Raw genomic sequence first — 68,228 nt, forward strand, 5'->3', positions numbered from 1 at the left:
CGTTTCCCAGAGTTAGGAGTCTTTATGTTCTGTCTCCCTTCCTGATATTTCCCAACATTTCTTTTCCCTTCCTTTATATTCCCTTTCACTATTATTCATATTCCCCAAATGAATGAGAACATACACTGTTTGTCCTTCTCCGATTGACTTATTTCACTCAGCATAATACCCTCCAGTTCCATCCACGTTGAAGCAAATGGTGGGTATTTGTCGTTTCTAATTGCTGAGTAATATTCCATTGTATACATAAACCACATCTTCTTTATCCATTCATCTTTCGATGGACACCGAGGCTCCTTCCACAGTTTGGCTATTGTGGCCATTGCTGATAGAAACATCGGGGTGCAGGTGTCCCGACGTTTCATTGCATCTGAATCTTTGGGGTAAATCCCCAACAGTGCAATTGCTGGGTCGTAGGGCAGGTCTATTTTTAACTCTTTGAGGAACCTCCACACAGTTTTCCAGAGTGGCTGCACCAGTTCACATTCCCACCAACAGTGTAAGAGGGTTCCCTTTTCTCCGCATCCTCTCCAACATTTGTTGTTTCCTGCCTTGTTAATTTTCCCCATTCTCACTGGTGTGAGGTGGTATCTCATTGTGGTTTTGATTTGTATTTCCCTGATGGCAAGTGATGCAGAGCATTTTCTCATGTGCATGTTGGCCATGTCCATGTCTTCCTCTGTGAGATTTCTCTTCATGTCTTTTGCCCATTTCATGATTGGATTGTTTGTTTCTTTGGTGTTGAGTTTAATAAGTTCTTTATAGATTTTGGAAACTAGCCCTTTATCTGATATGTCATTTGCAAATATCTTCTCCCATTCTGTAGGTTGTCTTTTAGTTTTGTTGACTGTATCCTTTGCTGTGCAAAAGCTTCTTATCTTGATGAAGTCCCAATAGTTCATTTTTGCTTTTGTTTCTTTTGCCTTCGTGGATGTATCTTGCAAGAAGTTACTGTGGCCAAGTTCAAAAAGGGTGTTGCCTGTGTTCTCCTCTAGGATTTTGATGGAATCTTGTCTCACATTTAGATCTCTCATCCATTTTGAGTTTATCTTTGTGTATGGTGAAAGAGAGTGGTCCAGTTTCATTCTTCTGCATGTGGATGTCCAATTTTCCCAGCACCATTTATTGAAGAGACTGTCTTTCTTCCAATGGATAGTCTTTCCTCCTTTATCGAATATTAGATGGCCGTACATTTCAGGGTCCACTTCTGGGTTCTCTATTCTGTTCCATTGATCTATGTGTCTGTTTTTGTGCCAGTACCACACTGTCTTGATGACCACAGCTTTGTAATACAACCTGAAATCTGGCATTGTGATGCCCCCAGCTAAGGTTTTCTTTTTTAAAATTCCCCTGGCTATTCGGGGTCTTTTCTGATTCCACACAAATCTTAAAATAATTTGTTCTAACTCTCTGAAGAAAGTCCATGGTATTTTGATAGGGATTGCATTAAACGTATAAATTGCCCTGGGTAACGTTGACATTTTTACAATATTAATTCTGCCAATCCATGAGCATGGAATATTTTTCCATCTCTTTGTGTCTTCCTCAATTTCTTTCAGAAGTGTTCTATAGTTTTTAGGGTATAGATCTTTTACCTCTTTGGTTAGGTTTATTCCTAGGTATCTTATGCTTTTGGGTGCAATTGTAAATGGGATTGACTCCTTAATTTCTCTTTCTTCAGTCTCATTGTTAGTGTATAGAAATGCCATTGATTTCTGGGCATTGATTTTGTATCCTGCCACGCTACCAAATTGCTGTATGAGTTCTAGCAATCTGGGGGTGGAGGCTTTTGGGTTTTCTATGTAGAGTATCATGTCATCGGCGAAGAGGGAGAGTTTGACTTCTTCTTTGCCAATTTGAATGCCTTTAATGTCTTTTTGTTGTCTGATTGCTGAGGCGAGGACTTCCAGAACTATGTTGAACAGCAGTGGTGAGAGTGGACATCCCTGTCTTGTTCCTGATCTTAGGGGAAAGGCTCCCAGTGCTTCCCCATTGAGAATGATATTTGCTGTGGGCTTTTCGTAGATGGCTTTTAAGATGTCGAGGAAAGTTCCCTCTATCCCAACACTCTGAAGGGTTTTGATCAGGAATGGATGCTGTATTTTGTCAAATGCTTTCTCTGCATCTAATGAGAGTATCATATGGTTCTTGGTTTTTCTCTTGCTGATATGATGAATCACATTGATGGTTTTACGAGTGTTGAACCAGCCTTGTGTCCCAGGGATAAATCCTACTTGGTCATGGTGAATAATTTTCTTAATGTGTTGTTGGATCCTATTGGCTAGTATCTTGTTGAGAATTTTTGCATCCATGTTCATCAGGGATATTGGTCTGTAATTCTCCTTCTTGGGGGGGTCTTTGGTTTTGTAATTAAGGTGATGCTCATAGAACGAATTTGGAAGTACTCCATCTCTTTCTATCTTTCCAAACAGCTTTAGTAGAATAGGTATGATTTCTTCTTTAAACGTTTGATAGAATTCCCCTGGGAAGCCATCTGGCCCTGGACTCTTGTGTCTTGGGAGGTTTTTGATGACTGCTTCAATTTCCTCCCTGGTTATTGGCCTGTTCAGGTTTTCTATTTCTTCCTGCTCCAGTTTTGGTAGTTTGTGGCTTTCCAGGAATGCGTCCATTTCTTCTAGATTTCCTAATTTATTGGCGTACAGCTGTTCATAATATGTTTTTAAAATCGTTTGTATTTCCTTGGTGTTGGTAGTGATGTCCCCTTTCTCATTCATGATTTTATTAATTTGAGTCTTCTCTCTCTTCTTTTTAATAAGGTTGGCTAATGGTTTATCTATCTTATTAATTCTTTCAAAGAACCAACTCCTGGTTCTGTTGATCTGTTCCACAGTTCTTTTGGTCTCGATATCATTGAGTTCTGCTCGAATTTTAATTAACTCTCTTCTTCTGCTGGGGGTGGGGTCTATTTGTTGCTTTTTCTCTAGTTCCTTTATGTGTAAGGTGAGCTTTTGAATTTGAGATCTTTCCAGTTTTTGAATGTATGCTTGTATTGCGATGTATTTCCCCCTCAGGACTGCTTTTGCTGCATCCCAAAGATTTTGAACGGTTGTATCTTCATTTTCATTAGTTTCCATGAATCTTTTTAATTCTTCCTTAATTTCCTGGTTGACCTTTTCATCTTTTAGCAGGATGGTCCTTAACCTCCACGTGTTTGTGGTCCTTCCATATTTCTTGTTGTGATTAAGTTCTAATTTCAAGGCATTATGGTCTGAGAATATACAGGGGACTATCCCGATCTTTTGGTATCGGTTCAGACCCGATTTGTGACCCAGTATGTGGTCTATTCTGGAGAAAGTTCCATGTGCACTTGAGAAGAATGTGTATTCAGTTGAGTTTGGATGTAAAGTTCTGTAGATATCTGTGAAATCCATCTGGTCCAGTGTATCATTTAAAGCTCTCGTTTCTTTGGAGATATTGTGCTTAGAAGACCTATCCAGGGTAGAAAGAGCTAGATTGAAGTCACCAAGTATAAGTGTATTATTATCAAGGTATTTCTTGAGTTTGGTTATTAATTGGTTTAAATATTTGGCAGCTGCCACATTCGGGGCATATATATTGAGGATTGTTAAGTCCTCTTGTTGGATAGATCCTTGGAGTATGAGATAGTGTCCCTCTTCATCTCTCACTATAGTCTTCGGGGTAAATTTTAATTTATCTGATATAAGGATGGCAACCCCTGCTTTCTTTTGAGGACCATTTGAATGGTAAATGGTTCTCCAACCTTTTATTTTCAGGTTGTAGGTGTCCTTCTGTCTAAAATGAGTCTCTTGTAGACAGCAAATAGATGGGTCCTGCTTTTTTATCCAGTCTGAAACCCTGCGCCTTTTGATGGGGTCATTAAGCCCGTTCACATTCAGAGTTACTATTGATAGATATGAGTTTAGTGTCATCATATCTATTCAGTCCTTGTTTTTGTGGATTGTTCCACTGAACTTCTTCTTAAAGGGGAATTTTAAGAGTCCCCCTTAAAATTTCTTGCAGAGCTGGTTTGGAGGTTACATATTCTTTCAGTTCCTGCCTGTCTTGGAAGCTCTTTATCTCTCCTTCCATTTTGAATGAAAGCCTTGCGGGGTAAAGTATTCTTGGTTGCATGTTCTTTTCATTTAGGACCCTGAATATATCCTGCCAGCCCTTTCTGGCCTGCCAGGTCTCTGTGGAGAGGTCTGCTGTTACCCTAATATTCCTCCCCATAAAAGTCAGGGACTTTTTTTCTCTGCTGCTTTAAGGATCTTCTCCTTATCTTTGGAATTTGCAAGCTTCACTATTAAATGTCGAGGTGTTGAACGGTTTTTGTTGATTTTAGGGGGGGATCTCTCTATTTCCTGGATCTGAATGCCTGTTTCCCTTCCCAGATTCGGAAAGTTTTCAGCTAGGATTTGTTCAAATACATATTCTGGCCCTCTGTCCCTTTCCGCGCCCTCGGGAACCCCAATTAAACGTAGGTTTTTCTTCCTCAGGCTATCATTTATTTCCCTTAATCTATCCTCATGGTCTTTTAATTGCCTGTCTCTTTTTTCCTCAGTTTCCCTCTTTGCCATCAACTTGTCTTCTATGTCACTCACTCGTTCTTCCACCTCGTCAAGCCTCGTCGTTAGGACTTCTAGCTTGGATTGCATCTCATTTAATTGATTTTTAATTTCTGCCTGATTAGATCTAAATTCTGCAGTCATGAAGTCTCTTGAGTCCTTTATGGTTTTTTCTAGAGCCACCAGTAGCTGTAAAATAGTGCTTCTGAATTGGCTTTCTGACATTGAATTGTAATCCATATTTTGTAACTCTGTGGGAGAGTGGGCTGTTTCTGATTCCTTTTTTTGAGGGGTTTTCCTTCTAGTCATTTTGCTCAGTGCAGAGTGGCCAAAAACAAGTTGTATTGGGAAAAGGAGAAAAAGAGAGAGAAGGAAAGAAAAGAGAAAAAGAAAAAAGAGAAAGAAGAAAAAAATAGGGGAAAAGAGAAGAAAAAGAAAGAAAAAGAAAGAAAGGAGAAAAAAGAAAAAAGGGGGGGTGGGGGAAGCAATCAGAAATCAAGAAGAAAGAGAGAAAAAAAAAAGCACAAAACAAAACAACAAAAAAAAAAACACAAAAAAAAACAAAAACAAAAACAAAAAAAAAACAAAAAAAAACCACGGGGGAGTATCTTCCGATTCTGTGTAGTTTAAGTCCCTTGACTTCCCTTGGAACTGGTCCGTCTCGCTGGTCTTCTGGGGGAGGGGCCTGCTGTGCTGATTCTCAGGTGTTGGCACTTGGGGGAGCTGCTCTGCCCCTGCCTGGTGCAGGGCTCGGTGGGGGTTGTTGACCCCGTGAGGCCCCGGGAGGAAGCCACAGTGGCGGGGGCAGCTCTGGGACCCTGGATCCAGCCCCCGCAGTAGCTCCGGGGCTCTCCTTCTGCAGGGCCTGGGGGCTCCGGGGCGGGGCCGCTGATCTGCTCAGTTCCAGGCAGGAGCGTCCTTGCTGTCCTGGGCCCTCCCGGCCTCTGCCTGTCCCGGGGGAGGCCGGATCCTGGGCTGTGTCCTGGCGCCCTGTGCTCCGGGGCCTGCGCTGTTGGATTCGCGCTCCCGGCGGTGCAGCCCCCTCCGCGGAGCCGCCGCCCGAGCCTCTCCGAGCTGTTCCCGGAGCCGCGCAGCCCCCTCGCGCGGAGCTTCTTCCTCTGCGCGAGCCGCCGCCGCTGAGCTGTTCCCGGAGCCGCGCAGCCCCCTCCGCGGAGCCGCCGCCCGAGCCCCTCCGAGCTGTTCCCGGAGCCGCGCAGCCCCCTCCGCGCGGAGCTTCTTCCTCCGCCCGAGCCGCCGCCGCTGAGCTGTTCCCGGAGCCCCGCAGCCCCGCAGCCCCGCAGCCCCCTCCGCGGAGCCGCCGCCCGAGCCCCTCCGAGCTGCTCCGGGCCCCGCCGAGCGCTGCAGCCCTTAGGGAGCTCGGCGCATCTCCCGGGGCGCAGTTCCTCTGTTACTGTCCCAGGGAGCCCGAGGGCGTCCCCGCCTTTCTGGGGATCCTGCTCCAATTCCCCGGGAGCCCCTTTCTGCGGGGAAGGTTGGTGCAGCTCCTGCTCCTCCGGGACGGGGCTCTCCTGTCCTGGGGACACTCGCCCCGGCCTCAGCACGGCTCCTCGCGGGGCCCCTCCCCCTTGGAGGCCTTTTGTTCCTTTATTTCTTTTTTCCCGTCTTCCTACCTTGATAGAAGCGCGAACTCTTCTCACTGTAGCGTTCCAGCTGGTCTCTCTTTAAATCTCAGGCCGAATTCGTAGGTTTTCAGGATGATTGGATGGTTTTCTAGGTAATTTGCTGAGGACAGGTGACCTGGAGACCCTACTCCTCCGCCATCTTGCCCCTCTCCAAAAGTGTCTTAAGGCAAAAATGGAAATAGCCAGAGGCCAGAAATAGAGGGGAATTCATGTATGTGAGCTGGGGTGAAGCCATGGGGCTGGCTTTCAAATTTCAAAGCCAGGTGGCATAGGTTGCAGGGGCCACAGCCGTGCTGCACAAGATAAGTAATCGAATGCGATAAGAAGACATCAAACCACATGTTTATGGTATACCTAAAATAAAATAACTTCGCAAATCTGCAGTGTGGTTTCGTTGTAACACCACCATTAATTCAAAGTTTTCATAGAGGTTGGGAGCATCTCCTTATGTTGTATGTAGATAATAGCTTCTAGAGCACTGTTTTAAACAAGCCTAGATGAGGAAGCACACATTTCTTTGACTAATAAAGAATTAAATTCCCACAAGCGTGTGAGCTGGTGAAGTAAGGCAAAAGTAGAGAAATAAAAATATTTTGAAGCTATAAGGGTTTCTTCTTTGTTATTTAGTTAGTTCCTTTGCTTTTTACAGAAGCAAAAATAAGTCTAGCACCATGCTAATGATTCAAGACTAAGAGAATACAAATGAAATACAGTCACCTCAACCTGATATTCATTACCTGCTCCTGAAAATCAGACATTTACAGTAAACATGACAACCGGGCACACAGTCCCCACTATTTTAAATAGAGAAACTTATAGTTTTTCTTTTTCAACAATGATTGCACTTCAATCCGTCTAAAATCTCCAATCCCTGTTTTCTGAAATGTAAACACTTTCATGTATGTTTTAGTGTAATATCTATAGGCTGTATTGCAGAGATAGTATTGGTCTCTCTGTGTGCAGCATCCAGATTTCACAAATACCACATTTGACCATATTCATAGAATCAATGTCTTTCCCTCTTTTTCCATCCACATATCTTTCACCTACCTACCTATCATCTGTCTCCATGTAATCATTCTTTCATTATTCACCATAGTTTAGTGTGTGTTCATGAGCATTTTCCTGAGCCATTTATCAACACACCTAAATTCAAATTCTACCAATCATTTCATTGAGAGTGAAATAAACCCTAATCCATCTGGGTTAAACTGAGGCAGCAATGGACGCACTTCAATTGTCTCCTTTTAATTTGGAAAATTCCTTCAGTTTGTCTTTGGGCTTCATAGCCTTAATCTTTTTTTTAATGTTCAATCAAGTTTTATTGGTGCAGGACACAAAATCAACAACAAAACAATACAGTACAGTACAAAGTAGTGATTCAATAATTCTACACATGACTCAGTGCTCATCCTGGTGACTGTGTTCTTAAGGGTTGAGTCTGCAGGATTTTCTATATTTAGTTCATCTCATCTGTAAATAAATAATTTTACTTCTTTTTAGATGGATTTTATTCTTTATCTTGCCTGATTGCTCCAGCTAGGACGTGCAGTATTATGTTGAGTAAGAGTGGTGAGAGTGGACACCCTTGTCTTGCTCCTGATGGCAAAGGAAAAGTTTTCTAACCTTTCTAACCTTTCTATTGTGAGTTTGACATGTATAGTCCTCTTTTAAGTTGAGATATATTCCTTTTACAATCAGTTTGTTGAAGGTTTGTTGTTTTTTTTATAATAAATTTATTTTTTATTGGTGTTCAATTTGCCAACACACAGAATAACACCCAGTGCTCATCCCGTCAAGTGCCCCCCTCAGTGAGGTCCCAGCCTGCAGGGTGTTGTTGGAAGAGCCGGAAGGGCCTGCAGAAATGAGTGGCGGGTAGCAGAGAGAGGGTCAGCAGGACCCTGGTGGGAGCGGGGCTGTGCTAGGGCAAGCCGGGAGACCGTGGGCACATCACGTGGGGGTTCCGTGAGGGTTGATTGGCGGTAGCTGGAAAGGCGGAACCGGCAGCTGCCTTTAACATGGGAGAGGAAAGGGACTGTAGAGTTGGGGAGCTGGCCTTGCGAGGGTGGGGCTTCTCCTGCAGACTCCCTGCCTGGTGTGGGCCAGAGGGCAGAGGCAGCTGCTTGGGGACCCAGTGGTTAGTCCAGCCTGATACTGGGGAGTAAGCAGGGGTGAGCTGGGTGGAAGGGGCTGAGGAGAGTGAATATGAGGAGGTACCTGGAAGGGGCTCTGACAGGGAGAGCGGGGCCCCAGGTGAGCCGTGTGTCCTGTTCCAGAAAGGATGCAGCCAGCCTGCCCCTGCAGCACATTTTCCAGGGTGTCCTTGGGGCCCTGGCAGTCCTGCTTCTTCCTGCACCTCTGGTAATCTGTATTTCTGCTGGTGAGTGTGGGGAGAGCTGGAGGAGGAGCAGCCCCTCCAGCAGACAGGGGGAAAGCCAGGAGGGCTGCTTGCTGAACGCAGTCCCAGGTGGCCAGTCTCACCCCAAAAATGCATGTCTGACAGCCTGTATCGTTGCTTCCTTTTGAGAGTGTCCATCATCAGCAGTGATGAGGACCCCCCCGCTCTGGGTGTGGTGTCCATCTCCGAGGGTCCTTTTGTCATGTCCTCTGGGATCCATTCTGCTTGTGAGAAGCTCAAAGGTCTTTGTTGTGGAGGCCTGCCTTGTCACGTGCGGGGGAACAGATCCTCCAGGCGTGTTTCTTCTCCTCGTGTCCAGGTGCATCCAGTTCACGCCTTTCCATCCTCTGAGTCCCCACCTAAGCTGCAGACCGAGGCCGAGGCACCTCGTGGCTCACCGTCCCTGAGGACTTCAGGCGAATCTGGAGCTTCTAGGACGAGGTCAGACTGTCCTGCTGTGCCGCTGCGGGAAACATCAGGGGCAGTTGTAGGAGACAGAGCGCTGGGGTGTTTGGGGGCAGCTCTAACTAGGAGTCTAGGGTTTCTTGTTGGACCTGCCTTCTGAGGCTTTGGGGTGGAGGTTGCCTGCAGGACGCATGTGTGGCATGAGCAGAGTGAAGCCTCCATGCCCCCGGGGCTAAATGAAGGCTATATCCCCAGTGTCCCGGGGGCCCCTTCCCTGACTGTGGCCCACTCTGGGAGCCCTCAACCTGCCCTATTCTGTGGAGGAGACTTTGTGCCCATGAGCATTGCAGGCAGCCTGGCAGGGATGATGTGCTCTGGTCTCGCACAGGAAGTGACTTTACACGGCGCTCACACTGAGGGATGGACATGGGTAAGTTGGGAGCAGATGGCGCAGCCTGCCCCCTGATGGCCTGACCTGCAGATTGAGCAGAACAGTAGAGCCTCACACTCACACCAAGAAATGTGCCATGAGGTGACCACCCCCCATGTCCCACAGGCTTCATTGAGGTTCAGGGGACCCCAGGAGATGGGAAACTCCCAATTGAGGGACAATCCATTTGTCCGATGGTGCCGGGGTCTGCTCTGTGCCCCAGGGATGCACCACTGGATGAGGTGAGCTGTGCTGCTCTCATGGGCCTCGGGGTCTGTATGATGCCACTCATTCCTCAGACATCTAAAGTGGCGGTTCAGATAAAGACTCCTAACTCTGGGAAATGAACTAGGGGTGGTGGAAGGGGAGGAGGGTGGGGGTGAATGGGTGACAGGCACTGAGGGGGACACTTGACAGGATGAGCACTGGGTGTTATTCTGTATGTTGGTAAATTGAACACCAATAAAAAATTAATTTATTAAAATAAATAAATAAAATAAAGTGGAGGTTCAGGCCAACACCCCAACTAATTATGTTCTGGGGTGAGATGTCAACTTCCATCAGTAGTTGGGAGGGCAGGGCTGGGTCCTGCACAACAAAGGGGTGCACAACTCCAGGGGCCCTCTGCCAGAGGACTACAGTGCACAGGCCTTCTTTGGCCTTCTCTGGCCCCCTCCCTCTACATTCATCAGCAGCTGGAGGACATAGCATAGTTCCCTCAGGGCCTCCTATGGGTTTGGGTCCCGTTCCCTGTGAGATGTACTCAGGGCATCCTTCAGGGCCTGTAGGGATCATGGCCTTCCTCTTGCATCCTCTTATTGCTCAGCCCAGAAGGGCAGCACCCAGGCTTTTTGGTTGGTTTTCCTGAGGGGCCAACAAGTAGCTCAGGGAGGTGATAGAGAACATGTGTCTGTGTTGCTTCCTCTTTTTCTGCCAAACTCACCTTCTTCCTAGTTCCTCTTTTTCTCCTGAGTGACCGATTTCTTCTGTTGCTTCCTCCCTTATATCAGTGGAAGCGATGCTTCTTGAGAGCTGAAAGGAAGGCAAAATCAGGCATGACTACAGATACCAAACCAGGGAGTGGGGGCACTTGTTGGGGTCACACAGCAGGTCCCCTTCCTGATTCCTCCCCACCTGGGTGGACTCCACCCTGCTGACCCCACCCCACTCCCTGCTGGGCTGTTCAGGGCTGATCCCAGACTCAGTGGTGAAGGGTCAGTGTGATGCTGAAGAGCGGGGTAAAGAGGGCTGTAGCGTCATTCCATAGACACAGCAGGTGCCAAGACTAAGTAAAAAAAGCAGCCCCTCCAGCAGACCTGCAGGAGCCAAAGGTCTTCAGTGGGGACATCGTAGAGGATGGATCTGGGGAATATCTAGGAAGAGGTGCTTATGGGCAGCAGAGAGAGGCCTTGAAAGAGAGATGGAGGAATTGAATTAATTACAGGCACAATGTTGCCCCGTTCACGTGAATCCCCGGTATCCATGGAGTCATCTTCCACTGGGCAGGGCAGCAATGAGGTGGGCGCGGCCATGAGAAAGGAAATGGAAAGTTAGCGGGCGTGAGAACCCATGGCTTGCTCCTCTTGGGATGAGGGACTCTGACCTCAAGATGATGGGTCCTCAGCTCTGGGGCCTCCCTGCACTTAGTCCCTTCATCTCTACAGGGTGGAAGTGGGTCTCTCATCTCCCAGCTGCGTGTCCCACCCGTGGGTTCTCTCCATGCCTAGGAATGATGTCTGTGTCATCCTGTCCCTCCTCTGGGAGGTCACTGTCCCTGTGACTGTGTGACCAGGACTTGACCTTTCTCTCTCTCTACTCCCCTTCCTCCTCTCCTAACAACTCTCCATTTCCTTCCCCTTTGCATCCTCCACCAATCATATTGTTCTTAAATATTGGATAGGCAAGGACTGGCAGGAGATATACTGGCACCCACTCAGTCAATCCCCTGAACCCTGTGTGTGAGGAGAAGCTCTCTTGGTCTGGGATGGCTGGGGAACTTGAATGAGACGATGCCACACACGTCCACATAGCCAGTGTTTGCTCTTGGGACGAGATGATCTTCCTTGGCACACGAGCCCGCCTTAAACAACCTCATCTGTTCCCAGAAGTGATACAGAGCAGAAGTGGAAATGAGAGGGTACTCAGTTGTCCAAATTCCCCCTGAATATTCAAGTGAAGTGCTGGAAAATATCCAACAGGGCAGCCCACTGAACACATGGTGCCTACCAGGGCTGGCGCAGAACCTTACAGGGAGGGCACGGTGGTAGGGCCCTGGGCAGGTCTGAGGACAGGTGACGGGGTGGGCATAAGTAGGGTGTAGGGGGACAAGGCCTATGCTGGAGGCTGGAGAATTGGATTGTGAAAGGAATAGTGACCCTGTAGCCCTGCTAGCAGATGTTCTGCCCTAGGCCTAGGCCATGCCTGGTGACAGGTCCGCGGGATGCTTGGTCAAAAGTTGTGTGTGTGTGTGTGTGTGTGTGTGTGCATGTGAAGCAGGCCCAGCCACACCTTCACACAGGCCTCTAGGTCCCCTGTGGCCAAGGAGCATCTCCAGGTCTTCAGTATATGGCCTCTCGCTCATAGAAGCGTGATTATGACAGACTGGTTTGTGTGGTGAAGCTGGCATGACCTAAGCGACCCAGGCGTGTATGTAGTGACCGCAGAGGAAATGTCCCTTAATATCCCCAACTCTGGGAGTCGACTTCAAGATGCGGGAAATGGGTGAGGAGCATGAAGGTCCATTACACGTCATGTATCTTACAAGGGACAGAGTTTCCTTCTCTCTTTTTTTTTTTTTTTGCCATTTTATTGTTTTAATAATAAATTTATTTTTATTGGTGTTCAATTTACCAACATACAGAATAACACCCAGTGCCCATCCCATCAAGTGCCCCCCTCAGTGCCCGTCACCATTCACACCCACCCCCCGCCCTCCTCCCCTTCCACCACCCCTAGTTCGTTTCCCAGAGTTAGGAGTCTTCATGTTCTGTCTCCCTTCCTGATATTTCCTACCCATTTCTTCTCCCTTCCCTTCTATTCCCTTTCACTATTATTTATATTCCCCAAATGAATGAGACCATATAATGTTTGTCCTTCTCCGATTGACTTACTTCACTCAACATAATACCCTCCAGTTCCATCCACGTTGAAGCAAATGGTGGGTATTTGTCGTTTCTAATGGCTGAGGAATATTCCATTGTATACATAAACCACATCTTCTTTATCCATTCATCTTTCGATGAACACCGAGGCTCCTTCCACAGTTTGGCTATTGTGGACATTGCTGCTAGAAACATCGGGGTGCAGGTGTCCCAGCACTTCATTGCATCTGCATCTTTGGGGTAAATCCCCAGCAGTGCAATTGCTGGGTCGTAGGGCAGGTCTATTTTTAACCCTTTGAGGAACCTCCACACAGTTTTCCAGAGTGGCTGCACCAGTTCACATTCCCACCAACAGTGTAAGAGGGTTCCCTTTCCTCCGCATCCTCTCCAACATTTGTGGTTTCCTGCCTTGTTAATTTTCCCCATTCTCACTGGTGTGAGTTGGTATCTCATTGTGGTTTCAGAGTTTCCTTCTCATCCACTTTCTGGCTCACATGACAACTTAGTTTCCTGGTTCTCAGATTTGGGAGAGGGTTGCTCTGGCATCCAGGTCATGTCCATCATAGGGCAATGACAAGAAAGATACCCAATCTCTGCCACACGACTGCCGAGTGGTGCTGGGCAACAAAACCAAGCTTTGACATTTGGCAGCAGAGAAGGGTAGGAAGTTCACATTGTATGGGATAGATCATTAAAACAGCAAACCCATATAATGTTTGTCCTTCTCCGATTGACTTATTTCACTCAGCATGATACCCTCCAGTTCCATCCATGTCGAAGCAAATGGTGGGTATTTGTCATTTCTAATGGCTGAGGAATATTCCATTGTATACATAAACCACATCTTCTTTAAGGGAATAGAAGGGAAGGGAGAAGAAATGGGTAGGAAATATCAGAAAGGGAGACAGAACATGAAGACTCCTAACTCTGGGAAATGAACTAGGGGTGGTGGAAGGGGAGGAGGGCGGGGGGTGGGGGTGAATGGGTGACGGGCACTGAGGGGGGCACTTGACGGGATGAGCACTGGGTGTCATTCTGTATGTTGGCAAATTGAACACCAATAAAAAATAAATTTAGTATTAAAAAAATAAAAATAAAACAGCAAACCCAGGGAGGGGGATCAGAAATGCAGCACACAAGGAAGGCCCCTGGACACAATTTCTGGTCCTATTACGTCAGTAAAATAGGAGATGAACAAATCAGATTGCTAGCCAGTATTTCCCTTTCATTTTTGATTTCTTGCCCACCTTCTCCATTCTCTTGAGTAGGGGATGCACACCCAGGGTCCCAGGAGCCCTCTGCCACTACCCTACCAGAGCCCTGTTCCCTACCTGCCGAGTCTTCCTCCCCACTGCTGGAGCCGTCTATGCTCTCCAGACACAAATCTGTAGGAACACAAGCATGAGCAATCCTGTTATTGGAGGGAGGGGCTCACCCATTCATCCTACTCTAGTTGAGTTCTCTGTGGGTCATGAGGCATCTACCTGCCTGACCTTTCTGGTGTGTTCTAAGATGTGCACTGGACTTGGGGGAGTCATAGACCTTCAACATGACAGGGATCACAGTTTCAAACCTTCTAGTGAGACCGAGATGCTATAGGAATCCACTTCATCCTGTCCATTCTACTCGCCCTTTATAGTGTTCCTCTCCAAATGTGGCATGTGAAATTCCAGCAGTTATGGAGACCCCTGACATGTGGCTAATGTGTGTGAGCAATGTGTGGAGGGTTTATTTTCTTTTATGATTTTAGTGTAGTTATCGAGTTAATGATTGTGTCAAATGGACTATAGACAGACTCTCCTTGGACTACAGAGCACTAGCATCCAACAACAAGCAAGACATAACCCCTGCTCATTCCCATTACATTAATTGCTGGCCTGATATGACCATTCACATGTAGGTTGTTCCTGGGCTCTCACACATGCCAGGCACTACTGGAGGCCTTTGCACACTAAGAGAATGAGGTGAACACCCCGTTCTTGGATAAATGGCCACAGAGTCAATGTAGCAGCTCTTCAATCACAATGTCATATTATAGAAATCTAAAAGCTACTAAAATACAGATGGAACCACAAAGGAATACAGGTACCAAAACATTGTTGAGAATGAAGAACAAGGTGGTGGCTCAGTAGTTGCTGACTTCCAAGTACATTAGACAGCCACACTAGGCAAGCAGCGTGTGCTGGCATAAAAGTAAGGACACACTGCAGCAGAATAGAGAGCCCCAAAATAAATGCACTCATTCATGCCATATTGATCCTTGAGGAGACCACGTGATGGGAAAAATTTACCCTCTTCAATAATGAGCAGAATGAAAAGGCATCCTACATATTGGAGAAGATATTTGCAACCCTTATATCAGAAAAGGTGTTCCTTTTCAAAATGGAAAAAAAAAACAATAAAAAGGCATTTATACTGAATTGGAGAACAAGAAGAAGGCTTGAGTAGACATTGCCTTAAGGGAAAAAAAATCAGTGGCCAACAGACCTATGAAAAGCACAACATAACATATCATGAGGGGAAATGCAAGTCCAAAGGACGATGAGTATCATTTCATCTGTTAGAACGGTGAGGACTCAATCCCAAAACCCAAACCTACTACTAATGTTGCTGAGGATGTGGATAATTTGGGTCTTTGTATGTTATTAGGCGGGTAGGCAATCAGGAAGGACCGACCGCTAGGCCTGGCCATCCTTGCTGGATGAAGGAAGGTCAAGGAGAGGAGCAGGAAAGTGCGTAGAAACACTGCCTCTGACACTTTCCTACAGAGAATCGAATCCATATGAAATAGTCAATCTAAATGAGGCTAAACCCTAAAATGCATGCTACCTGTTACTGACAGAGTCTGGTGAGCCCTACTGACACTTTGAAGTTCAGCAAAGCTCCACTGCATTGTGGACATCTTCAAGACAGTTGCTTTGCTCAGGATAAACAGGCACCGCTCCAACCTGTGTCTCATCTCTTTCAAGAACACTGTGCTGCAGGCTGATTCAATTCTAGAAAAACGATCCTATGGTTTTATAATTGTTCACTAATCATCATAAGTAAAATGCTTATGATTTCAACATACTGATGTCCCTGCATTTCACCAAGGCCTCCATCAACAAAGTGCTATTTGTTTCCATTCATCCTTTTCTGTGCAATGTGTGGGTGTCCGTCACATCAGTGGGGACCCATTCTCCCAGGAGCCAACCAGCAAGTGGCAAGTTCTGGACTGAGGGGGGGGTGACTTATGTGAGCACTGACACTGTTTAACCTGGCCCTGGTCATGTAGGGTGGTGGGCACCAAGCTAATGGCAAAGCTTTACTTTGAGCTCCTATTTGACACTCGCTCTTCAGTGTGTGCTTACAAATGTTGAGCATTATTTTTTTATTGGTGTTCAACTTGCCAACATAGAGCATAACACTCAGTGCTCATCTCGCCAAGTGACCCCCTCAGTGCCCATCACCCAGTCACCCCAACCCCCTGCCCACCTCCCTTTCCACTACCCCTTGTTCATTTCCCAGAGTTAGGTGTCTCTCATGTTTTGTCACCCTCACTGATATTTTCACTCATTATTTTTAAGGCTAATGATGCTGCTATGAAATAGATGGAAATATCCTCCTGATTCTTCTCTGCTTTGACCCTGCATGAGACACATCCCCAGCCAGGACAGATGTCTGATCTTGATTTCTGCCCCAACCCTGTCTGTGGAAAGTGAATACTAAGCAAACCTCCAGGTGCAGCTGTGGTGAGAGAGGAATGTGGGGTCCTAAGCAGTGTGCCCGGTGGGGGTGAGGTTTACTTTTAGAAATTTGACACTTGCATTGATTTGCCTAAGTGAGAAATGTCTTCTGATGGAACACACACACTCAACGCACCCACTCATACAATCACATCACATCCAGTCACACAGGAACAAACCCAGCCTCCTACAGACAACCTATATCTCCTAAATGACCTACTTGCTTCCAGAGTCTGTAGAGCTGGTCAATCATTTTTTCTCACAACCCCACCCTCAATTCCCAGTAGGAACCCAGGATCAGGGAAGCTCTCCAGAGCAAAGCAGAGGGGAAAGACCCACCTTGTTCATAAGCTAGATTGTTCCTTGAGAAGAGACAGATGTTGGAATACATAAAGCCACCATCTTGGGCTGCCTCCTCCTGCAGTTAGACAGAGGGAAACACTATAAGGATCACGTCACCCTGTGCACATCTGCATGTATCTTTTGTTCTCTTGGTGACATTAGTAAGGCAGCAGAGATATAGTCATTGAGTCAGTGATCACCAAAAAAAATGCTCAACGTGACCTGAAGAAACTTTAAATGTCAGATCTCACAGGTCCAGTTTGATCAGCAAACACAAAACTATGGAGGAAGATTCTTTCCTGGAAAATGCTTGCTACCATTTGTTGTGTAACCGGTGGTGATGGTTCGTAAAGCCCCTCTAAATATGGTGTCAGTTGGTGATTGAAACTCAGGGCCACTGTCAGCACCAAGGAAATTGTATATACCTTCTGGGATGTACATGCTCGGAAGTTCATGTCTTAAATCCATGAATATGAAAATAAAGCATCAGTTGCATTTAACACAGAAAATGACTTTACCTGAGGGAGGGCTGGGGTTTCTTTCTCCGCCTTGAACTGAGAAGTTCTTGAGTCAGGCCCTTGAGGGGAGCTACGAGGACACAGCACCACTGTGAAGATGCTGGTGGGGCTGCCCGGGAACTCGTCACGGAGTTTAGATGGATGAGGACATGAGTTGAGTGTGTACTGGCGGTTGGCTAGGAAGTTACAGACTGCTGCTGGGCATCCTCCTTGGTGGACAGAGGAAGGAATGAGAGAGGAGCAGGAAATAAATGAGAGCAGGGGTTGTCTTTGTAGCTAAGTGAGACTGATCAAGGTGAAATAGTCCGTGGAAAGGGTTTAAACACTAAAGTGGCTTATCTGTGGAAGGAGCCTCGGTGTCCATCGAAAGATGAATGGATAAAGAAGATGTGGTTTATGTATACAATGGAATATTCCTCAGCCATTAGAAAAGACAAATACCCAACATTTGCTTCAACGTGGATGAAACTGGAGGGTATGATGCTGAGTGAAGTAAGTCAATCGGAGAAGGACAAACAGTGTATGTTTTCATTCATTTGGGGAATATAAATAATAGTGAAAGGGAATATAAGGGAAGGGAGAAGAAATGTTGGGAAATATCAGGAAGGGAGACAGAACATAAAGACTCCTAACTCTGGGAAACGAACTAGGGGTGGTGGAAGGGGAGGAGGGCGGGGGGTGGGGGGGAATGGGTGACGGGCACTGAGGGGGACACTTGACGGGATGAGCACAGGGTGTTTTTCTGTATGTTGGTAAATTGAACACCAATAAAAATTAATTTATTAAAAAAAATTCTTTTTGAACGACAAGTATGTTCTGCTGACGAAGGTGTTGGATCCCACACACTTTTTAAGTGAGGCTGCCCTGTTACGTCCCCCTTTTTGTGTCCACTGTCATTGGTAACAAACTTTCATTCCCCCCACAAAGGAGACTGCCTGTGTCATCCCTAAGGTGTATTATCAGAATTTTGTCCTGCACTCATTGGAGAAGAAACCAATGAAGCAACATCTCTATCTCAGAGAAAGAGAGGCGAGCTTACCTCAGGCAGAGATGAGGTGCCTTCCTCTGCCCAGTCCCTGGAAAGGTCCTCAGCTGGTCCCTCCATGGGATCTAGGAAGATAGAGTAGCTGTCAGGACATTGGTTGGTTGCCCAGGAATTACTTGGGGAGTTTTGCTTGATGTGAACACGGGGACACAGTGCACGGGTGTGAACAGTGAGCAAGCTGCTGGGCCACCCTCCTTGGTGGACAAAGAAATACAAAGGAGAGGAGCAGGAAGGAAAAGGAATCAGGGCTTTTGCTTTCAAGCTAAAGGGATCTAATCAGTGGGAAATCATCAGTCTCAAAATGGGAAACATTCAATGCACCTTGCATTTCATGACTGAGTCCCCTGAGTTGTCCTGCCCATTGTAAAGGCCAGCCACATTCCCACTTCTTCAGCTGTTACAGGACCAGTTCAGCTTCCATGCCTTCATACATGCTGCTATGTATGTGTCCTCTATTCCTTCAGATTGTTAGGTTTTTATGGGTTCATGCTTTTATTAATAAGTATATGCTCAGCGGCCCTGTTTACATTCATGATGCCGTGTACTTATCATTGCTATCTACATCCAAACCTTTTCATCCTGTCTAAGGAATCTCTGTACCCATGAAGAGATGACTGTTCCTCCTCCCCCGACCCCCTGCCTCCAGCCATCCAAGTGTCTACTTTCTGGGTCTATGAATTTGCCTACTCTAGTTTCCTCCTATGAGTGGGATTGAAGAATTTATATCTTTCTGTGCATGCCTTCTTTCAAAAAGCTATTGGTTATTCAAGGTCTATCCATTCTGCAGCATATTGAGCCATTTGGGTTCTTCTTATGGCTGAGTAACATTCCATCCAATGTGCATATCACATTTTACATGTCCTTTCATCACATGCTGGATTTGGGGGTTGTATCTATCTCTAGCTCTTAGGAAGACTGCTGTCACGAACATGGGGGCACAGATGTCAGTTAGAAATGCATCTTGACTTCCATGGTTATACTATGGTGATGGACTTGATACATTTAAATTTGTACATTTGAAATAATAGAAAAATGTGTCGTAGCATTTTTATGCTCTTCTGCTATGTCTATGTCACTGAATTAAAGAATTATTCTTAAATCAACTTAATGAGTAAATTCCCACAGTACCTTCATCTGTGTCACTGATCAGGTGTACACGGTTGGGCAGACAGAAGCGCACTTTCTTAAATTTCTTCCACAGATGAGTGATGTGGTTGTGCAGGGCTGCATAATTTCAGTCTCAACCTCAACACAAGGTCCTGGGAAATACATAGCAATAGAGAGTAGTATTGGCATCTTGTGTGCAGAAGGCCATGGGGGATTAGTCCTAATTGACTCAGAGTTTGGCCTTCTGTTCCCCCTCCCTACTCACCAGCTGCCCTGCGAGTGCCCTGGCTCAGAGTTGGACTTTGGAAGAGATTGCAATGTGGTGTGCACTGAAACTCCCCAAAGACAGGTTTTGTGGGCAAATACTCTGATTTAGCAGAGAAACACAGCAAAGCACCTTATGGCCTGGGTTCTCATCCCACTTAGAACCCACACATACTTGAGAGAGTTCTGGAGGGCCCTCTGTGCCTTATTTTCTTTTTCTGAGATATGGAAATGTCCATACTGCCTACACACTAATGTGCTGTTAGGAGGCTAAATGGGATTTACTACACTTAGAGTCTGGAGCACAGTCAAGGGTGCTTCACAATTGCTCTGTAGGTGTGCAGCCCTCGAATCATTACTGAAGGAGTTAGATATCTGGTCATGGGTGGATCTAGACAGGGGGCTTGGCTGGCTCCCCAGCACGGGAGGATGGAAGCTCCTTTTTTAGCCTTCATGTGGGAACGGCACTTTACAGCTCATGGAGAATGCATAGCATCCCACTGTTGGAATCCCCACAGCAGCACCATCGGGAGGGGAAGCAGGGGCTATAATCCATGCTTTACAGTGTGGGCATTGATAGGTAGAGAGATGAGGCAACTTCCCAGAGTGACCACACTGATGTGTGATGGATCCTGGACAGGAATGTAATTGGTTCCCTGGTGAGAGAGATCCCTGAGCTCCCAAGACCTGCCCAGAACCCCTGAGAAAATGTTCTGGACTCTAGTGCCAACAGCTGTCCTCACGTTCTCAAATCCACCTGTGCCAATGTGTCTTTCTTTCTTTTTATTCTTTAAAGATTTATTTATGTGACAGAGAGTGAGAGCCCGCACATGGACCCATATGTGCACAAGCAGGGGGAGAGGGAGAGGGAGAGGGAGAGGGAGAGGGAGAAGCAGGCTCCCTGCTGAGCAGGGACCCGGATGCAGGCAGAGACCCAGATGCAGGGCTGGACCCCAGGACCCTGGGATCTCGACCTAAGCTGAAGGTAGATGCCCAATCGACTGTACCTCCCAGGCGCCCATGTGCACATGTCTCTTTGAGCGAGAGTGGGTGCCCTGTGCAATGTGTCTGTGCCATGAAATTGTTCTCGGTCCTAACTCAGCCCTGTGTTTGAATCCCTGACAGAAAATACAATGCAGTTTCTTCCAAATCAAGCCCCAGGAAAGGACCAGGGTAGTGCAGCTTTGGCACCTTCCCCCAGCTCTCAGCAATGTCACCTCAGTCACCCAGAGCCTTCCCACTGGCCACCTACTGTGACAGGTGGTCCTCTTGCCTCCCAAGCTGATTCAAAATCCAGGCCATCCAAACCAATGGTCACACTACCACCCTGCCAAGAATTAGCTTGCCTTCAACTGACAGACCCATCCTGATGAGTGGTTAATGGGAATTAACATGAAAGTGGCATCTGGGCTGGGGCTTGCTGGTTTAAGCAATTAAACCTACGATGCTAAATGTCTTACTATTTTTTAATAATAAATTTATTTTTCATTGGTGTTCAATTTGCCAACATACAGAATAACACCCAGTGCTCATCCCGTCAAATGCCCCCCTCAGTGCCCGCCACCCAGTCACCCCCATCCCCTGCCCTCCTCCCCTTCTACCACCCCTAGTTCATTTCCCAGAGTTAGGAGGCTTCATGTTCTGTCTCCCTTTCTGATATTTCCTACCCATTTCTTCTCCTTTCCCTTCTTGAATATCTTACTATTGGTCTAAGGAATGGTCTGAGTGGCCTGGACTAAAGACTGTCCAAGGGTAAATGTAGCTACGCTGGCTACAGTGAGTGCCTCCCTGCTCCTTCCTTCCCTCCCTCACACCTACTCTCTACTCCCAGCTCTCTTCATCCTCTCTAGACCCTGTAGGGTTGGGGACAGGCTCCTGTCTCCTCTTAGAGAATCCCCTCCATATGCACAGCCTTGAGACCCCCATCCCAGGATTCTCTTTGAGGACCATCTAACCCTCCATGACTCGGCTGACGGATGTTCACTCCACCTACCCGATGGTCCAGTCCCTTCTCATTCACTCCAAGGCATCGCTCAGCCAGCCAGTGTGAATGCATCCACATCAACCCCTGAAAATACCACAGGGAATCCCAGTTTCCTTCCCTCTAAAAATCTCTAGATTTATTTTTTTTTAAGATTTTATTCATGAGAGGGATCCCTTGGTGGCGCAGCGGTTTGGCGCCTGCCTTTGGCCCAGGGCGCGATCCTGGAGACCCGGGATCGAATCCCACGTCAGGCTCCCAGTGCATGGAGCCTGCTTCTCCCTCTGCCTATGTCTCTGCCTCTCTCTCTCTCTCTCTCTATGACTACATAAATAAATAATAAAAAATAATTTAAAAAAAAAAAGATTTTATTCATGAGAGACACAGGGAGAGAGAGAGAGAGGCAGAGACACAGAGGGAGAAGCAGGCTCCACACAGGGAGCCTGACGTGAAACTCGATCCTGGGTCTCCAGGATCAGGCCCTGGGCTGAAAGCAGGTGTTAAACCACTGAGCCACCCGGGCTGCCCAAAATGCCTGGATTTTGACTGCTCACATTTGCTTTCAGATTTTGGCATCTGCACTGAGAAGAGCTGACCTTTCCCTGTAATGTGTTGCTGGGTGGCATCTAGATTCTCCTGATCCAGTGAGAGCAGTGTGGTGTGTTCCCTGAGTGTGTTCTCTGTAAGACTATGGACAAAGTTGGTAATTAGAAGTAGAACATTCTTCTGTAGGTAGAAGATATTTAAGGAAACCAGATTCATTAAACAATCGAAATTAAGTAATACAGATAAACCAGAAAATACATTCATCTTACAATGTGGCCAAATGGGATGGAAGAAATGAAAAGAAAAAAAAAAGATGAAGAGACGAGTTTCTGTAAAAGTGAGCCAGCCAACCTGAGAAAACAGAAATCAGAAAATCAGTATGAACATACCTGTAGAAAATCAGTATGAACATACTGTAGAACAGCAATTCAGATTTCCCATGGTGGGGAGCTTCTCACCTGCTACCAAACTGCACTTGAGAGTGACAGTTGGAATATGACAACTGCTTCTCACCTGCTACCAAACTGGCTCAGAGAGTGACAGTTGGAATGGAATGAAAGGTGAGCATCATCACATTGGTGATGGGTCATCATAGAACTTTCAGAGTGAGGGCAGCTCTGCACACTGTGGGTCCAGCTGCTGCTGTCTGGCCCAGTGGTGTCCTCACAGGCAACTGTGGCATTAAGAGGAAATGTCTTTTCTCAAAAATGGAAGCTGGCCCACACCTTATTCTTCTCTGTTCATGAAAACAAGTTCTAGCAGAGAAAATGGCCCACCCTCTAATAAAGGTGACAGTGAAAAATTTCAGGGCGAAGAGGGATCAATCAAACATGGTAAGAAAAGAGGTTCCTTTCTTTTTTTTTTTTTAGGTTTTACTTTTATTTATAATAAAATACTATTATATAAAATATCTAGAAAACACATAATGAAATTACTTAATTAGCTTTTGGTGTTTAGGTCATATCAACGAGTATGAAAATTATAGCTTGATTTTTCTTAAAAGCTCAGAAAAGATAGCTTTTTTTTAAATAAATTAATTTTTATTGGTGTTCAATTTACCAACATACAGAATAACACCCAGTGCTCATCCCGTCAAGTGCCCCCCTCAGTGCCCGTCACCCAGTCACCCCCACCCCCCAACCTCCTCCCCTTCCACCACCCCTAGTTCGTTAACCAGAGTTAGGAGTCTTTATGTTCTGTCTCCCTTCCTGATATTTCCCACACATTTCTTCTCCCTTCCCTTATATTCCCTTTCACTATTATTTATATTCCCCAAATGAGTGAGAACATACACTGTTTGTCCTTCTCCAATTGACTTATTTCACTCAGCATAATACCCTCCAGGTCCATCCACGTTGAAGCAAATGGTGGGTATTTGTCGTTTCTAATGGCTGAGGAATATTCCATTGTATACATAGACCACATCTTCTTTATCCATTCATCTTTCGATGGACACCGAGGCTCCTTCCACAGTTTGGCTATTGTGGACATTGCTGCTAGAAACATCGGGAACCTGCCCTACGACCCAGCAATTGCACTGTTGGGGATTTACCCCAAAGATTCAGATGCAATGAAACGCCGGGACACCTGCACCCCGATGTTTATAAGAGGTTCCTTTCTTGATTAGAAATCCCATCTCCTGTGGGCACTTGACGGAATGAGCACTGGGTATTATTCTATATGTTGGCAAATTGAACACCAATAAAAAAAAATAAGTTTATAAAAAAAAAACCCATTGAAATAAACTGGGAGTTTAAAGCAAAAAAGAAAAAAAATCCCATCTCCTCCCATTTCTGCTATTCCTTGGTTATCAGACACTTTTATTTTTTAAGATTTTATTTATTTATTTGTGAGAGACACAGAGACAGGCAGAGACATAGGCAGAGGGAGAAGCAGGCTCCATGCAGGGAGCCTGATGCGGGACTCGATCCTAGGATCCTGGGATCAGGACCTGAGCCGAAGACAGACACTCAACCACTGAGCCACCCACATGCCCCTTGAATTTAAATTAAAAAAAAAAAAAAAAGATTCTACCGCTGTTCACCTAGTAACCCTATCCAACATTTGCATTTCTATACCCTGTCACTGCCCTTGTCATAATCAATCCATTACCCTCTCCTATCCATTCTTCCTCTGATATGTGTCTGTAGACACTTCTCTCCATTTCCACAACTACCCAGGCACCCACTCCTTCACCCAACTATTTAATATTTCACTTCTTGACATTCCTCTCTATTGTTTCCAGTTTGAGGGCTGTGATGAACAGAGATGCTAAAAACATTCATGTCTGGGCACCTCGGTGGCTCAGTTGGTGAGCATCTCTCTTAGGCTCAGGTCATGATCTTGGAAACCTGAGATCAAGCCCCACATCGGACTCCTTGCTCAGTGAGGAGTCTGCTTCTCCCTCTCCCTCTGCTCCTTCCCACTGCTCATTCTCTCTCTCATAAATAAATAAAAATAGGGATCCCTGGGTGGCACAGCGGTTTAGCGCCTGCCTTTGGCCCAGGGCGCGATCCTGGAGACCCGGGATCGAATCCCACGACAGGCTTCCGGTGTATGGAGCCTGCTTCTCCCTCTGCCTATGTCTCTGCCTCTCTCTCTCTCTGTGTGTGTGTGTGTGTGTGTGTGTGTGTGTGTGTGTGTGTGACTATCATAAATAAAAATAAAATAAAATAAAATAAAATAATAAAAAAATAAAAAGAACATTCATGTCCAGGATCTCGCGTTCATATAAGCGTTGTTGGGCCTGAGGGTGGAGTCCTCCAGACCACCCTCCAGGTAGATGCATCACCCTCTAGAAGGACTCACAGGACTCTCACAGGACTCCATGAAGCTGACTTCCTGGAGGACAGAATGATTCTGCATGGCCCAAGTCCTCCCCACCATAAATCACTTTGTTGGCTTACACTATCCAAGGCCCCAACTAAACAAAGACACTCTTTCCAGGGAAGACATTCAAAGATCTTAGAGCTTTTCTCCCAGGAGCCAGGTGAGGTCAAGACTTTTCTTTGGAATGTGCAAGCTGTAAAACATGCCAGACCTACTGAGTCAACCCTTGACTGCACTGAACCCATTTTCTTTCCTTTGGAATAGATGCCTGGGGCTGAGTTTCTGGGCCAGACAGGACTTGCATGTTTTTATCGTTGTGTTTGCTTATTTGTAGTGCAGGTGGAGGTGGAGGGCCTGCCATGCCATTTTCCAGAGTGGCTATACCATCTTACACTAGTACCAGCGCTGTGTGAGTGGCCAGGTTTTCCACACCCTCACCAGCATCTGGAACTGTTTTCCCACATCTCGTCTAAGGCATTCTGATAGATATGTCATGATATGTTACTGTGATTTTAATTTTTTCATGTGCTTCTTTATCATCTGCATATCCTCTTCAGTGAAGTGCCTCTTCGTGTCTTTTGCCTATTTTGTAATCAGACCGTTTGTTTCTCACCAGCACATTTTGAGAGTTGGTTTTTTTTTTTTAATTTTAGACACCTGCCCTTGGTTGGATGTGTGATTTATAAATATTTCCCTTCAGTATGTACTTTGTTGCTTCATCTTCTTAAAAGGGTTTTTCACAGAACCTTGGTTTTAACTTCTAATAAATTCTAATTTATCCATTTATTTTTATGGGTCACACTTGTGTTGTCAAGTCTAAAATCTCTTTGCCAACCCTAGATCCCCGGTTTTTCTCATAGACTTTTTTTTCCTAATGTTTTACATTTTATAAATAAGTGTGTGATCCACTTGGAGTTAATGTTTGAGGTGGTGTGAGGTTTGGGGGTTTAGGGTAGTTTAGTTTGCCTATGGATGGTTGCTTGCCCTACTTCCATTTGACAGACGGACCATCTTTCAGCCCAGGAATTACTTACTCATGTTTGCCAAAAATCAGTTGCACATCTTTGTTTGGGTTTCTATTCTGTTCCATTGATCAACATGTCTATCCCTCTGCCGATACCACACAGAATTTATTAACTATGTAATAACTGTTAAAATAGGAGAGAGCTTTTCCTTGTTTTTCAAAATCGCTTTAGCTATTCTAATTCCTTTGCCTTTCCATGTAATTTTTTTAATTGTATCTGTTTATTTGAGAGAGAGATAAAGAGCACACAAGTGCAGGGAGGACCGGAGAAGTAGGGAGAAAGAGAAAGAATCTGAAGGGGATTATGGACTGAGCGCAGAGCCACAAGCAGGGCTCAACCCACAACTCAGGAAATCATGACCTGTGCCCAAACCAAGAGCGGCTGCTTAACCAACTGAGCTACTCAGGTGCCCCACTCCCTTGTAAGTATTTTTTTTAAGTGCATGTTTTTCAAGAGAAGTTCTACCATTTACTGTTTTCATTTAGCAGGTCATCAACATCTTCTCATGTTAGTAACTATAGATCTGCCTCTTCTAAAAAGTGAAAAAAAAAATAAAGTAAAACACAAATTCATAGTGTTGTGCTGGAATTTATCTTACAGCTCTTTTTTTCCCTCGGTTATAATAAGTAATGCTGGGATCCCTGGGTGGCTCAGCGGTTAAGCATCTGCCTTTGGCCCAGGGCGTGATCCTGGAGACCGGGGATGGAGTCCGCATCCGGCTCCCCGCATGGAGCCTGCTTCTCCCTCTGCCTGGGTCTCTGCCTCTCTCTCTCTCTCTCTCTGTGTCTCTCAGGAATGAATAAATAAAATCTTTAAATAATAATAATAATAATAAGTAATACTGAAATCAGTATTGTAGTCTACATGTATTTGCATAAATGTTCCCCACCCCTGTTGTCATTTGACTTTGCTTGTGCTACCTGCAAAGATCTGTCTTATTCAAACTTTGTGAGGTGAGATTTAGGGCTTCTGGACTGTGTCATGCTTTAGAAAGACCTTCCCCACTGCATAATGATAAATAACAATGATTTATCCGTGTTCTCTCGGAGTACTTCCAACGGGTCCCTTGCCCTGTCCCTGCCCCCTGAGCCTCCATAGAAGTGACCAAGTGCCCCGGGAGTCGAGAGTCTGGGAGCCCCCAGGGCTGCTCATTGAAACCCAGGCAGCGCGCCCCGGCCTGCCGGCCTCTCCGGAAAATATCCCAGTGCTTCTCACGCTCGGGGGTCTCGCTTCGCGGAGAAGGAGCCCCAGGAGCACGGTCATGCACGCGCGGCACCCCGCACCCTGCACCCGGCACCCAGGAGCATGGCCATGCACGCGCGGCACCCGGCACCCTGCACCTGGGACCCTGCACCCAGCACCCGGGACCCTGCACCCTGCAGCCGGCACCTTGCACCCGGCACCCGGGAGCACAGCCATGCACGCGCGACACCCGGCACCCTGCACCTGGGACCCTGCACCCTGCACCCTGCAGCCGGCACCTTGCACCCGGCCCCCGGGAGCACAGCCATGCACGCGCGGCACCCGGCACCCTGCACCCTGCACCCGAGACCCTGCACCCGGGACCCTGCACCCAGGAGCACGGCCAGGCACGCGCGACACCCGGCAGGGGCCTCGCGGAGAGACGCGGTCGGGGGCCTGGAGGCCGCTGCGCCACCCGGTGGCGGCCGTGTGGCCTCGCCGCGGGCCATCTGGTGCCCGTGCTCAGACGTGAAGCACGGCTCTCGGGCGCCACCTGGCCGCCGCTTTGATATGGTTTCCCCGGACCCCGGAGAACCAGGCCCGGGACCCTCTGCAAGGCCACGGCACCCGCGGGGGTTTCCCGGCCCTGCTGCCAGTCGTGCCTGGGCGCACCGGCCATGCGCTGCCGAGTAGATACGCAGGGACCGGGCAGAGCCGCCGCGGGGTGACAGGGACAGCGCTCCGCGCCCACGCCGACCGGCCAGGGGCCTTCGGTGCTCTCGGCAGTGTCCCGCCCCGCCAGTGGCATCAGGGCCCTGGGCCATGTCCGCCCCGGCCAGGATGGGGGACCCAGCCTTCTGGGGAGGCCCGCATGCCCCTCGCAGGCTCAGCCGCCGGCCCTCAGAGATCCCAGCTGTCAGAGGCACCTGCTGCCCATTTCCCAAGCCCCATTCCTGGTGGTCCAGCAGCGGGAGCGGTTTGCAGGGGCACAGAACAGGGCTCCTGAGGTCCGGTGCCCAGAGGTGCCTCCAAGCCTCCCTCAGCTCCACTCCAGAGACCCCAGCTGGCCCTAACCACACAGGTGGCCTGGGCAGGTGGGCCTGTATGGATCCCCGTGGCCGGACTCTCCCATCAGCTTTTCTGAGTCCCACCCTGGAGGTGGAGGCCAGCTGGAGCCCCATAGGTGAGTCTAGGTCGGGGGCTCCATCCATTGTGCGGGCCTCTGTGGGACCCAATCTTTGAACACCCCCGAATACTCCAAGACCTTCTCCAGAGCTGTGGCCTGGCCAGTGTGGCCGATGCAAGGAGGCCTGCGTAGGGCTTTACAGGGCCTCCCCATCTTCCTTCTCATCATCTCCTCATTGGAGACCTGGACAAGGCCAGGCCCAACAGGCAGGCAGGGCCCCCTACTGGTTGCAGGGACCCAGATCCACCCCAGTGTGGTCCTTCTTGGTGGTGCTGCACCGCCTAGCGGCCCCTTTCACAGTTTAGTTCTAGAGCCGCGGACTGAAATGGGCATGGGATCTGCCCCTGCCCCCATGCCCGAGGCCAAGCCCCAAGATGCCATCCAAGAGGGTGGGATCACTCAAGTGGCCTCCAAGAGCTGACCCGGGGTGACCCGGGGAGCAGCCCACAGCTTGGGGGAGGCGCGCCGGCCTGGGCTGAAGGATGGCCCAGCACAGGACGAGCCCCTTCAGCGCGCCGCCACCGGCCCGCCATGTCCTGCCTGGGCTCCAGTCGTGCAGGTGCCCTCAGAAAATATTCCAAGACCTCGTTCACAGGGCAGCCTGGAGCACTGAGAAGGGAACCCCGGGGGGGCAGCTGTTCTTCTGAGGCACCTTGTGGGAAACGTTTCAAAGTAACCATGGGAGGCCAGGAGGGAATATAGGCTATGAAGGTAGGCAATTGAAGGAAGTTACTAAAATAGAGAATGGAAGTCCTGAGATTTATAGGAAGAATGATTGTTACTATTAACATTCCTATTACTCATCATTATCATAATTGTTACTGTTTTTTCTGGTTAATCGTAGTTGTAAAAACACTGAAGTTTCTTTATCCAAGAAGAGCATATGATTGACTTGAAATGATGAAGCATGGGTTTCAGTCCACAAAATTTTTTAAAAATTGAAATAGAATTGACATAACATTGCATATTAGTTTCAGCTATACAACGTGATGATTTGATATTTGTATATCCAGGCATGAGATGAGAACTTTCAAGATCCACTCTTCTGGATACTTTCAAATATGCAAGATGTTATTAACTATCGTCACCATGCTGTGCGGTGCATCCCCATGACATTCCTTTAGAACTGGAACCTTGTACCTTCTGACTCCCTTCACACACCCGGCCCCCCTCGAGCCTCCCATTCCTTCCTCTAGATTGGCAACCACCAATCTGTGTTCTATAGCCATGAGCTTGTTTTTGTTTTGTTTTGCTTTGTTTTTCTAGATTGCACATATAGTGAGATCATACAGTATTTATCGGTTTCTGTCTGACTTATTTCACTTAGCATAATGCCCTCAAGTTCCATCCATGTTGTTGCAAAGGCAAAATTTCGTTCTTTTTTATGGCTGAGTAATATTCTATGTGGTTTACAGAATTTTCTAAATCCGCTCAGGAGCGCAGGAGCCTGCCTTCTCCAACTACCTGCAGCTCCCAGCCTGGAAGGTCAGACCACAGTCTCTGCAACAACTGGCCCGGAGCAGTCAGGACTTAATCAATAGCTGGCAGTTTCCCTCAATTTTGTCCTGGCTTCCAACACAGCAAATGGGAGAACGCCAGATTTGCTCCCCCTCACAAATCATGCCCCTCTTCTCGTCAGCCTGATCCTCTCATCAGGACATGCCTTCCTTTTTTTCCCACCAGAAAACTTCCCCACTCCTCTGCCTGCCTTGGAATCCCTGCAAGTGCTAGTGGCTGAGCCCCTCACCACATAGAGCAAGTTCTGAATACATGGTGCTTTTTTTTTTTTTTTAATTTATGATAGTCACACACAGAGAGGGGGGGGGGCAGAGACACAGGCAGAGGGAGAAGCAGGCTCCATGCACCGGGAGCCCGATGCGGGATTTGATCCCCAGTCTCCAGGATCGCGCCCTGGGCCAAAGGCAGGCGCTAAACCGCTGCGCCACCCAGGGATCCCTGAATACATGGTGCTTGTTGTCACTTGGGAGGTCTTCCTTCATCTCAGTAGTGGGGGAACCAAACAAAGCACTCAGAAAGTCTTAACCTGTTCCCCATGTTAATTCTTTTTAAAAATGTATATATGTATTTATTTAACAATTTTAAAAATTGAGATATAATTCATATACCATAAGATTCACCTTCTTAAAAATGAACAATTCAGTGATTTATAATCTATTCACAAAGCTGTGCAGCTGTCACCACTACTCGATTCCAAAGCATTTCATCACCCCAAAAGAAACTCCCTCCTGCTAAATGATTACTTTCCATCCCACACTTTCCCCAGGCTCTGGCAACCACCAATCTGATTTTTTTTTTTTTCCTGCATCTCTGGATCTGCCTGGGTATTTCATGAAAATGAAACCATGCTATTCAGGCCTTTTTATTTTTTTTAAGATTTTATTTATTTATTCATGAAGGGGACACAGAGAGAGGCACAGGCAGAGGGAAAAGCAGGCTCCATGAAGGGAGCCTGATGTGGGACTCGATCCCGGGTCTCCAGGATCACGGCCTGGGCCAAAGGCAGCGCTAAACTGCTGAGCCACCCAGGCTGCCGTATTCATATCCTTTATGCCTGACTTCTTACACTTAGCATCATGCTTTTGAGACACATCCATGCTTTATCATATATCAGTGATTCATTCCTTTGACCTAATAATTTTACACTCTAAGGCACTATTTCTCCCCAAATGCTAGCACAAAAAAATGTGGCAAAATGCACACCGCATTACATTGACTTCTGTCACCATTCTTCAGCTCATGCCACAGAGGCATTATGTACTGCCCTTCTCCCCAGGCCCAACCTGCCCCACACACCTTGAGCCACCAGCCTGCCCAGACGACACCAATCCAGCCCCGTCACTCTGACTCAGAATACTCCACGGCACCCATCCACCTGCACTAGGACTTCAGGGGTGGGCTTTCCCAAGAGTCCGCAGACAATTACACTCCTTTTGAGAACTAGCTCTTGGCCGGCTATTGGATCTTCATAGAGACTGAGCACTTGAGTATGGCCATCAAGTTACCATGCCACCCAAGCTGCCCCTCATGAACTGGATGCTATCTGATCCACCAAACCATAACACTGGGCATGCACAGCAGCACTTCACCATCCAGTGGAAGTGTACAGGTGTCACTGGGCCCGAGCAGGCCTTAAACACACGTATGTTACATGAAGAAGTGGCCCAAATGCCCATGGTCCCCACTCCTGCTACACCGCCTTCTCTCCCAGCCTGCACCTATGGCCTACGCAGGGAGTTTCCTATGCTGATGATGGGGGCCTGGTTTACAGGTGGCTCTGAATGATACTCAGGAAATGGCTAGCAACAGCATTAGGGCCCCTCTCCCCTAGCATCCTCGGAGGACAGTGGTGCAGGGAGTCCCTTCCAGGGGGCAGGACTCCCAGCCGTGCACCTGCGGGTGTGGTGCACTTTGCTTGAAAGTAGAAATGACCAGATGTGCCATTGCCAAGGGGTGGGCTATGCCCAATGGCCTGGCGGGACGGTCAGGGACTTGGAAGGAACAGGACTGGAAAACTGGTGACCTGCTTGGGGAAAGAGGTGTGTGGACGGACCTTTATTGAGTAGGAAGAGAGAGAGAAAAAAAGAGAGATGCATGTCCACGGTGAATGCGCGGCCACGGGCGACATCGGCAGAGGCGGGCTCCAGGCGCCGACGGGACGGAATGGTCCATTCACTGGACTCCGGGCAGCCTCTCTGCCCAACCAACCCGGTCACTGTCATTGCTCGGAGGGCTGGGGAACAAGGGGCCGCGGTGCAGGGACGCAGGATCTGTGCACAGAGTCCGCAGAGCCGACGCCCACTCTGCAAGGCTGCCCTGGGTACGAGCACGGAGCGCCGGGCGCCGGCAGCCGACACCAACGCGAGCCCTCGCACCCCCGCGCCCACCAGGGACGCGGCCGGGGGGGGGGGCCGCGCTCCGAGCCGGCCGGGACGGCAGAGCGCGCTTCTCTGAAATCTCGCGATATGGAGGCTGCGCGGTGACGCCTCTGAAGTCGCGTGGGGAAAAGGGCGCGGCAAGAGGCGGCGACCGAGAGGGACCCCGCCCCGCACCGCCGCGGAGGGGCGGAGCCAGCCTCGTGCCGGCGGGCGCAGGGGGCGGGCCGCGCCGCGCCGCGCCTAACTGTCGTAAAAGGGGCAACGCCGGACGTGGCTGTCGCAAAAGGGGCGGGGCGCGCCGCGTTCAAGACGGACGTAACGTGGGCGGGGCGCGCCGCCCTCGGGACGGACGCAGGGGACGGGCGTCGCCCTGGCCGGCCGGGGCTGGCGGGGTTCGGGCGCCATGGAGCGCTACCCAGGCTCCTTGGACGAGGCTGTGGATGGGGCCCGGCAGCAGGAGCGGCACTACCAGCTGCTGTCCGCGCTGCAGAGCCTAGTGAAAGAGCTGCCCAGGTGCGCGGCCGCGGGGCGGGGCGGGGCGGGAGGCGGAGGCGGCCCCGGGCCCCGCCCGCGCTCACCGCCCCTCTGCCCGCAGCTCGTTCCAGCAGCGCCTGTCCTACACGACGCTCAGCGACCTGGCCCTGGCGCTCCTGGACGGGACCGTGTTCGAGATCGTGCAGGGGCTGCTGGAGATCCAGCACCTCACCGAGAAGAGCCTGTACAACCAGCGCCTGCGGCTGCAGAACGAGCACCGAGGTGCGCCCCCGCCCCCCGCCCTCCGCCTCCGCGCCAGGCCGAGCCCCCCCTCCCTGGGGGTCGCCCCGGTGGCGCCCCGAAACGTGACCAGGTCAAAGGTCAGGAGAGTGCTAGCGCCCTGGTGGTCACGGAGACGCCGGCAGTTCAGTCTTTTCAGCCGCACAGTCCCTCCGGGCCTCCCCCCGCCGGGTGCCGGGACTTGCCCGCGCGCCCGCTCAGTCCCCCGGCAGGCCCCGGGGTGGCGGTCGGCGGTCGGCGGTGCGGTACGGCTGGAGCCCTGACGGTCAGACGCCCCCCGCACAGAGAGCGCGTAGAGCCCCCTGCAGGATGCCCGCTGCCACCCTGGGGACCCGGAAACGTCCTCACTTTAGCCGAAGCCTCGTGAGCCGCGGCCCCTCGCAGGCGCCCCCACTGAGGGGTCTCGGGGAGCCCTGCACGGTGTGCTGCGCAGCTCTGCCCCATCACGTTTTCCCACCTTTGTTGTTTTTCCCAGCTTACTTATTAAGAAAAAAGAAAAGTTAGAACATTTGGTACAGGGTAATGTTAGGGTATCTTCTCCAGTTAGATTCAGGAATCAACATTTTGCCAAAGCTCTTGACACCCCTGAACATAAGCAACACCAAGGGCTTCACCGAGAGTCTTCAGCGTCCCTCTAGCCTGGGGTTTTCAGCGCAGCGCTGCCTTTTGTGGCTTGAACAAGTCTTAATGGTAAGACAGTATGTTGTTGTGTGTTGCAAGATGTTGAGCAGCATCCGTGGCTTCCGCCCGCGAGAGGATGGTGGTACGTTCCCACAGTGACAGTCAGAAACGTCCCCAGACATCCTTGGGGGTCAGCCTCGGCTCGGGACTGAGAACCATGCTCCAAAGCAGGAAGGCTCCAGCGTGAGCGCAGCAGAGTTGTCCTGGAAACTTACTCATCTCAGGGGGTCTTCTGAGCTTCAGTCCACAGTCGCATCATCCAGCCGGTCGCCAACCGTGGCTTTGTGAGGCCAGCCTGGGTTTATGCATTGCGGTTGGTTACTTTGGCCTCTTCTGCTTCTGGGAAAGAGCCCCATGTACCCTGGTATTGACTTTGTGAAGGGTTCTACCTGTAGGATGTCCCCCTTCTGGACCTGTCGGGTTGCTTCCTCCTGCTGTCGTGGAACCATCTCTCCACCCTCTGTGTTCCCTGTAAACTGGACAGCAGGTCTGGGCATGATGATAGGCAGCTTAAGCTTTTGTGGCCAAAACTAGTGTGTGTCTCAGGAGTGGACATGGGGTTGTGTTGAATCCCTTTTTCTGCATCTATGGAGATGATCACGTGGCTTTTTGCTCACTACGGTGAGTTACACTCATTTCTTTCATTCCTGGGATAAACTGCATTCCTGGGATAAATCCCATTTGGTCAGGATGTATTACCCTTTTTGCTTGTGTTGGATTTGATTTGCTAAAATCTTGTGAAGAATCTTTGCCTCTATGTTCATAATGGACATTGTAGTTCTTATAACATCTTTGGATGGGGTATTAGGGTAAGGCTGGCTTCATAGAATGCATGGGTCACTGTTTTCTTTCATTTTCTAGAAGAACTTTTATGGAATTGGTATTACCTTTCCCCCATAGTTGGAGTGACTGTCTTTGCAAACATCCCTGTTGAGGTGTAAGATGCATACGGTCACAAATCCAAGGTACGTAGCTCATTATTCTTTGTAATGCTCAAATTGTGCCACGTTTGGTCGGTGGGAGAGCCCTGAGGCTGGCTCCCCTGTACTTTTGATGTGTCCCCATCATTCTTGGAGCACTTCTCTGCTTTCTGGCACAGGAAGGTGTTTTCTCATTCTTATCCCTGCCTCGGCTCACCTCCAGCTTCTGCAGCAGCCTCCCATCAGGATGAACCTTCCCCTTTGGCCACCATAAAGCTTTCCCACCTCTCCTGCCTGTGCTTGAGTCTCTGCCAAATGCAGGCAGTGGTGGCTGCTTAATCTTTGCTGTCAGTAAGTAATTCCTGTTCTCCTTTGGGTGATCTATGTTTATCTCCACAGAGGTTACTAGTTCAGAGAGTGAATAAGCACTCAGATTAATAAAAGTGGAAGGTGGGCAGCAATTCTTCCACAAAATCCTGGCTCCTTTTAGTGGGTCGTTTTTGATAACCCTCTAGACACTTTGCTACTTGTTCTTTGGAAGTTTCGGGCGGGTTTTAATGCCACCAGCAGTGGGTGAGCACCCTGTGGCTTTGGCTCTCTGCTTTTCCTTCCCCCTTGACTGAGCAGGTGGTAGCGATTGGCTCCTGTTGCTTTCCTTAGTCATTGCTAAAGCCAGGCCCCTTCTGCCTGGGCAGTGGCCACAGCTCTCTTCTCACCTATGGTTGCCCACCCAGTGGAATTTGGGATTTGCAGCAATGTTTGATAAACGGAGTAAAGGAGATGCCATATCCCAGGTGGGATGGGAGGAAACAGATAAGGCAGGGATGTGTTCTCTCCTTATAAACATTAACCAGAGAGCATCTTGCTTGCCCTGTCTCAGAAGACCCCCTGAGATGTCTTAAGTGTGGATCTTGGTTTTAAACTCATTTAAGGTGATAAATGCCGTTGTTGAAGGTTCATCCTGATGGGATGCTGATGGGATGCACAGGATGCCAAGAAACAGGAGATTGGGAAGTTTCTGGGCACAGGAGGTGCCAAACCCTTGGTGAAGACATAGCGTTTTATTTGTGTTTCCTTATAGGAGACATCTGGCCACTTGATACCGGTCTAGGATTTGGGCCACGTAGTTTGGATTCTGTTGTTGGGTTTGGTTTTGGTTTTGGCCGTTGTTTTGAGAGAGAAAAAGCGGGGGAGGGAGGTGCAGAGGAGAGAGAGCATTTTGAGCAGGCTCTATGCCCAGTGCAGAGCCCAACCCAGGGCTCGAACTGTCGACCCTGAGATCATGAACTGAGCCAAAATCAAGAGTTGGATGCTTAACTGACTGAGCCACCCAGATGCCCCTAGGCTGTGTAGTTTATTCTATTTTGTAATTGGTTTCTTTTCATTCCATGATATCTTTCTTCTCTGACGAGTCCTAATAGAGTGGACGGTTTTGCTTATATTTATGGTGTGATTTAACGATGACCATGGGAGCTGTCCTCAGTGGTCTTGGTGAGCCCCTCTCCAAGCAACACAGATTCCCCAGCACAGGGCCTCTAACGGCTCATCCCATCCTTGGGTCTCCCAGAGTTTGTACCTGCCCTACTCCCTCAAGGCACTAGGAATGAAATGGGACAGCTCTGCCCACCCTGAAGGGCAGCACTGAGGGACTGACACTAACACGCCTCCATGAGCAGAGGCCATGCCATGCTTGGGCACAATGACTCCTCTCCTTGCTGCCCTCCGTTTCTGGAGGTTGCCTGGGTGGTGTCCTGGACATCTCAGTGAACACCCGATGGGTGATGGGCAGCTCACACCCAGGACTACTGGCCTGTGGCCATCCAAGCCCAGAAGCCTCCAGACTGCAGTCTCCTACTCTTCTTGGTCTTCTGAGCACTGGCTGCAGCTGTGGCCCCACCCCCCATGCCAGCCTGTCCTGTCTCACCCTCCCATGTTGCCTTGTACCCTCCAGAGTCCCCTAGATCCTCGCTGCTGGAGAAAGGCTCTGCCCTGGGTATGGGCAAGACTGAGTGGGCTAGGGCACTAGACATCCCCTAGAATCTCACCCAGCTTCTAAGCAGGGCTTCAGGTGGGCTGGGTCATCAGGCAGGGCTTCGTGTCTGCCCCTTGGCCTGGCTGCCCCATGGTGGGACAGCCAGGATAGGTGCCAAGGCAAGAAGTGTTCCCTGCCTCCCTCCATCTCGCCCATCACCACCTACTGGACTTCTCTGGTCTCCTCTCCTAGTGCTCAGGCAGGCGCTGCGACAGAAGCACCAGGAAGCCCAGCAGGCCTGCCGACCCCACAACTTGCCCGTGCTCCAGGCAGCTCAGCAGCGTGAGCTGGAGGTGAGGGTGTGGGTGGGTGGGTACCACTTGGGCTCTACTAACTAGGCTGCGGTGAAGAGGGCTTAGGGCGCTTTGGGAACTGCTGGTTTCTCTGGGCCTCCGCTTGGGTGGGTCATTGGAAGCCTGAAGTGTCCCCAAATGTGGCTCTTTACTGGGAGTTGGGATGTGGCAGGACCAAGTGGAGAGTGTGTGACCCCCCTGCCCCCCCCCCTTGCTTCCCAGGACTGTAGCTCCTCCTCAAAGGGCTGGGCCTGTTCAGGGCAATGGTGGGATGAGGGGACCAGCCAGCAGAGGTCCATCCTGTTCCCAGGATGCTCAGGACCACCAGAGACCCGTATGTAACCAAGAAGCCATGGGTGGTGGGGGGTGCATGGAAAGACTTCTGCAGGGTCCCAAGCAGCCCAGGGCCAGGGTGCACAAGGAAGAGGTGCCTAGCTGGGATCAGCTGGCAGCTCCAGGGGGAGGGAATATATACAAAGGCCCAGAGACGGTTGGCAACTTGATAGTAAACAGAAGTAGACCTGGCATCTGGCCAGCTCGTGTGGTCCCAAGCAGTCCTTTCTGGGCAAGGCCTGGACAGCAAAGGGAGGACACCTGGCTGGAGGTCCAGATGGGAGAGCATCCCTGTGGGGCAGCTGAGGCTTTCTGCAGGGCTCAGTGTGGCAGAGAAGGGTGCAGTAAGGGCACCGTCACTGATCTTGGAATGGGGAACAGGCTGGAGGAAGTGGCAGCCCACCGATGTGTGTGAGGCAGTGTGTGATGGGCAGGGGGCTGAGCCCTGAGCCGCCCTCCCCGTGCAGGCTGTGGAGCACCGGATCCGTGAGGAGCAGCGGGCAATGGACCAGAAGATTGTCCTAGAGTTGGACCGGAAGGTAGCAGACCAGCAGAGCACACTGGAGAAGGCAGGGGTTGCTGGCTTCTATGTGACCACCAACCCACAGGTCAGTGCCTCAGTCCTGCCCTGGCACAGCCCAGGGGATGCTGGTTCCCAATGGCCCAGTTCCCTTTGGGGTTTTATCCATGGGGGGGGCCGCAGGGGGGAGGAATTAGTAAGGCAGGTCCCACTGCCTCCGCCCACAGGAGGGCGAGCCAGCTGGCTGTGGGAGCATCGTTCACTTTATCCAGGCCTGCTGCTCACAGGGCCCTCACTGGTCCTCCCTGTGCGCTGAGCCAGGGCAGCGGCAGGCCTTGGTGCGGGGTGATGTCCCTACTTCTGTCCCTTTCTGGCCAGCTGTGGCCAGGATTCACTCGAAGTCAGTCCCACGGGTTCCTTGCCTGGCGCACTCGGGAAACGGGGCTCCTGCCAGGACAGGAGAGACCGGTGTCATTCTGGTCTCACAGCAGCCCTTCTGCATCCCAGGAGCTGACACTGCAGATGAACCTGTTGGAACTCATCAGGAAGCTGCAACAGAGGGGCTGCCAGGCGGGCAAGACAGCCCTGTGATCAGCTGGGGTCTCTGCCAGTTACCTGCTGCCCGTCACACCTGAGAGACAGCTTTGTCCCTCTGTCACTGCAAGCGGCAGGAAGCTGAGTGGAACTTGTCCTCCTGACACCTGGCCACCACCTTCCCAGCTGCCTGCAGGAGAGGTCGACCGTCTGCAGAGAGGCCAAGTGGACCCTGGCGGTCAGTACCTGCCACCCACCTTTGTCTGAAGCTAGGATGGTGGTAAAGGGAAGAGCGGGTCTGCTCTGCTGGCTGTACGCCCCAGACCTCAGGGGACAGTGGAGCTGGAGGTCCTAGCACCTTCTCACTCCACTGGGCACATCCTCACCTCTGCCATACCCCTGGTTTCATGCTTGTTCTGGTGTCAGCCCCTTCCTTGGCAGGTGCAGCCCCCTAAGTAAGTGGGAGACAGTCCAAGGCCCAAGGCCTGTGTGGCCCAGAGAAATAAAGGTATCTCAGTGTAGCCTGCATGTGGTTTGTGTGATAGCTCTGTGGCACCTGCCATGACAGGGCCCTCACCTGGTAGCTCCACGGCCTACGGAGGAACCAGCAGATGCCCCCAGGCACTAGGACCACATCTAGGTCGTTCGGAGAAACTGGAAGTACGTGGGCAGCCAGGAGTCTGCTCCTGTCAGAGCAGCAGAAAGGCTCTGGGGTGGAGAAGCACCAGGCCCACCCCTAGGAACATCCTGCCTGCACTGGTCTGAGCCCAGGGACCCTGCTGTCATCCTGGGGTGTGAGTGTCCAGCACCCCAGGTAGCCTAATCTGTGATACAGCCTGAAGGGAGGTATGGGTGGGTCTGCCCCACCCATGGTGGGCCGGGCCCCAGGGACACACGGTGCCAGAGGGGCAGAGCCATCAGGGCCACTCCATCTTTGATGCTGATCCCACGGGAAGGCGTGAGAGAGCACTGCAGGCATGAAGCTGAGGGCTGCAGCAGTACTGGTTTATTGACCAGGCCAGCTCCCTAGCCCGGCAGCTGCCCACCTGTGGGGCTTAGGGTGTGGGCTGGGTGAACCCTGGCTTACAGGGTGGTCCTTGGGGTCCAGGTTCATGGGAGCAGGCAGAGAGAAGGGTCGTGTGGAAAGGCACTCCTTCCTGACAGTCCCCAGTAGCTCTGGCAGGCACCAGACAGCCCCTGCATGCCCACATCCCGAGCAAGAGCACGGAGGCCACTTCCAGCAGGTCTCAGTCTTGGGCATAAAAAGGTGAATCCACATGAGGCTGGGGTTGGGCTACGGCTATGGCATTGGGCTGGGGGCCCTGGGAAGGGCTGGAGGTCAAGTCTGAAGGTGGGTGACGCCAGTTGCCCACAAACGCTAGGCTGGTCGGTGGAAGAGGCTGCCTGTGCGGATCCTCCGCTTGAGCTCCTGCCACAGCAGCTGCCGCTCCCGCCAGGCGCCCTTCATGACGCCGCTGTTCTCCAGGGCACGCCGAGATAGGTAGGGCAGCACATCCATCACAGGGCCATAGGGCACGTACTTGTACACAGGAAACCCGGCCTGGCCTGGACACAGGCAGGAGCAGTGAGTCCCAGCCCTGGACACCCCGACCCTGTTCCCCAGAGGCCTGGCTCACCTAGTGGGAAGCTGATCTGGTCGCACATGCCCAGTAGCTGTCCAAAGTACACCTGGCGATCGGCAGGGTACAGGCCAAGCTCCTCCATCCTATAGACAGACGAGGTGGCAGGTGAGCCCCTGCCCCAGTGCCACTCCCAGATTCTCAAACATACAATTTAACCTCTATCCCTTGCTGTCTGGGGCACAGGTGTAGGCTCTGTGCCGCCCAAAACCCTGCCCTGCTGGTTCCCACCTCAGCCTGTGGCCACCAAGTTCCCTCCTTCCCCTGCCTCCTGTCCACCCTGACCTCTGTTCTGGTGCCCTGCCCAGCAAGGCAAGCCTGCCCCAAGGTGTGGCCTGGGGAGGCTCTCAGAGGGCCCCCCCCCGCCCCGGCCCTTCCTGAGCCCCTCTGCTTCAGAGACACATCCCCAGTGTCTCCCTCCCACCAGGTCTCTTGTCCTCCCCTTGCTGGCTGCTCCGCCCCGTAGAGCAGCACCAGCCCCTGGAGGCCATGGATTCTTTACAAGTCAGCTGATCTACACTGAGATGGGCTGCAGGTACTGAACACACATGGAATTTTGAATTCCACATCAAACTGGAAAAAAGAATGCATTTTTCCGAAATACTGAATACAGGTAATATTTTGGGTGTTCTTTGTGTGGCTAATGGAACATTTCTATAGTGCTCAGATGTTGGGGTGGGTGGCCCACCCAACTCTGTCGAGCGTCCTTTCCTGTCCTCATACCTCCCCACTCACAGGATCTTACCAAAATTCCCAGGGTTTGAAATGTCTACTGGCTGAGGATTCCCATATTTTTACCTCCAGCTTCCTGTATCCACGTGTCTGCACCAGCGCTCTGAAACCTCCCTTTGTCCTTCCACCTCCAGGCATGTTCAGCCTGAGTCCTCCTCCTCCCCACGCAGGCTGCCGGCCCAGGAGTGTGCACCCCTGGCTCTCAGAGCATTGAGGACACCTCGCCCTGGCATAAGGGTCATCCCACTGGCCCTTTCCCTCCTTCCCTCAGAGTCTGGCTCCAATGTGGGGGCCACACAGGCCAAAGCGGGCCACAGTCTCTACCATGTTGTTCTGGTCTCCAGTATCTCTGTCCCCCGCTGGAACACGAACCCTATTAGAGCAGGGCTGCCACACTACTGCTGCCCTCCTGACCTCTGGTGGTGGGACATTCCAGTGGCTCCCACAATGACCGCTGCTGACCACTCTCCACACCCTCTGCCCTGTGACTGCAACTTTGTCCAGCACATGGGGCCCTCCACCTGCCATCTGGGCTAGGCCTCTGGACTTATTTGGCCATGAGGACAAGAGCAAATATGATGTGGGCAGAGGCTTGCCCTCTCCAGGACTTCTGGAAGCCCGAGACCACCATGTGGCAAAGCCCGGCCTATCGGAAATTGGACATGTGATGCGGTCCCCTTTGCCGCCCCTGCCAATGAATGAAGCCATTTAGGGCCAGTCAGGCTTTAGCTGACCACAGATGCAAGACAAACCCACAGAATATACTGCAGTTCAGGTCTCTGAGTTGTGAGTTGGTTTGCCACTCGGCCAAAGCTGACACAGGCTATCAGACTGAGATCCCTGGTGTGGAGTTAGAGACCCGTGCTGCTTCCTCGGGGAAGGCGAGCCCCAGCTGCTGCAGGCTCCCCGGCCCCCCGAGCAGGAGCAGGGAGCTGTGCGGGGAGCCTTCGCCGTGACATCCGTGGAGCGAGTGGTACTTGGGAGCCTGGCACGGCCCCTGGGGGCGATGAGAGCGCTCGGCTGGCACTCAAGCCGGGGGAAAGCTGTGTCCAGGGCTGGGGGCCGCCCCTGCTAAGATGGTGAAGATACACAGCTCTTGGTGGGAAGGTTCAGAAGACAGGAGAAAGGAAGCCCTTCTGAGGGCAGGTTCTGACTTAGTTGCACTGCCCTCCGCGTGACTGGTGTCTGAGTGGACTACCTGTGATCCCCGCTGGCGGCCCACCGAAGCTGCTGAGTTCATAACTGAGACCCGGGAAGGGGGCACCGTCCACACCGCTGACCCCCACGGGGGCCTGCCCTGTGCAGGGGCGCAGCTTCCCAGCTGCCCTGCCAGGGGCAGGGGAGGCTCTTGGTGTACATCGTCTAGTGGTAGTGGAGGACCCTGGTGCCCGAGGGGTTCAAGCTTTGATCAAATCTCCATCACAGAGTAGTATTTTTAAGTCTAAGGAAAACCAGCTTTTATGATTTGCAACTTAATCAGGTATCTGTTTTAAAAGTCAGGCTACAACTAATTTTTTTGTTTCTGCACTGAACATAGAAGGTGCTCCTGACCCTGTGACATCCGGTGACAAGGACGGGGCATCCGAGGCAGGAAATGAGCACCTGGGAAGTCCCTAGGGATGGAGGGAGGAAGACAGAACAGTCCTATCCAGCTGGGACGCCACTCGGCCCCCCAGCCGTCCCAGGGAAACAGCCACACCACCCTAGCGGGGACTCTTGCAAGGGAGCCTCGCCACAGTATGCATTCGGCCCGGGTGGCACTGGTGGCCTCGGCGCTCCTGTCCTCACCCTGATGGCCGTGGCCACTGTGCATTAGAAATCATGCTTGTCAGCGGTAGTTTCAGGCTGTGAAAAAGCTGTGCGGTCACAAGTGGAGAGTAAGTGCCGCGTCCCCGAACGAGTGTGGAGCGACCAGTGTCAGCTCATCAGGAGGCACCCTGAAGGCACCCAGCCTGGCTGCGCCCCGCTCCAGCTGCACCCTGCCCCGGCTGCTCCTTCATCGCCCCTTCCCGAAGCCTGGCTCAGCCCCAAGCCTTGAGCACCCTGCTCTGCTCCTGGGAGAGGCAAGGGCCGGGAAGGCCGCTGCCACTATGCTGGGGGCCTCAAGCCCAGGAAGGTGGCAACCGGGGTAGACAGAATTGCCCCCACATGGTGCTGCCTGGGTTAGGACAGAAAACACAACAGGGGGATGACACTGGGGTATTCGTGAATGTACCTCACCTTATTCCTCTATCTGACTTGTCTGGATTCTACCAAAGTTTTGTTCCACAGGGCAGGCATTTAAAGAGAAAACAGACTATATTAAATTCTAAATGCAGTTTAAAGCATTGAAAGAAATTCTTTATGAGTGAGATGATGTGCCAGCCACCTCCTGAGGGTGGCCCACGTTACACGCTGCACTTGGGTATGGCAGTAAGCTATTTAAATCACCTAATGAGACCTGGTTTTCGAATTCACAACTTCAATAAAGCGGGTACTAATTTTAAAAACCAGAGTAACTGCCGGCAGCCTTTTCTACTGCAGCGCCAAGGCCACTCGGGCCTGGGAGGCAGGGGCCCGCAGGACACCAAAGCTGCCGCTCCAGGTCGCCGCACAGACGTTACCCTGTGAGTACCACCGCGTCTGGCAGGTCGCGGCACGTGCTTCCATGGCACTCATCCCGAGCCCCTCCCCGGCTGGGGAGCACTAGACTGCTAGAGGGGGTGCCTACCTGCGCAGCGTGAAGTGAACCGTGTCTTCATTGTGGGAGGCCACCATCACTTTGGCCTTGCTGTTGTGCTTCAGCTCCTCCAGGACATAGTTGAGGCACCTGAGGGGAGTGCCACATGAGCCCCCACCTGCAGAGGCCACAGGCAGGCCCAGGGCCATCCAGCAGGCCCATTCCTCCCAAGCATGGCCACAGCAGTGGGACCAGGGCTACACCTGTCACTCCTCAGCACCTCTTGGGCAGGAAAGCAAACAGCAGCTCCTGGGCTAGATGTGCGGCAGGGAACTAGCTGGGGCAAGTCCCAGTGCCCCAGGCACCCATGACTGGTGCGGCTTCGCTTCTGGGAAGCGGTCCCCAAGGAAGTGAAAGGCCTGGGGGGCGGTGTGAGGATGCTACCATTTGGCAGTGACGGTGTATGTCCTCGGACACAGCAACTCCATGGCCAGGAACGTGCCACAACTGTGTCCTTGCCCGTGAGTGCACGGGGGCAAGGTAGGTGCCGAGCCACCCAGAGCTCACAGAGATGGGCACCCTGCTGGCTGTTGGGTTCACGCCTCGGGCCTGCACGTGACACAGGAGAATCCAGATGGGTGTCACATGGAGAAGCAAGGGCACAAAGGATGCATGATGCCAGAGCTGGCGTGAGTACACCCCTGGCACACCGGGGAGCTCTAAGAAAGCAGCAGGGCGCTGCCGGCAGGGGGCAGGAGCCAGGGCGGGCAGACACCCACGGCCTCCTGGAGAGAAAGCACGGGCTCTGCATGTCCTGCTGCACGAGTGTCAGCAAGGCCAACAGACCAGAAGCAGGTGCACAAGAGCTGACGACTCTGTACCACAAAAGGCAGGAGGGCTGCTCGGGGCATCTCCCTGGTCCTGGGTGTGCACGGGAGCTGGCGGGGGACCTAGGCCAGTTTAGATTTATTCAGTAGACTTTTCTGTACTAAAAATGCACCTTCATAGTTCTGGGAAAGGGTAGACCAAAAGCAGAGGAGATCATCAGTTCCGGCCTCAAGCATAATGTTGGTCCTACGGAGGCTTCTGACTCGCAGGCCTGCCCCATCTTCAGATGGGGGTCACATGGGGTGGGTTCCAGCAGCCCTGCCCAGGAAGCCACGAAGCCCTGAGGGCCCAGGAGGGCTGGCGCACCTGTGGTACATGGCATTGGTGGCCTCGTACGTAGGGTTGATGGGGTCCTCGTAGCCGATCTCTGCGGCGCGGGTACGTTCCTGGGCCATGTAGGCACCACGCACTAGCTTGGCCCCAAAGCACCAGCCTTCACGGCGAGCCAGCTCCACGTCCAGGGTGACGTTGTCATAGGCGTCCTGTGGGACCAGGGCCGCAAGTTGACAAGGACCAGGATGATGCCCCCCCTGGCCTGTCTGTTCCCTAAGACCCAGGTGCCCCCAGGGTACAGTCACCGTGAGACCGCAGGGCCAGCAGGAGCTGCCTAGCCTGCAGGGGCTTAGGGGGGCTGAGAGACAAGCACAGGTAAGGAAGGCCTGTTGACCTGTCTCTAAGAAATGAGGATTCCTCTGTGTGGCCTGGGGACAACCTGCCAGGGGCCGGTCTAGGTGCCAGCAGCCACGGCAGGCTCCAGGGTCTCCTCAGGCTGACTGGGGGGCAGGGGTCCTGCATGCTCGGGACATCGGCCCGGATCCCACGCCATGTCCTCCAAATACCTGCCTGATTCCGGAACAGCCCAGCCCAGGTCTGTGTTCACCGATCCCACCCTGAAGGGACCCCAGGCTCCCTGAGGTACATGCCAAATTTTGAGCAAGTCTTGGGGGGGGGGGGCGGGTACCAGTGCATTCAATCGGATCCTCAGAGGGACCCGAATTAAAAAGTGGCAGGAAAAACCCGTGACTTGTGAGGCCTTCGGCATGCAAGGATTACAGCACATGAAGCGGACTGTACAAAGGCCCCCCCGCCTCCCTCCTACCCCTTCTACACCCATCTGGGACAGGAGGCCCACAGAAGGGGCCGGCACACAGCTGGTGACAGGGTCCTGAGCCTTTCTTCCTGCTCAAGGCCTCCTCCCCAGCACCAGCAGGCGTCGGGAGAGGCCGGCAGCAGGCAGCAGGCAGGGCCAGTACCTTGAGGTAGCACTGGTACGTGTTGAATATGAGCGGCTTCTCCACGTTGAACTTGCGCTGCATTTCCAGCGTCAGGCGGCTGATGGCCGGCTGGAAGTACGTCTGCTCGGCGTCCACCATCAGCCGCACGCCCATCTCGGCAGCTTTCTAAGAGGTGCAGGGGGGGACGGGGGGTTCGACTGGGGTCCGATAAGCCAGGCACCCCCCTCTCTGGGCATGCTCAGGGTCCTCGACCTTGGCCAGGATGTCCATCCTCTGCAGCATCCTCGTCAGCTGCAGCTCTTCCTCCTCAGTAAACCGTGACAGCAGAGGCTCCAGCTGTCCTGTCTGGGGCGGCGTGTAGTCAGGCTGCAGCCGGGCTTCAAGACCCTACCTGCCCAAAGGGCAGCCCCCTCCCCCGTGTGCAGGGCTCACCAACACCCAGGGCATGGTCCCCAGGACCAGCAAGGCCACCTCATCCCCACGGCCCCCCTTCCCTATTTTTTAGTAAAGATCAGTGCCCTGCCCCGAGGCCACATGGTACCCCAGAACGTCACTGCCAGCCACCACCCTCTGACTCACAGGGCTAGCCGCCTCAGGTCAGGCCTGCACCCGAGGTGTCTGCTCCCACAGCCTCCCCAGGACCCTTGCAGGACATCCCCCTCCTGCCCCCAGACAATGGTAAGGAAGTAACCCTTGACCCATCCAATCACCCAGGACGCAGCTCCCAGCAAGGAGAGGGCTCGGAGGAAGAACTGCGGCTACAGGGAGGTGGGGACAGCTCGCAGCGGGGACAGAGGCACCATCCCCAGACGGTGGCCTTTCCCTGAAGGCTCGTACAGCACCGGGCCCCATGCCCATGACCATGCTAGCGCCACATGCCCACTAACACCTGCCCAGGGCACTCCTGGAGGGGCCTTAAGCTTCCCCTCTGCTGGCCCTGTGTCTCAGTTGGGGGATGGGCCCTCAGTCCACTGGGGCCAGATGCTTGTGGAAGGCACGGTTGGCGGGATGTTTTCCCAAGGTGCTTCTGCTGCTGCTTTACAGCCCAGCCTGACGGGGGTTTTCAAACAGGGTGCAGAGTCCTGGCACCTCCCACAGGCAAGAGGGGCAGCAGGGAGGGGGGCTCATTCCTCTCCCTTTGAACACAGGCTGGCCTGGCGATTTGCTTTTCACACACACAACTGGGCCCAGGTAACGCTATGGGATGCGTGAGGCTAGGCTGGAAAAGATGCTTCCGCCTGGCTTGGGCGGGGTGGGCATGACACTCACCCTGGGAACCCAGGCACCGCATGGTGAGGAAGCCCTGCCCCACAGCCAGCACCACCCGCCGGCTGTGTGAGCAGGGCCCCTGCACAATGACCCTAGGCCCCACCACCCTCCGAGAACAACCGCAAAGGAACCAGAGCTGCCGAACCGCGCCGGCGATAATAGGATTACTGCCATTTCAGGCCATCAAGGTTTGGGATGGCCCGGCATGCACGGGTAGATGACATGGGTCTCTGTGCCCCTCTGTGGGGCACTCGGGGATCTGTCCTCTTCCCCCGGACCATAGGGTGCTGTGGGGCCAGGAAGGACAGTGCTCCCTGCCAGCCGTGGCCCCAGGGTAAGGGACAGGGAACATTCCCTTCTCAGCCCTGCACCCCGATGAGACAGGGCTCAGGGGCGAGGGGTGCCACCTGCATGTTAGGAACCACCAGATGCTTGGAGAGCTCGGTCCTGCTGTCGATGAGGCTGTTCCAGTCCAGCAGGTCCAGGGTGCTGCGGGAGAAGCTGCATGAGCACAGGGGCGCCAGGGCCTATGGGGGGGGGGGGGCAGTCCTCACACCAGCCCACACCTTAAAAGGGCACCCCAAGCCCAAATCCCACAGAGCCCGCCTCGGTGTTCAGTTCCAAAAGACAAATAAAATGTTCACATTGTCCTCTGTTTACAAAATGGAAACCTAAACCACAACATTCTTGCAGTGGGGTGGCGGGGGCTGTTACAAACCCAGGGTAAACGGCAAGAACAGCGTGGGCCATGGCAGGCCTGGGAAAAAGCCAAACGTGGGAAGCCCCACGTGTGAAGGGGCAGCTTCTGCAGCCCAGGGGCCCTGGTGACCTCAGTCCCCTCGGGACCTCAGCTGCCGTGACCCTCCTGCCTGCCTGCCACACGGGTCCCAGGAAGGGCTGAGTGTGGCACACTTACTCCAGGACCCAAATAATTCTGTGAGCAGCGCTGCCAGCCCAGGGGCGCTCCCACCCAGCTGTAGTCCTGCCTGGCCCTGGCCTAGCCGCAGCCCCGGCCGTGCAGACCCCAGCACCGTCAACTCCGGCTGTGTGTCAGGGAAAAGGCCCTTCGGCACTGTCACCTCAGGCCCATGCTCTCCAGGAGGGCACCCAGGACTGGGAGAAGCCAGGGGGCTCTGCAGGAACCAGAACTGAATCGGGTAGATGGTCCCGAATTCCCAGCTCGGGGGCCACGCTTACCCAGACACGCCCAGGGTCTCCGCAGTGAACCAGTTCTCAATCTCCGTCCTGGAGGCGATGCCCATCTTTGCCACACTTTCCTTGAGAAATGAGAAGGTGCCAGTCCTGGGTACCTGCCCTAGTCCCGTTCACTAACACTCCCTGTTCCCCCGGAACGTCCGTGTTGCTCTTTTGACCTTATTACAGCATTAGGGCAAACGGGATCCAGTTCGGGTTTGTGTTTCTGCTTCACAGACAGGTCTATTCCTTCCTGTCCCTAATGCCGCTTCCCAGACCCAGAGCTCTGCAGCACCCTGCCACCTGCAGGGCAAGCCTCCCCCTCCCCCAACCCCCCTCCCAGCGTGTCCTTCCCAACTGACCCCAGCCGCCACACGGGGTGCTGGGAGCCTCTGGGAACCCACCTCAAACACTACCTGGCCAGTCCTCCCCCAGCCCCTCAGTGCCCACCCACTCACACCCACCAGGGCAAGGCTGTCCCACCTGTAGCACAGCCACCTCCAACTTGGTATCCATGGCAGCCAGACCAGTCTTCCCCTGCTCTGCAGCCATTTGGTGAAAGAATCGTCTCCACTTGGTCAGCACGTCTGAGAACTGCAGCTGCAAGTGCAGGCCTGAGCCACCGTCTGGTGCATGCCCAGCTTCCCACCCCTGCAGAGACTCTGGGGCCCCCCTGGGTCCACCTGGTACCCAGCTCCCAACACCAAGGGGCCAACACAGGAGCTTTCACTTCATGCTCACTGCATGAGGCTCAGCCAAGTTCTTACAAACTCTTTGCAGGCAGAAGGTTCTGGCACTTACCAGAAACTGAGGTCTCCCCAGCGCAGTGAGCTTGATAGCTGAGAAGCCATCATCACTGGCTCCGCCTGTCGGAAGCCACAGGAAGAACCATTAAGGCTCCAGACGGGAACGGGGAGGACCAGGAGCCTGCGCCCAGAATCTGTACTCGAGGCAGACACGTCTCGCCAGATGTGGGACGGACTGCAAAGGGCTGGCAGGGACCCTCTTCTACCGATGGCCGATAGCACACAAGGTCCCAGGTTTTCCTTACAGATGGGCCCGAGCCCTCCAGGGAGCCCTGAATGACCCGCTGCCACCTGCTGCCATATCTCCTCCCTTCCCCACCAGCCCTCCCAGGGGCCGCAGCCATGCTACCCTCCCACCCCCACCCCCTTGGGCCTTCTGCTCCCAGCGTGCTGCCCCTTCCTCCCTCCCTGGAGGCAGCTCTAAGTGGCAGCTCGGCAATCTCGGGCTCAGGTGGGTGGCCCCAGGAGCCCCTGCCAGCTCCCCCGCCGCCCGCCCTGAACAGGAGGGGAGAGCCCACCAAGGAACCATATATCCCGGCCGGTGGCTAACCACAGCATCCCTACCTATGGAGCCCATAAGCACAAACACTCAGGGTGGCTTGGGACACCCCAAGGGGCGGGAACAGGCAGCTTGGCGGGGTTCGTTAGCATGGATCCAGGAGGGAGGTGGCCAGAGGAGCCGAGGAGAACGGCCCCTTTTATCCCTGCCTCGTGTCCTCTCCCATGCCAGCCACCAGCACCCCAGGCTGCCCAAGGCGAGGGCGGGGTGGGGGGATAGGGCTCACAGAACACAGAGACTCCCAACACAGCAGAAGGTGGAGCACAGAAGGCCCCAACCGTTCCCCTCTCCTCCCCCCTAGAAACCCACGACCTGTCTTCAGGTCTGTGACCTTCACTCCGGGCACAGCAGGCCTGGAGGCGGGGAGGCAGCCCTTTCTCTGGCCCCCCAGGGCCAAGTGTCACCCTGACCACCTGCTGTCTCCCCAGCAAGGCTCTCAGAAGGCAGCTTCTGAGCACCACCCACTCCCACCCCTTCCAGGGTTCAGAAGGTACAAAGTTCCCTATTGGAAGGCTGCTGGGGCCCCATGGGGAGGGGTGGGGGCTGCACTGTGGCTGGGGAGGCCCCGGAGACTAGAGGGCACAGAGGCCCACCTGACTCGCCTCCCTCGGTGGACACTCCACCCGGAGGCCAGCTGGGTGGGGAGGCCTCCGTGGCACCGGCTCCTGGAGCGGCACAGCCACGGGCAAAGCCGAGGGCCCAGTGTGGCTAGGCTCGAGCCCCGGATCCTGGCGGGGGGCCACTCAGCCTGCTGACGGCCTTCCTGAGGTTCACGTCTGGGCACTGGTGTCCAGGAGGAGGCGCCCGGCTCCTTCGGCAGGGGCTGGACTCAGGCGTGACCCCAGGATGACCTGAGCCCACGTGTGGCTCCGCGTCACTCGCGGTCAACCTCATGGCTGTCTGGGCCACCCGGAGAGCCTGGACTCACTTCCCCCGTGAGCATGTCTGCACACAGGGCTCAGCCCTGACCCCAGCCCCGCCGGCAGGCGTACAGCCAGCAAGGAGCCGGGCCCCACCTGAAGCCTCGATGCAGCGCAGGAACGTCTCCATGTGGCTGTCACACTTGGCTTCACTGGCATAGAAGTAGGTGCGGGCACTGATGACACCGTCCCTGCGGTCTCCGAAGGCCGGGTGGGCCTGGTACTGCCTCTCCCTCTTACTCGTACCTAGGGGCGCAGGCAAGTGGCCTGAGCACACAGGCTCCCGCCCAACGCTGGGCAAACGCGGGGCCTCCCGGGCGGCCGGCGGGCCTGCTCCCGCTCCGTGCTGTCCACCACTCCCTGCGCCCTCCCCTGGCTGAGCCCTCATCACAGGCCGGGCCCACGAGGGCCAGGGAACCAGGCCCCTGACAGGGCCCCACGGATGTCAGCCGACCTGGAGCAACGGCGTGGAGGCTTCCAGGGAGAAGCCATGTGGGCACAAGTCTGGGCCCCCGAACCCGGGTCTCCCCGAGCAGGGGTGGGGGGACAAGCGCAGAGAGCGTTCGTTCCTGGGGGGCCTTCTCTTAACTCACCACTGCCCTCCCTCTCAGCAGCCGAAGTACAGGACCTGCAGGAAGGAAGGAGCGGGTGACGGCCTGCAGGTGACAGGCATGGTTCCCTCTCGCAGTCAGAGGCACAGTCAGGGGCAGAGGAAGCCAGGGGCTGAGCCAGAGGGCCGGCCAGGGTGCCTCCTGCACCCCCTCCCTCCGGACCCACCCCGCCTGCAGGGTCACCGCCCCTCACACCCCTACCTGGCCCAGCGGCCCTGGCCCCCAGCCCCGGGGGGAGCGCGAGGAGTGAGTCCACCCAGGCCGCAGCCCCAGGCACAGAGCAGGTGCTCCTTCCGAGGGGAAGTCGGAGCCCGGGCCAGGCAGGGCCCACAAGGCAAGGACCCGGGCGGCCACACGCACAAAATGCCCAGAGTCGAGGAGCAAGGGCCCTGCTCTGTTCTGTGCCCCCTACATGCAGGTGCCTCCCACCGCCAGGAGCCCCAGGTCGGGGCTCTGGGCTCCTGCCAGGTGCAGCTAGCTCCACCCCTAGCCACCGCCCCCAGCACCTACCCCATTCCTACCCCAGAGGCGAATCTTCCAAGAAACAACCAGCATTTACCAGCATTTTTCTTTAAAATGCAAGCTCCCCCTCCCCGGCCGCCCCAGCCTCCCAAGCCTCCCATTACACCCAAATAATAGCCTCCCAAGCCTCAGGAGAAGCCGGTGAGGCGGCCTGAGGCCATGGTGGCCTCTGCCCCGCCCTCAGGCTCAGCCCAGCCACCCTGGCCTCCCCGCAGTCCCCGGGCTGGGCCCTCGCCACCTGCCGCCCCCACCACCCGGACCTGCTAGAATCGCAGCAGCCCCCACCCCCCTCTGAGTGCGCCTGCCGTCTAGGACAGCACCCTATCACGGCTAAGCCTGCCCAGATGAAGGGCCCTGGCCACACTCCCCCGGGCCTGGGGGTGGCAGCCCTGCGGCTTCCTGACCCAGCTACCACAGAAAGAGCTCAGCCAAAGCCCCACAGCTATCCAGTGAGCTCCCAAACGCTTGGGCCCCTTGGGGCTCCTGAGGCTCCACTCACATTTCGCAAAAGGACAGCAATGCCCCCAACCCCCTCCCCCAGGGCGCCTGAGGCTGAGATGAAGCCGGTGACACTGCTGGGAGGTAACCGCACCTGGTGGCCTCAAGCCCCTGGTGGCCTCAAGCCGAGTCAAAGAGCCACGCCGGCTTTCATCCCCGGTGGCTTTCATCCCCGGCTCCTCCAATAAGTCTGGGGCTGCAGGCCACCCTCCAGGAGTCCCTCCTTTGGGCCTTGGCTCTTGTGCCACCCCAGGGCCCGTATCTGGCAACTCTGAGCCAGGATGCCCAGGTCAGGACCTGGACGGCCCAGTAGTCAGGCCAGTCCACAGGGGCTGGGAGGGGTTAGCCCTACACACGGCGTCCCCACTGGGAACCAGGAGCTGCCTCAGGCTGGGGCCCAGGTACAACCAGGCAAAAGCATCACTCAGGCCTCACCATCCGCAACAAGGTGCCAATGTGACCCCTTGGTCACCTGCAGCCCACCTCACATCGGCAAGGAGGGTGGCTCCTGGGGACTCGGGCCTGCCTTGTAACCACACAGTCGTGGCTCAGAGTAACAGAGTATCCACCTCCAAGGTGCCCGCCTTCCGGGCAGGCCACATTCCATTCACAGGGGAAATCATTATCTAAAAGGCCCCCTGGGGCCCAGCAGGGTGTAAGGTGGCTCAACATTTCCACAGCCGGCCTGTCCACCCTCCGGGCCCCAGCTAGGCTCCACAGGTGAAGGCAGCACAGGCCACCCCTTCCTGGCTGCCAGCAGGCCCAGCGGCAGGACACAGGGGCTGTGGCTATTTCCATCCCTGAGCCTCCTGGGCACAGACCAGACAGGAGCCCTGTAGCAGTGGACTAAGCAGAGGAACCGGGTGGGCCGCACCGCCCCGTGCTCAGGGCCCAGCGGCCTGCCTCCAAGCAGACGGCAGCACGAGGGCCGAGGCTCACACTCAACCAGGCCTGGCGGGTGGGTCACAAGAGACAAAGACGGCAGCTGCCAGGTGCAGTGGAGCAATGTCATCGGTGGGGAAAGGAAGGGAGTGCCCTGTGCACACACACACGCGCACACACACGTGCACAGCCCAGGACCTGGAAGGGTGAAGAGAGTGTGCCCCGGGGGCAGAGGGCAGAAGCACATGAGCACCAGGGCTGCCGAGGCGGCAGGAAGGCCCAACCATCCCCTAGGCCGCCTCCAAACTCAGCTCACTGCTCGGGAGGATGTGTTGACTGGACGCCTTTTAGGAAAAAGCAGAAAGTGAGGGGAGCCCTGGCCGGCTCTGCCCTGAGGTCAATGCGGGAAGCCCAGTGGAGCTCACTCCCATCTGCACACCCACCTCCCTGGCGCCCCAGGCAGCACCTGAGTCTTCTGAGCGCTCTGCACACGCCAGTCCCGGGCCGGCTGCCAGCACCTGGGCTCCACCTCCAGCCGTCCCTGCGTCTGCATAGCTGAGACACCTACCTGCCGTACGCACTGTCCCTGGGTGTTCTCATCACAGCCCACCATCGGGAGGTGCCCTAGCCCCCTATCTCACAGCTCTCAGACTGCTGGGGAGACCCCATTGGGCTCCTCTCCTAGAAGCCCCAGCTTCTGCCTTCTATCAGGTATTGCGGGACACATGGTCCCACCCAGCCCTCTCCCTCCAGCACCTATAGCCTCCCATCTCCTGCTTGCTACCCCAGGGAACCCTTCCTGGGCCCCCTCCTCAGACCCTCGGGAGGCCTGCTGGCGGCCCCGTGCATTCGGACGCCTCCGTCCTTTCTGTCCTCATATGGTTATGCCAGGGCAGGCTCGGCACTACCTGTACCCTCCCTTGCCCAACTCCTGTGACCTTAGTTAGGGGCAGTGGCCCCTGTACCACTCCCCAGAGCAGGGTCTGTGGGCCTTGTGACAAGATTAGCGAGACAGACTTCTGCCCCCTGCCCCCAGGACGCAGAAGCAGTCTCTGCAGGGCGGTGGGGTGCGTGGGGGCTGCGTATTGGAGCCCCCCCTGAGCAAGAACACCCGGTAAGTCGGGCAGGCAATTTGACAGCATAGATGTTCAACCAGCACCTGCAAGCCTGGCTCTGCCCCCTCAGCCCAGGCCTCTCCAAAGGCACTGGGCCACGGGGCAGCAGAGCCAGCCACGAGGCTTTGACACCTGCCACTGACATCGGCTGGAGTCCCCATGTTAGGATGGGAGGGACCACCACTCACATGCCAAAGCCCACCAAACAGAGCTCCTCATAGCATCAGGGTGGCCCTGGGGCACAGCTCCTCGGCACCAGGCACCATGCCCGGGCAAGGCCAGCCCACCTCCCAGGGTTCCCCCTGCAGGATAGGCGGGAAGCCAGCCAGATCACCCTGGGAAAGGAATCTTCCTGCCAGAGGGAGAAAATCTCATTGTGAAACCACTCAGCCCTCAACCCAGCAGGGACACAGAGCCCATTAGTCATTCAACAGGCAGCCCCACTGAGGGCCGCCCCACGAGGACTACACAGAGGGGTGCCAACTTGGAGGACCCCACCTTTCAGACAGCAAATGGCCGGGCAGGGGCTGGGCTCTGCAGGCCAATCCGCTGCCACTGCTGCTGCTGCTGCTGCTTGGCTTGGACATTCCGTTCCCAGGGCAGGAGCCTCGTTCCCAGGGCAGGAGCCTCGGGTCATGCCTTTCCTCCTCCCCTCCCCTCTTGTCGGCAGGCCAGAGCAAACACCCCAGTCTCAGACAGGGCAGGCTACTCAGCAGGCCTGTCCCCACTAAGGGTCCCAGATGCAAGCAAGGGTGCAGCTACTAGCGTAAGAACGATGCATTCTGCACAGAAAGGGCTGGTGTTGCCTGGATCTCCTGTGCGGTTACCTCCCCAGGAAGCAGAGGGTGACCTTGTTGTCTAATTCTGTTCCATGGCCCAGAAGGGTGAGTCAGGGAGGTGCCCATCTGTCCCAGAGAACAGGCCCTGCAGCAAGGTTGGTAACCTCAGGAGGAGACCCCAGGCCAGCCTGCCACACTGACCCCTGGACTCACCAGAGCCCACCTGCTGATTTGAAAACCCTCCCAGAAGGGGTAGCTGTCGGGTCGGCGTCTGTCTGTGGCTCAGGTCATGACCCCGGGGTCCTGGGATTGAGCCCCTCATCGGGCTCCCTGCTCAGCAGGCATCTGCTTCCCCCTCTCCCTCGGTCCCTCCCCCCACCCTGCTCATATTCTCTCTCTCTCTCTCTCTCTCTCTCTCTCTCGGTCCCTCCCCCCACCCTGCTCATATTCTCTCTCTCTCTCTCTCTCTCTCTCTCTCTCTCTCTCGGTCCCTCCCCCCCACTGCTCATTCTCTCTCTCTCTAATAAAGTTTTTTTTAAAAAAAGAAGAGAAAACCTCCCAGGAGCGAGGCAAAGGTGGGGCAGGTTAGCGATCCCTCCGATGAGATGCTTTGGAACAGGAAGCCAGAGCACCTCCTACACCAGGCTCAGCAAACATTGTTTGTGGACACTCAGGTAGCATCGGCCTCCAGCTTTGTGGCCCGTATCGCACCTGCCCCCAACCCCGAGCAAAAGTGATTTGACTTTCATGTACTTTTCCCGTGTCACACAATATCATTCTCGTTTTGTTTCAACCAGTTAAAAAAAAGTCCCAGCCACTCTCAGCCTGCAGACCACACAAAACCTGGCAGGCGGGCCACACTGGGCTGTGGACCACAGTCGCCATCCCCGATCCCGGCCCCTCCTCCAGCCTGGCGCACACAGGGAGCCCGGAGGTGCCCTTCGCACAGAGCAAAAGTGCAAGCACCCCAGACAGAGCCCGGAGAGCAGGCTGACCAAGCTCCCCCAGCCCGGGGGCCTCTTCCCAGCCCTGCCCCGCTGGCCCAGGACGCTCTGGGGTTCCGGGCAGATGCCCAGGGAGGCCTTACTCCATCTCCTTGCGCTCGGCCTCCTCGGGGCTCAGATCCTCCTCCACCCCATAGTCCAAGATGGAGCCCACTCCGAATGCCCTGTTGTGCTGGATCACGGGCCGGATGGACTCCTGGTCCTCGCCGGCCACAAACTGCCCGTAGAAGGTCATCTTCATCAGCTTTTCAAACAGCCTTTGCCCCAGAAGCCTCCTGGTGAGATGGAGCAGCTGAAAGGCAGACGGAAAGGGTTGTCCCGGCCACCCTGGCTCCCCTGTCCCCAGCAGGACACCCCTGCTCCCCCGCCCCCTTCGCTCCAACCGTAGAGCCTTGACACTGTCCCCAGGGCCAACCCCGACTCTGGCCTTGGTTTACCAGTGGGCACCACCGGCAGCAGCTGGTTTCTCAGCTCGTAGCTACTGTGAATCCATTCCTCACGTAGGGCAGAGGTCCACAGAGGTCCCAGTGCCCCCCTGCCCCCAACACCACTCACCTCCCTGCCCTGCATGCTCACGGGTGACCCCAGAGGCACAGAGCGGGTGCCTGACCACCACTCGGTGGATACAGAAATGAACAGCAGGTCTCTCTGGGAACAGCAGCGGGTGAGTTCATCGTAACATTCTCTGTATCCATACTTGCTGGGTTATGCCAGGTAGGAGGAGGATTTGGTACAACTTTCTAGCAGGCGAGCACCCAGATTTTTCAATGTTTTGTTCACTGCTTATTCCAAGTCCCTAAAACAGTGCCTGGCAAGGGGCCGGCCCTCCAGTGGTTGCCGAGCAGATGAACACACGCGGAAATTCAGATGGAGTCTGACTTCAGCTACAGTAAACCTGAGGCTAACAATAAGCCAGGTGACCATCTTCAAGGTCTGGGAGATGAGAGCCCATCGTGGGACCAGTGGATTTAGGACAGTCCATCCAGGGCCTTAGCAAGACCTACAGCTCAAGTGGACGTGCCCCTCAGGAAGACAGCTGCCCAAACCACTCAGCTTTCTCCTCCAACCACACTGCCACATACCCAATTTCTGCCATCGTTCATCCCCAAAGTCCTGAGCCTCTGCTTTGGGCCTGGTACAATTCTAGGATAAGAAGGAGTTCACATCTGGGGATCCCTGGGTGGCTCAGTGGTTTAGCTTCTGCCTTTGGCCCAGCACGTGATCCTGGGGTCCCGGGATCGAGTCCCACTTCGGGGTCCCTGCATGGAGCCTGCTTCTCTCTCTGCCTGTGTCTCTGCCTCTCTCTCTTTCTCTCTCTGTGTCTCTCAGCAATAAATCAATAAAATCTAAAAAAAAAAAAAAAAAAAAAAAAAGAAGGAGTTCACATCCTATGGGGAGACCTCGAAGGAGCAAGCCACCTCCATGGAGTGGTTCAGAACAGGGTGAGGGAGTGACAGGTGGGAGATGTTTGCTAACTCAGATCCAGAGAGGGGGGCTTGCCAGGGCATGGGGATGGCACAGAGCTCCTGCAGCAGGAACAGCCAGGCCAGGAAGGAATGAGGACAGCAGAGTCCCCTGGGGCTGCAAGGGATGGCTGCTGGGGGGACACATCTGCCATCTGTGTAGGAATTCCTGTGTCCACTGTCCCCGGCACTCAGCTCCAAGACAGAAAAAGCCTGAGGTCTGTCAAGCCTAATGGATAACAGAACCCTTTTCTAAGGAACATCTCTTGGGATCAGGCCTTCAGGGAACAATCCCTAGTCTAAGCAGAAGTATGAGCAAATCAAACACCTGCATCCCCAAACCAACCCTGAGCAGCCCCACACTGGCCTAAAGGCAGACCCGCCCATAATCGCAGGCTGGGGCTTGGCAGAGATGCCTCAGGAGCCCACCTAAGGGCACCAGGGGGCATCCCAAGGCCACGGGTCTCCGGGCCATCCCCTCTGCCTTGCCACTGCCTCTCTGCAGCACCTGGCTTCATGGCATCTCACTGTTTTTATAAAAAGGATGAGAAATGGAAAATAAAAGGCCAACTCAGGAGAAGGGGACAGGCTGCCTTGGCCCTACGCAGCCCAGGCCAGAAGTCAGGGAACCCATGGGCCAGAGCACCCCTGCCAGAGGAAATGCTGGATCTTGATTATATCAAAGATTTCACCCCAGTGGTAGGTGGAGCAGAATCAGACTCCTGAAAACCAGTATCTGGCTCTGGAAAACCCCTGCCGTTGTACGTGTCAGTTCTGGGAACTCAGAAATCCCCACATGTGGAAACATGCCTGTCATCTACTCTCAGGCCAGCAAATTTTCCTGTCCAGGGCCACATGGTAAATCATGCAGGCTGTGTGGGCCACATGGTCGCAGTCGTAACCACTCAACCTGCTGGTGAAGCATGAAAGCAGCCACAGCCAATGCTAATCAAAGAAGCAGGAGCAAGGCAAACACTGGAATTTGGCCCAGGGCATCCCGGGCTGGTAACCTCCTGTACACCCGGCACTTCACAGGGACCACCTCCCCAAGGAGAGGCGGGGCTCGGAGGGAATGGCAGGGAAGGCCACTCAGGTCACCGAGCCAGTCACTCACCCTCTCACTCTGGCAAAGGGAAGCCAGCCCATCAAGAGGGCTATGGAAGCACATGGGGCAGGGCTGGCCGATCTGAAGCTAACTGCAGAGCAAAGCCACCCCTTGAAAAACACCCGCGGCATCAGGTGTACCCCTGGGTGGCACAGTCTGAAATGAGGGCAGGCCCCACTCTGCCCCAGGTGGGGGCATTCTCAGTGGGTTTGGAAACTTGCACCAGGAACACATAAACTGGTTTTCACTGTAAAAGACTCAAACAGATGTGTGCAGAGCAAGGAGGGGTGAGGCCAGTTCCCTGTCCTCCCTGTCCCCCAAAGTCACCATCCTGTCCCCGTCCTCATTACCCCCTTCTGCACTGGCTTACACCCAAGCACAGAAGCCTTTCTCGTGGAACACGTGGGCTTCCTAAACCCTTGTCTTCTGGCAAGGAAGGGATCCCACTGGGTCCCAAACCAGTACAGCAGCTCAAACAGGGCTGCTTCAGGCGGACACTCCCTAGGAACAGGTTTGGCTGCTGCCACCAGGTGCTGCTCAGACCCGCACTGTTGAGCAGAAGGAATTTTCACAACAGGCCAGAGAACAAAGTGAGTAAGTACTGGTCCTGCTGAGCAGCCCACAGCCCTGCAGCCTGGCCTCCGCCCCGTCTCCTCCAGGGCCAGGCACTGAGGCCCCTGACCCCAGTGTAACCACTAGTAATGCTGTGGCCTAACAAGCCCCACAGGGAGCACACGTCAGTGGGCTCCTGGCGGCATCCTCGGGGCCAAGCCTCCCCACACCTCCAGGTACCCACGGTGGTCTCCGCACTGCAGCGCTTTCTGGCATTGGGCAGTGGTCACCTACAGGACCCCACGGTCCCCAGCTCTGCTGGCTCCTCCCCTGGCTTTGCTCTCAGGGCTGAGACCAGACAAACATGGCCTGGATGGCTCCAAGCCTTCACTCCTCCCTTCCAGCCGCATGGCTGCACCAGTCCTGCCCTGGCATCCCAGTCCTACACAGCCGACCCATGAGGCCCCAGCTGCCCGAGCCAGGACCCTTTCCGTGTTCTCCACAGAGACCTCGCAGCAGCTACTTCCTCCCAGGTCATCCCCATGCCCCAGCTGGCTCCTCCCTCCTGATCCCTGCTCCTCCAGGATGTGCTGCTCCTTTCAGGCTGCCCCTCAGACACTGGTGCTTCCCAGCCTTCACCCTCCACCAGGTGCCCCGGCCCCTGAGGGTCCCTTTCCACCGTCCTCTCCAGTTGGCCTGGGTGCTCCAGAGCCACAAATTTACCACAGGGCATCCGCGTCTACCACAAACACAGATGGCTTCCCAGGAGCTTCCACATCGCCAGCTCTGCCCCTCCTCCTCCTCATTTCCTTTCCACTCCTGCCACTATCAGTGCTAAGGTGCATCTGAGTAGAACCCGTGGAGAGAGCCCCCGTGCAACACTCCGCTGGCCTCACAGTGCCCTCACTCACCGAGTCCGGCCTGGTGGGCCCTCAGCTGCCAGCACCGTGGTCTCCCCTTCACCTAGGGCTGCAGGTGCCTTGGTCCAGCCCCCCAGCGCCCAAGGGAGGTGGCACCACCCGCTCAGCACAGTCTCACTTGAGCAATGAACACCTCTGGCATGAAAAGCCTTCCAGACCCTCAGCACCAGCAGCTGCACCCTGCAAGCTGTTCCCAGGATCACCCCAAAACAACCGTCTTCTCTGTACGTCCAGACTGACACTGGCTAAGACAGTGTTCTGCTTTTTACTTCCCCAAAGCCCTCAAGACTTCTCACAAGTTACTATGTTGGACTAATACAAGTAAGTTGTAACTCAAGTGGCTTCCCATTTTCCCCAACATCCAGTGGCCGTGTCTAGCGAGCTCCCTCCTAAGCCACCACTTCTGAGAACTCTGGGTTCCCAGGCCATGACCCTCCAACACCTCCAAGACATCCCTTTAGGCAACACTGGAAAGCGCTCCATTTAGGTTTCAGCTGACAACGTTGCATGACTGCAGGCGGCCCGTAGCTTAAACATTCAGAAGCTGGTCTTGGTCTTTAGTTGGTGGTCACGGGCACGCGGGAAAATTGACGAGGCCCGGAAGGGGACGCGGGAAACCCGTCCCTTCCCGACGCCCCGGCCGCAAGCGATGCTCAAGCGGCCCCCGCTTTCCAGGAACGCTCCCCGGAGCCCACGGAGCCCACGGAGCCCGCGGAGCCCGCGGAGGGGCCCGCGGAGGGGCCCACGGGGGGCCGGCGCGCCCCGCCCCGCCCCGCCCCGCCCCGCCGCGCCCCTGCCCCCCGGCCGCCGCACACCTGCTCGTGGTGCGCCAGCAGCCAGGGCGAGGCGCACAGGCGCAGCACCAGCCAGCCGCGCACCAGCTCCCCGCTGCGCCGGCTGCGGTACGCCTCCCGGGGGCTCCCGAAGTCCACGACCGGCCACGGCGGCCGCGCGGCCTCCGCCGCCCCGCAGCCCGGCGCCGCCCCCCGGCCCGCGGCAGGCTGCTCCCGGGCGGCGGGCGCGGTGGACAGCGGGGCGACGCGGGCGGGGCCGGAGCGCAGCGCGGACACCAGGCGCCTCGCAGCCATGGCGGGCCGGACGCCGCTCCGCCGCCGCCCAAGGACCAGCCGCCCGCCCCGCCCCGCCCCGCCCCGCCCCGGGACGCGCCCCCAGCGCTCCGCCCCCCAGGCCCCGCCCCGCCGCGCCCCGCCCCCTCCTCGCAGCCCCCCCGCCCCCGCCCCCGCCCCGGGACGCGCCCCCAACGGCTCCCGCCCCCCAGGCCCCGCCCCGCCGCGCCCCGCCCCAGGACACGCGCCCCCGGGGGCCCCCCCGCCCCCCCGAAGCCCCGCCCCGCCCCCTCCTCGGGAGCCCCCCCCCCCGCCCCAGGACACGCGCCCCCGGGGGCCCCCCGCCCCCCCGAAGCCCCGCCCCGCCCCCTCCTCGGGAGCCCCCCCCCCCCCCCGCCCCAGGACACGCGCCCCCAGCGGCCCCCTCCCTCCCTCCCCCGAGGCCCCGCCCCGCCGCGCCCCCCCCCCAGGAGGCCCGACCCCTGCGAGTCCCTGAAGGGAGCGCTTCTGCCGCGAACTCCCGAGCCTGTGCACATCCCCGGAGAGACCGTGCGGCCGAGGCTGCCTGGCCCCAGGCCCACCTTCCCTCCCGGAGCCGGATCGGCAGCACCCCCCCCCCCCCCCCCCGTGCATGCCCCCCGGTCTCCCAGGCCCCAGGCTGGCCCCGTGGGTACCGCGGTCCCTCCTCGTCCCTAGGCCTATGGCGCGAGCCTGGGAGGGAGACTCCCGAGGGGCTTTTGCCCAATTCTGCTCCGTCTTCCCGGTCCCACCGCCCACCCAGCGGACAGGCACGGACCTCAGGCGCTGCCCTTTGCCACCTCCCTCGGGCCTCCCTTCCCACCCTCTGCCCCTCTGCCCCTGAGGCCCTTCCTGGCCTGCCGGGGGAGCCCCAGGTATCCTCCCCTGGGAGGGACCTGCCTTGACTGCCCACCAGGGCACCCTCTTCCCCATCACTCACCCCGCGGCCCCTCCTCCACCTCGTGGGGACCTTCAGGCACCCCTGCGGGTGGCAGCCTCGCTCAGCCTCACTCACCTGGCTGGCCTGGCTCACTAATGTGCTTCGGGTGTTGGAGCTTTGGAGGCCCAGTTCCAGACCCGTTGGGCACTGTTGACACTAGGGGCTGAATAAATTCTTTGTCGTGGGGCAGATCTGTGCATTGGAAGATGTTTCCCAGCCTCCTTGACCTCTGCCCACCCCATGCCTGTAGCATCCTTCCCCCAGACCTTACTCATGTTCCCCCCGGGACGCCATCACCGCTGCCTTGCATCGAGGGAGGCTTCCCGAAGCAGTCACGTTTTTCTGTCTGCTTTTGCTCTTGTTGGGGTTGAAGAGAAAAAAGAAACAAAAGAGACAGGTGAGTCAAGGCCTAGAGCCAGGAACTCAGGGGTCCCTTCAGCGGCTTGAAACTTAGCTCACCAAGGGCAGGTCGGCCTTGGCAGTTGGCCATGGCCACCAGACTCCCCCCTTTCCCTTCCATGAATGATCTTCCCTCCTCCTCCTGAAAATCCTTCAGGGCTCCCTGCTGCCATCATGACAAAGCTGCATGGCTCAGTCTGGCTCATCCACCATCAGCCCCTGCCCACAGCCACCCTACCTCCCTCACCCGTGCCGCTCATTTGCCAGCCCTCGCTCTGCCCTCCAGCCCGCCGCTACCATCCCTCCAGTACCTGTCCATCCCCCTGCACCCCACACCCCTTCCTTCTACTCCTCAGGGTCAGCTGGGCAGACATGTCCCTGGCTGGGCACCAACTTGGCCACAACTCCTTCTTCCACTTGTTGCTGGCTTTGCTTTGAGCCTCAAAAATAAAGGTTTCAGGGGCACCTGGGTGGTTCGGTGGTTGAGCATCTACCTTTGGCTCAGGTGGTGATCCCGGGGTCCTGGGATCAAGTCCCGCATCGAGCTCCCCACAGGGAGCCTGCTTCTCCCTCTGCCTGTGTCTCGGCCTCTCTCTACATGTCTCTCATGAATAAATACGATCTTAAAATAAATAAATACATAAAGCTTTCAGTTATTTCACCAACAAAAAATGGGTTTATTCGGAAATAGAGAACTGCAATTCGGGACAGGGGAGATGTAGCAAAACCATAGGGCAAGTCTGGGGAGCGAAGGAAAGGGAATGCTCTGTTACAGAGGTGAGGGGGGATTTGGAAGGAATGATTATAAACGAAAAAGTCCATTGGAGTAAACAGGGAATCTGAAGTATAGTAGCTTTTCATTGGCTGCGTTGTGACGGTCTCATTAGCTGGGCCGTTGCTGGAGGAGGAGAAAAAACTTTCTCCTGCCTGGGTAGTAAGGCAGCAGCAGGATGGACTTGCTGTGAGCTGCTCTTCCTGTTGGGCGAGAGCGCTCCCCCTGCCGGCTCGCTCCCTGACTCCACGTTAAACCACTTCCCTTTTTATGAATTTTCACTCTGTGCAGAGTCCCAGCCACCCACCGTGTTCCCCCCCACTGCCCCCTTACTGTGTCTTTATTAAATGAAGGAGGAAACGAGCATGTGTGATGTGGGAACTTTGACCCCAGGCTCTAGGCTGCAGGCTGTGGCTTTAAGACTTGCCTTCTGGGCCCTGCCCTGACCCCTGAGTCACCTTGGATCACACCCAGCCCTTGCCTAGCATCCTGGATCCTGCTTTCTGTGCAGATGCCCCTTTGATGCCACATCCTGTCCTCTGTTGTGCACACCAACTGCCCAGGTTGCAGTGTCCCCCAAGGGCATCTGTGCCAGATACCACGATTGGACCTAGGTTCCCAGCACTCAGCCTCCCCAGGCATTGTGCGTCAGGAGAAACAGTCTCACCTCCTGGGCAGGTGCACCCACCATCAACACCAGCAAACACGGGGCTAGAAACCCTAACCCTAACCCTCCCCACCGGGAGCCCATACTGTGCTCAGCTGGGGGATAATCCTGTTGATTTTATATGCTGCTGCCCGGTGACCTCCCTCTAATACAGTCATACAAGAGGCAGGGAGAGGGAAGTCCCTTGGCACCACTGGCTGTGTCACCTGTCACCACTCTGAAAATGGAGAAGGTTCTTAGCTATCCATATCACATAGACTTTTGGCAAAATGATGGAGCACATGAAATGCCAGGTCAGCCCATAGTCCAACAGTCTCGTGCACCTCTCCCCCAACATGCCAGGCACCTCCATTCCTGCTCTAACTCAGGAATATCAGAGTATGGTCTAAGCCAAAACACAGCTGACAAGGTCAAGGCTAGGTCCAGGTAAAGCTCACGGAGGAGGTGGTCACACAGTGGTCAGTGATGGGACACGGCTTGGCACCAGCACCCAGGCACCCGGGACAGTCCCTGGAGCTACTCAGTCCAGCCTCATGCAGGTGGAAGGTCACTTTGGGTTTACCACTGCACGTCTTACAGCAAAACATTCACTGTAGCCTGTGGCTCAAAGGCAAAGGATTCGAGGATGGTGGCAGTGAAAACAGTGGAGTAGGAAGCTGCAGGAAGTCATCTCACCATGGAATGAACAACTGAACTGTGTTAGGCAACTATTCCAGGACCCTGGAGCCTAGTAGACCATGCAGTCTCCAGGGGAAGCTGGATGAAGAAACTCCAGTCCATTTTAGTCCATTTAGTCCCCACCAAATAGTGGGGATGTTTGCTCAACCTTGCATATTATATTAATAAACCATTCAGTTGTGCCCTCGAAATGGGTGAGTCGTATAGTGTGCGAATTGTATCCCAATAAGCTGTCATGTTATCAAAGCAAAGGGTTCACAGTCAGGGCAGCGTATGACCTGGGGGGGGGGGGCAGAGAAACAGGGCCACACAGTGTTCGCTGAGATGGTCCGCTCACCTCCAGACTGAGGCAGCGTCACAGGCCACCAGGTCCCCAGTGACCATGATCTACCTGGGAGTGTCCCCGCAGAGACCAGGCCGGCCTGCAAGATGTCTGCTGAATAGGAACATAAATAAAACAAGTGACTTTTTCACCGGTGCTCGGTCAATGCTACGAAGCCGGTTCTGCTGGGAATGGCTGCTGGCACATTTTGAAAGAAGGACGGGCCCGGGGCCAGAGATCATGGTAGGAGTTTGTGGAGGGGCGGGGGTCCCCAGGAGGTGAGCGCAGGGGGCAGAGGGCTGGGCCCCTGTCCTCCAGCTCAGAAGACTGAGGTCGACCCAAGGGGACCACACCTCAATGGGTTCGGTCATGCGGCAGTCACCTGCTGGTCACCCCGGCCCCACAAGGTCGGGCCGGTCAGCAGGGCCAGGCGTTCCCAAGAGAAGCAGCCAGGGGACAGGCCTCAGCAGGCAGCCTGCCCTGCCATCTCAGGGCCCCGAGAGACCCCTCTCGCTATGGTCACATGCCCCGGCTCTTCCCAGACGGCCCTCCCTCCGAGTCCCTCCTGTGTCCTGTCTCATACGGACACTCGGTGAAATATTTGTTTTCACTCCAGCCACGAACTTGACATTGGAACTCGGTCAAAGTTATTATTTTGCTGTGCGTCTCTTACCCATATTTCCCGAAATATCTGTCTACCTGAATCATAGCCGCCACCACTCCTGCCCCCCACCCCCCACACGAGGATTCATTCTGATTTATTGCATTTTTGCCACTTGCTCTGTACCCATTTTTACTGATATATTTGTTCTGGCTGCTTGCAGAGGAATCCATTCACATTTGTTTAATTTGAGGCTTGTTTTCCGTTATCGGCCTGCACCAAACACCAGCCAGTATTTGCTCCCCTGTCATGTAAATTCCCGCATGGGCACATCATCCCCTTAGCCACGCCACGCCAGCATTCACAGATTCCGCTCGAGCTCTATTTAGCTAAGGGATGTTATTCATTGTTTCCAGAGCTGGTAAAACATGATTGTGTTTCCTGAAGTTAAGATTGTCCACTAGATCCTTTGTACCATGTTTACGTGGGTACAGTCACACTGTGCCACACCAGCCACTCTGTATGGTCACGTTCCACTCATGTGTGAGAAAAGGCGCTCAGACCCGTCCCCCCACCAGGTTCCTCCTAAAATCAGGGTGCACTCCCTATGCTGACTAGTGTGGCAATCACCACCTTCCCCTACAGGAGCTACAATGACTGCCCCGTTTTATGAGGGGCAAACCGAGGTTCACAGAGCAGAGGCCACCTGCCCTAGGGCCCACAGCTGGACTGGAAGCTACGGTGGCTGTCCCCAGAGCCTTCTTCCACCTTTTCCAGCTGTCAGGTGTGCGCTAGGCCCACAGAGCCCGCCTCCTCCCACCAGATCCCTGGCCAGGGGTGGCTTGGGGAAGCAGAAACGCAGGAGCCCAGCACAGGCACAGGCCTAGGAAGGCAGCCAGGTTGGAGGGACCTTCAGCCCCTGGCAACAGAAAGGAAGGAAAGACGACAGGGTTAAACTGGATAAACGTGTGCATCTTCGTGGTGAGTGAATTGGACTTCCATACGGTGAAGAGGATGGGACGCTCGGGGCTCAAGATGCCTTTAACAGGATCGAGAGGGGGGGTGCCAGTGAAGACTGGGATAACGCAATTACACCAGTGGCCACCCCCCTTCCCATCATGTATTGGGCACGGCCCTGTACCAGGAGCACGTGGAAGGCAGAGCCAGGCCGCAGACAGCCGTGTAGGACCAGAGAGAGTCTGGGACTTCTATGGAGAAGCGAGAAGGGTAACAATACCCATCCCATGGGGTCATTGCCAAGGTTCAACCGGCCCCAGAGGGGTTTAACACAGGCCTGGCACCCACCAAGCCCCTGATGAAGCAGAGCTGTGCTTTTGCCAGCTGTGTGGGGTGCCCGAGAGGTACAGGGAGGCCTCAGGAGACCGAGTCCCCTAGAAGCTGGGCAGAGCTCAGGAGAAGGCTGGCTGCTGTCTTGGAGAGGTCAAGGCAGGGCTTGAAGATGAGCAGGCCACAGACTGGGGGCCCCGCATGGAAGGATAGTCCTGAGGATACAGATGTGGCAGTGCCCCCACAGCTTTTCTGTATGGTGGCTGGTGGCCTGAGGGGTGCTGGTAGGCCACCAAGGATGTAGACCTTTGCAGGGCTGACAGGTGCTGGGCCAAGTCTTGGAGACAAAGCCATCCCGAGAAGCTTGACTTTGGCCTCCCCACAGCCCTTTCTGAGGGGCCCCACACAGAGAGAGAAACGTCAGATCTGGGCAGGATGTCACAGACATGCACCTGGGGACTGCAGGGTTGACCAGGAACCAGGATGTTTGGTGATGCTGGGCCAGCCACACCCTCTCTGCTCCAGCCTGGTGATGGTGACCCCAGCTCGAGTGGGGACGTCCCCGGAGAGCAGAGTCCAGGGGACTCACCAGGGGATTCAGGCCTCTCCCCAGAGCTATGGGGAAGGACACAGGAAGAGGCCTGTGACAAGCTGCTCTGATGGCCTCAGCACGTGCCGCAGGCCCCATAGGGTCTCCTGGGTAGAGTGTGGGAGGGCAGAAACAGCCACTTGTGACTTTACACGACTCTATTTTTTAAAATATTTTTTAGGGGGATCCCTGGGTGGCGCAGCAGTTTGGCGCCTGCCTTTGGCCCAGGGCGCGATCCTGGAGACCCGGGATCGAATCCCACATTGGGCTCCCGGTGCATGGAGCCTGCTTCTCCCTCTGCCTGTGTCTCTGCCTCTCTCTCTCTCTCTCTCTCTCTCTCTGTGACTATCATAATCAAATAAAAGTTAAAAAAAAATAAAAAAAAAATAAAATATTTTTTAGGGATCCCTGGGTGGCGCAGCGGTTTGGCGCCTGCCTTTGGCCCAGGGCGCAATCCTAGAGACCGGGGATCGAATCCCACGTCAGGCTCCCGGTGCATGGAGCCTGCTTCTCCCTCTGCCTGTGTCTCTGCCTCTCTCTCTCTGTGTGTGTGTGTGACTATCATAAATAAATAAAAATTTAAAAAAAATATTTTTTAGATTTTATTTATTTATTTATTTATTTATTTATTTATTTATTTATTCATGAAAGACACACACAGAAAGAAAGAAACAGGCAGAGAGAGAAGCAGGCTCCATGCAGGGAGCCCAACATGGGACTCGATCCTGGGACTCCAGGGTTGCACCCCGGGCTGCAAGCAGCGCTAAACCACTGCACCACCAGGGCTGCCCAACTCTGTCTACTTTGAGCTTTTTTATCCCAACAAGCAAATGTGACTTTTGTGATAAAATACATATATTATATATATACATTTTAAGTGCTTAAATAACAGCCATAGAAAAGACAAAGCAGTGGCTTCTGGTTCAAGTCCTAGACACTTGTGACCAGCCTTTCATAGCTTTGGACACTAGTGGAAACGGCCCTCGCCCAGCCAGCTGCCTTGCATAAGTAGACCCTCCTGCCCCCTGTCCTTGGCAGTCTGTACTCCCAAGGCAGGTGGCCCTGGTGTACAGGGGATACGCTTGTCCAGTGTCCCCAGGGCTCAGTCTGGCTGTGTGTGCCAAACTGGCTGGCAGCAAGGGCCTCAGGCCTGGCTGTGTTTCTTGGGTACCCATGCAGGGACTGGAGGGCTTCCCAGAGGAAGTGACAGCTGAATTATGACAAGGAGGACTCAGGCTTGGTGAAGAAGAGCTGGGGCCTCAGGGGGTCACAGTGAAA

At 54.2% G+C, this 68,228-nt stretch overlaps 2 protein-coding genes across 5 annotated transcripts; one reads left to right on the forward strand and one right to left on the reverse strand.

Annotated features, from left to right (window-relative positions):
* Positions 1 to 32,483: 32,483 nt before the first annotated feature.
* Positions 32,484 to 38,778, forward strand: DGCR6L (DiGeorge syndrome critical region gene 6 like). 4 transcript variants are annotated; one of them, XR_005983771.1, is made up of 6 exons: positions 32,484 to 32,683; positions 32,766 to 32,926; positions 36,770 to 36,870; positions 37,093 to 37,204; positions 37,671 to 37,811; positions 38,231 to 38,366. XR_005983771.1 is itself a non-coding variant. In XM_041728816.1 (5 exons), exons 1-5 carry the CDS (start codon positions 32,574 to 32,576, stop codon positions 38,356 to 38,358), a joined length of 660 nt encoding a protein of 219 aa, XP_041584750.1. In that variant the 5' UTR covers positions 32,484 to 32,573; the 3' UTR covers positions 38,359 to 38,778. The 4 variants fall into 4 exon arrangements, 2 of the variants coding, with proteins under 2 accessions (XP_041584750.1, XP_041584751.1); XR_005983772.1 differs by having other exon boundaries at positions 38,212 to 38,343; XM_041728816.1 differs by lacking the exon at positions 37,093 to 37,204 and having other exon boundaries at positions 38,212 to 38,778.
* Positions 38,779 to 39,241: 463 nt separating this feature from the next.
* On the reverse strand, positions 39,242 to 60,736 carry LOC121475505 (proline dehydrogenase 1, mitochondrial-like). The gene is made up of 14 exons (XM_041728815.1): positions 60,426 to 60,736; positions 55,654 to 55,862; positions 50,753 to 50,787; positions 50,256 to 50,405; positions 48,676 to 48,740; positions 48,358 to 48,474; positions 47,878 to 47,957; positions 47,088 to 47,169; positions 45,664 to 45,756; positions 45,430 to 45,576; positions 44,483 to 44,658; positions 43,340 to 43,438; positions 39,895 to 39,983; positions 39,242 to 39,823 (listed from the first exon to the last, which is right to left on the reverse strand). The coding sequence occupies exons 1-14, from the start codon at positions 60,696 to 60,698 to the stop codon at positions 39,636 to 39,638; spliced, it is 1,803 nt and encodes a 600-aa protein (XP_041584749.1). The 5' UTR covers positions 60,699 to 60,736; the 3' UTR covers positions 39,242 to 39,635.
* Between the last annotated feature and the right edge of the window lie 7,492 nt (positions 60,737 to 68,228).

Source organism: Vulpes lagopus, chromosome 14 (assembly GCF_018345385.1).
Source record: "Vulpes lagopus strain Blue_001 chromosome 14, ASM1834538v1, whole genome shotgun sequence".
In the NCBI taxonomy this organism is placed as follows: Eukaryota; Metazoa; Chordata; class Mammalia; order Carnivora; family Canidae; genus Vulpes; species Vulpes lagopus.

What these genes read in the sequence shown, in the direction of transcription:
- LOC121475505 (XM_041728815.1), bottom strand. Translation starts at nt 60,698, where the DNA reads ATGGCTGCGAGGCGCCTGGTGTCCGCGCTGCGCTCCGGCCCCGCCCGC. An exon ending in TGCTGAGAGGGAGGGCAGTG is followed by an intron (nt 50,406 to 50,752) that starts GTGAGTTAAGAG and finishes CTGCGCCCCTAG; the next exon opens with GTACGAGTAAGAGGGAGAGG. An exon ending in GAGACCCTGGGCGTGTCTGG is followed by an intron (nt 47,170 to 47,877) that starts GTAAGCGTGGCC and finishes CTTCTCCCGCAG; the next exon opens with CACCCTGGACCTGCTGGACT.
- DGCR6L (XM_041728816.1), top strand. Translation starts at nt 32,574, where the DNA reads ATGGAGCGCTACCCAGGCTCCTTGGACGAGGCTGTGGATGGGGCCCGG. An exon ending in GCTGCAGAACGAGCACCGAG is followed by an intron (nt 32,927 to 36,769) that starts GTGCGCCCCCGC and finishes CTCCTCTCCTAG; the next exon opens with TGCTCAGGCAGGCGCTGCGA. An exon ending in CTCAGCAGCGTGAGCTGGAG is followed by an intron (nt 36,871 to 37,670) that starts GTGAGGGTGTGG and finishes CTCCCCGTGCAG; the next exon opens with GCTGTGGAGCACCGGATCCG.